General features: G+C 33.4%; 3 protein-coding genes across 7 annotated transcripts; all 3 read left to right on the top strand.

The window, feature by feature from the left end:
• Window positions 1–3,882: 3,882 nt before the first annotated feature.
• Window positions 3,883–7,360, top strand: LOC108994397 (bax inhibitor 1-like). The gene is made up of 6 exons (XM_018969592.2): window positions 3,883–4,160; window positions 5,535–5,678; window positions 5,800–5,891; window positions 6,407–6,593; window positions 6,714–6,869; window positions 7,008–7,360. Exons 1-6 carry the CDS (start codon window positions 4,044–4,046, stop codon window positions 7,059–7,061), a joined length of 750 nt encoding a protein of 249 aa, XP_018825137.1. The 5' UTR covers window positions 3,883–4,043; the 3' UTR covers window positions 7,062–7,360.
• Window positions 7,361–11,146: 3,786 nt separating this feature from the next.
• Window positions 11,147–15,773, top strand: LOC108994434. 3 transcript variants are annotated; one of them, XM_018969653.1, is made up of 5 exons: window positions 11,147–11,302; window positions 11,443–11,530; window positions 11,707–11,858; window positions 13,382–13,492; window positions 15,193–15,773. In XM_018969653.1, exons 3-5 carry the CDS (start codon window positions 11,742–11,744, stop codon window positions 15,382–15,384), a joined length of 420 nt encoding a protein of 139 aa, XP_018825198.1. In that variant the 5' UTR covers window positions 11,147–11,302; window positions 11,443–11,530; window positions 11,707–11,741; the 3' UTR covers window positions 15,385–15,773. The 3 variants fall into 3 exon arrangements, with proteins under 3 accessions (XP_018825198.1, XP_018825199.1, XP_035549645.1); XM_018969654.1 differs by having other exon boundaries at window positions 11,443–11,575; XM_035693752.1 differs by lacking the exon at window positions 11,443–11,530.
• A 15,151-nt stretch (window positions 15,774–30,924) lies between these two features.
• On the top strand, window positions 30,925–38,327 carry LOC108994378 (GATA transcription factor 26-like). Of its 3 annotated transcripts, XM_018969550.2 has the most exons (9): window positions 30,925–31,445; window positions 33,574–33,945; window positions 34,818–35,256; window positions 35,629–35,701; window positions 35,938–36,041; window positions 36,438–36,624; window positions 36,723–36,834; window positions 37,758–38,020; window positions 38,104–38,327. In XM_018969550.2, exons 1-9 carry the CDS (start codon window positions 31,406–31,408, stop codon window positions 38,113–38,115), a joined length of 1,602 nt encoding a protein of 533 aa, XP_018825095.1. In that variant the 5' UTR covers window positions 30,925–31,405; the 3' UTR covers window positions 38,116–38,327. The 3 variants fall into 3 exon arrangements, with proteins under 3 accessions (XP_018825095.1, XP_018825094.1, XP_018825093.1); XM_018969549.2 differs by having other exon boundaries at window positions 36,438–36,615; window positions 37,758–38,327; XM_018969548.2 differs by having other exon boundaries at window positions 37,758–38,327.
• Window positions 38,328–51,934: the final 13,607 nt, after the last annotated feature.

Below are 51,934 nucleotides of genomic sequence, written 5' to 3'. Positions count from 1 at the left end.
TAGTCTTTTTCATTTTTTTTTGTATTTTTGAACGATATTTTGTTTTGTATATATATTTTTAAAATTTTTTTTAATAAGCTACTTTACACGTGCTACGTCAAGGGCTCAGTTGAATTGTATAAATTAGGGGGCATGGTATCATTCTTCATATATATATATATATATATATATATTTATATATATGTGTATGTAATTATAAAGAGATTTCGTAAAAGTAAATTCACAAACTGACATGTCTTTATACGATATGTTAATCTGTTTTACAATAAAAGTAAGTTTATAATCTAATAATTGTATCATGTTTGTGAATTTATTTTTATGAATTTATTTTTATAGTTAATATATATATATATATATACACACACACTAGTAAAGGTAAAACACATGCATTGCACGTGTGCCCAATGGCAAAGATATGAAAAATATTTTTTAAAAATAAGACTTATGAAATGTAAAAATATGTAATAATAAAAAATAAATTAATATATATAATTAAGAAATGTAATAGTTTTGTCTATATTTTAAGATTTTCTCTTTAGTCATAAAAATAATCACATATATTATCTGCAGACTAGCTATGATTATAACATAGGAATTTGCACAAACATATTTACAATTACACGTGCATAATATTTACAGAATATCTACAAAATATCTGTCGCAACAATTTAGGAAACTAAAGAAGGAAATCGATAATAATTTGTCAAAAATGTAAACATACAAAATACAGAAACAAGATTCTAAAAAACAAACAACAATATAAATATCTATATCTAAAGCATAAAGAAATATAATTCAATCAATAATATATGCTTAATATTAAAATTAAATCAACTAACATAATATCACACTATTTAGAATTAAAAATTTAAATAAACATAAAATCAGTGGCAAAATGGTAAAAAAGATAAACAAATGGACATGGAGGGAAAAGAAAATATAGAAGCAAGGATAAAAAAGAGAAAAAGACAGATCAAGGGACACAAAAGAAAAATAAATATAAAAAGAGGGGCAAAAAGAAAAAATAATAATAAATCAGGAGTTGTCTACTTATTGACACTTATTATATAGAATAAATATAGATAGACGTTATTATTGAAAGCATCTATTTTATACATATGATGTAGTATCATCTAGATCACACATCTTTTTAAGTGAGTGTTATAAACAATTAATTAAAAATAATCATATAATAAATATAAAATATATATTATTATAATGACTTCTCTCTATCATCACTTAATTATATATAAGATAAGGTATGCGCCATATATTCTCCGGGGCTTGATGGTGTCATCATGGGAGCCCAAAGCAAAGAATTCACCGGTATTAGCAAGGCGGGCTTTGGCAAGACTCAGGTGGATGTTGCAAAGATGACGACTATTAAAAATGGACGACCAAGGACTATTCAAACTGCCGTATAGACTTTTGATTTATTCAAGTCTCCAACTTGTTTGATCCGATTGGTTGCATGACGTGATTTCATCAAGAAACAACATCGTCCTTTCGTTTTTTTTTTTTTCTTGTTTTTTTTAAGTGAAAGGGTGTGGTCCCCTTGTTGTCTTTGACTCGGTCTACACTCCATACCGTTTACTTTTGGGAGATGCTAGGGGCCGGTCGGGTGTGACATCCGTTTTTGCACCAGCAAATAAGAGATTACCACGTATGGGTTTCAGCAAAGTAATTCCATAGACCTGCATGTACCCTTGATCACTTTTTTTTCTACTTATTTCCTCTTCTGTCCGACGGTTCATCTCTCTCTCTCCTCCTCCTCCCCCCTCTCTCTCTGTGTAAAATGGAAAAAAATATTTACATCAGCCGTATCCGCTACACATTCAATACAGTGAGTGTTAAAAATATATTTATATATATATATATATATATGTGAAGTGTGCAGCGGATACGGGCTGATGCCCGAACAAATCTCGTGTAAAATAAAGCTCTCTTTTTTACTATTCATACAACTTTATTACATATTTTTTATTTTTTATTTTTTTATTAAATATTTAATATATGAATAATAAATAAAAAAATAAATTTAAAAATTAAAAAAAATATCTTCGTTTGTTTTCAGGAAACATCTCATCTCATCTCATTTCATCGTTACAACTTTTTCAAATCCCCACATAAAATAAAATAAACAATTTAATTTTTTCAAATCTCAAAATAAAAATAATATTAAAAAATATATTCTAACAATATTTTATTCAACTTTTTAACTTTAATCTCAACTCATCTCATCTCATCTCTGAAAACAAACGAGCCCATAATGTGTGTAGCATTACTCTTTTTTTATTAAGGTCTCGTTTGTATTCGTAATCCATCTCAATCCACCTCAACTTATCTCATCTTATCATTACAACTTTCTCAAATTTTTACATAAAATATAATAAACAATTCAACCTTTTCAAATTTCAAAATAACTTTTCCAAATTTCTACACAAAATATAATAAATAATTCAACTTTTATTTTACTATTTATAAACCATCTTAATTCATTTCAACTCATCTCTGAATTCAAATTACTCCTTAATCTTTTTCACATATAAAATATAAAGAAATAATACTAATGGTCTTTCACTTTAAAAGTATAACAATACATATATAATATTACATATATAATATGCAATGAAATTTATTCAGGAACCGTCTTTGACTCTCCATCCTTCGTAAATATCACAGAAGCTGTAATGGAGAAACATGTTGATCACGAGACTGACTTATTTAGCCGCATTCACATTGTTTACAACCTCTCAAAGGATCATGGTTTGTCGGGATTTCGAGTGGGAATGATTTACTCTAACAATGAAATAGTTATTGCCGCATCATCGTCAGAAACTCGGTAGCCTCAAATCTTCTGCAATAATTTCATCTTCTGCAACGAGTTTTTCTTCTCCCTTTCCATCATGATAGAAGCAGCCCAATGGACCAAAGTTTTCCTCAAACCTTTTCCACCCCAACGGTATTCAGTGTGTGAACTATAATCCAAGTATATCAAAAAGGGAAAACCAGAAGGATCGACTGTGTTCAGAGTTAGACAATGGATAGTAGATCTCATTGCCACTATTACATATAAAAGCATCAAATCTGACGAGCTCAATGCAGTAAAACTAAGAAAATACCTGAAAAATCTAACTACAAACGAATTGATATAATAACTAACACTGCAAACATGTAGAGAAAGGGAAAAGGAAAGAGGAAAAGAAGAGAATAGAAATGGAAGAGGAGAATCGGGAGAAGCACTGGTGGAGAGAATAGTTAAAGGGCAAAAGAAAATTTATAGCCTGCTGTAAGACTCACTGTAAGACAAATAAGTCTCATATTTATTGAGATTCTATTGGCCGGTGTAAATATTTGTAAGACACCCGACCGAGGTTTTCTCTTTACTTTTTGGTAACTTGATAAAAATGATAATGACTTCCTGCTTATTCATATATTTTTATTTACTTTTATTTATTTTAATATTTCAAAAAGTGAATTTATATTTATATTTATATATTTTTTAATAATTAAAATATTTAAAAATAAAATGAAACTCAAGAAAATAAACTCATTTTACGATTTTATTAGGTTATGTTTGAATGTTGAAGTGAGTTGAATTGAGTTGAGTTGAAAATCTTGAGATGATAAAATATTGTTAGAATATTATTTTTTAATATTATTATTATTTTGAGATTTGAAAAAATTGAATTGTTTATTATATTTTATGTTGAGATTTAAAAAAGTTATAATGATGAATTGAGATGAGTTGAGAAGATTTTTGAAACCAAACGAATCCTTAAAGTTATGAGTATGATATGCTCTATACACACCGACTATAAAAAAAATTATTAAATATAGAGAAAAGGTTATTATGGTAACTTCACTACGGTATTGCAAATTCTTTGAAACTACCTGGCCTCTCCAGCCACTTCTATATAATAATAGGACGATAAATCACCAAATCTGTAGCTTCGGTCTTTCGTATACTTTCTGGACCCTTCCAATCGAAATAGTTTTCTTTTTCCTTCTTTCGCAATTTCTCTCGGTACGATCGAAATTCCATGGACGCGTTCTCATCCTTTTTTGGTTCCCAGTCGTCTTCACGAAGCCGCTGGAGCTACGATTCTCTCAAGAGTTTTGGCCAGATCTCTCCCGTCGTCCAGACTCATCTCAAACAGGTACTGATTTTGTCGGAATGATTTTTCTCCTTGTTCGGATTTGTTTGATTACGGTGAGAATTGATGGGTGAAAGCGAAAGAAAAGGCAAACGATCTTGCATTTCATAGTTTTTTGAACTTTTGTGTTCTATATTTATGTGACATTTTCTCGAACAAACTTTTTCTCTGTTAGGTTTCGTCTGGTTAGCGTGAAAATTGATGGAAAAGGGATGTGGTAGGAGAAGAAGCTGATCTGATATTTTAGAGTTGCTTTGGATTTCTATTACATGTGGATGAGACAATTTTGTGTTGGAGAAATTTCTCTCTTTAGTATTTGGAACTTCTGTTTGGAGAAGACAGTGAAGAGGGGAAAACTGAGAGTTTGATTTGGATGTTTGTTGATAGACTTCTAGGATTACAGTTTTTTCTCCTTTTTTTCGTTACTTAGACCAAATTTCTTTATTTCGTTACGGGGAAAATAGGAAGAAAGAAATGAACGGATGAGGGGAAAAGGTTCTGGGTCGTGTTTACTTGATTGGTTACATCTGGAGTTAACTTGTAATTTTTTTTCTCCCTAGTAATAGCGCTATTTCCTTTGTTGGTTGCGGAGAAATTAGGGACAACGAAATAGTGAGAGGTTGAGCGAGGGAAACTTGCTGGTTTTTCTGGAAAATACAAGATACTAGTTTTCCTGCAAAATTCTATGTAAGATGACAGTTAATGTGATTGGTGTTACGTGGCCAATGTTTTAAATAAAGTTGACTTTTTTATCTTAAAGTTTTTGATGTGACACACCAATTTGTTAAATCATGTTTGAAAATTGTGGCGCTTCTAGCATTCTTCTTTTTGTTTTTGTAAAAAATAATGCTCTTTTTCATCCTAGATGATATTATCCCGAATAAAACTTGGTGATGTGGCACATGTAAGTGATTTTCATTTAAGTGGTTGATAGAAGAAATCACTTGAAATGTGTCACTCACCAAGTGTGACTGGGGATAGATGAGGTTTAGGATGAAGAGTAACAAGCTAGTATTTCCCGTCAATTTCTTGAAATGGTTACAATAAGATTTTCTTGTGTAGTTGCTTATAAAAATAAAAAATAAAAAGATTTTCTTGTGTAGTTGTTGTGAAAACTCAGATAAAGAATTGTAGGAAATATGATTGTTTTTTCTTCGTTTGAGTTGATGTTGGGTGGAAATTTATAGTGGTTGACTTTAGGTTTTGTTGAATGAGTTTCTGTGAATTCTGTTTTTTGAATCATAGATTTTTTCAGGATTTTTTCTTCTTCTTTTGGTATTCAGTTATCCCTCTTGAAAGACATTTGGGCTTAAAGAGAAACTCCTGTTGTTTTTTCTTAACAATTTCATTCCTCGTCTAATTTCATCGATTGTATAGGTCTACCTGTCATTATGCTGTGCCTTGATTGCTTCTGCTGCCGGGGCTTACCTGCATCTTCTCTGGAACATTGGTGGTCTCCTTACAACGTTTGCATGCATGGGAAGCATGATTTGGCTACTATCCACTCCTTCTCAACAAGAGGTATCATCTAATTGTCTATGATTTGTTCTCTGCTCAACCTGCTGTTTTCAGTTTAGAAAACTTTCTGAATTTTTAATATATATATTTTTTTGTCTTTGTATTGTGTTTTCTTGGTAAGCAGCAAAAAAGGGTTGCACTATTGATGGCAGCTGCTGTCTTTGAGGGGGCTTCAATTGGCCCCCTGATTGATTTAGCTATTGAGATTGACCCAAGGTGTGTTCCCCATTTATCAAATGTTGCTTACTATATTCTTGCTCAATTGGTATGGTTGAGAATTTTCCGTATAGATCATGAACTGGATCCACTGTCCAGTATGTTATTTCATCTATGGGATCATTTTGATTTAGCCTTTTTTAATATATGTATAGCTACCATTTATGATCAATTAACGTTGCTATCAACTTATCAAAAAAAAAAAAAAAATGTTGCTAAGTTATATGTTCTGCTTAAAATGTGGATATGCTCTTATGCACCTTATTCGGAGAAAATATGCTTACCAGACTACCAGTATACTTGTGCTTGCCTCTTGATAGTGTCATAATGTACTCTTTAATGTCATATTTTACTCGAGATATTTGTGTTTTTTTGCCTCTTCATATGTTTGTTGTATATTCATCTCTCTCTCTCTCTCTCTCTCTCACACACGCGCACATACACATTCTTACTTTTGAAGTGATGTTGAAATAGCTCATACTGATGCATGAAATATTTGTTCCCCCCACTTCCAGTATTTTGGTCAGTGCCTTTGTGGGTACTGCACTGGCGTTCAGTTGTTTTTCATTAGCAGCCATGTTGGCAAGGCGTAGAGAGTACCTGTACCTTGGTGGCCTGCTTTCTTCTGGCCTCAGCATCCTTTTGTGGCTGCATTTTGCGTCTTCTATTTTTGGGGGTTCTGCAGCCATATTCAAGTTTGAGGTGAGGAGATTATAATCAAAGTCTTCTGTTTTTTTATCATGTTATAGTCTATATTGGTTATTGAAATAGGTGGCTACTAGCAGCAGCTCGATTAATCTGTTTTCTTGATTACTTTTGCAGTTGTATTTTGGGCTTCTGGTGTTTGTAGGCTTCACAATTGTGGACACTCAGGAAATAATTGAGAAAGCACACCATGGTGATTTGGACTATGTGAATCATGCACTGCTTCTTTTCACTGATTTTGTCGCTGTCTTTGTCCGAATTCTCACTATTATGGTGAGTTAAACTTGAACGCCATAGGAAGTGTCGAAACCCACCTTTTTTCCTTTGTGGTGTTAACCATAAAAATTATTAATTTACTCCTAGTGCATATGTATATGTTAGTGTGCTTACATGGCCTTATTTGTCGTGCAGTTGAAGAATTCCATCGACAAGAGTGACAAGAAGAAGAAGAAAAGGAGGGATTGAATGTTTTCCTGATACCAAGTTTGCCAAAATCTAGCTAGTTGTCTATAATGTCTGTTTTCTTAATGGAACGTGATTACTGAAATATACTATGATTTTATTTCCTGGTTAGTTGTGTTGTAATTAGCTTTTCTTTTTGGCTCTTGGTGCGTGTTTGGAATTCCTGAATGATAATGACTCTCTCTGTGGTTACAGCTTTCATTAGACTATAATGGATGTTCATTCTTGGCGTTGTATTTGTGGTGTAAATGATTCACCATACCATTCAAGTCAAGTCTCAGAATCGACATTGAATTCAAATCCGACCTGAGGTTTCTGGTTTATCATTCTTTTCAAGTCTGGTTTCAAACTTTAGAATTGCCTGCCCGTCGGAATAAAAAACCAATATATTCTTGCATCTCTTTTTTTTTTTTTTCTCTCTTTTTTTTGTTGTTTTTCCTATTAATTATAGTTTTGGCAATCAACCCTATATACGTTGGGCATCTTTTATTTTCATGATAATGGTAAGCTTCTTGAATTCCTTGGGGGATTGTTCAAGTGGCAAAGGATTATGATGGGGGTGCGATATATGAGTTTAAGGTCTTGGATAGTGAATTGAGATGGTTTGTAAGTAGTAGTGAAATATTTGAGTTGAGATGAAATGAGAAGTTTGGCTACAGAGATATTCTCAAGTATCTTTATTATTATTTATTATTTTATTATTATTTATTACTTATTTATTACTATTATTTATTACTATTTAATGTTCTATAATTATTTTTTCACTATTATTTACAGAATACCTAAAAATTATCTCGCTATCTAAATGCAACCGAGCATCCTCATTGAATTATACAAATGTAAATGTAAAATTTACATAATATTACATGATTTTGTATATGACTATTTCATTCAAAACTTATTTTCACATTAGATTATCAATCTATTAGTCAAAGATAATATTAAAATATTATCTATGCTACTATGTTTGATGACCATCTCGGACTCAAGTTTCATTTAAGGGGCTTATTAGGTATAAACGATTTCGCACACTAAAGCGCATATTAACACTTACATACCTTTTTTTATTATAAAAAAAAAAAAGAAGAAGAATAAGGTTCTTTATTTCATGAAAATTATTTCCGTCTTCAATTCACATTATTTTATTAAACGAATATTTTATATTTAATATTAGTACACGAAATCGCTTCCAACAAGAATTTTTCTTCATTTAATTCCAGGCCACTGAATTATATCAACCCCACACTAGTAATAGTTACATAATCCAACAACAACTCAAAGTGATTAATAAACAACCAGGATCATTTAAAACACATCAACAATATAACTAATTCCACAACAACACTTCACAATTAAAACAAAACAGTAGGCGCACGTAACTAATTCCACAATTTCACAACATCAATTCCATCAGCAGCAGGTAATTCCACAATTGAAACAGCGACAGGTAACCATCAGCAGCAGGTAATTTCAGTCGTTCAAAACACATAACTATCATTCCAGCAGGTAATTCCAGTTGTTCAAAACACATGAGAATGCATAAGAAAAACACTGCCCAGTCTCAAGATGACAGCGTTACCAAATAATTCATCCACGCGAGCACCATACACAAAATGAACTACTGTCCCATTCTCTTAGTTATGATAGTTATAAGTCAAATTATGCATTTCATTGGCATTTTTATAATTCAATGCCAGTATTCCAGAAATAGTTTGAGTTAAAATATTTTATAGAGTTTTAGAATATGAGAGATAACAAATTGAATAAAAATAAAAATATAGAGTAAAAATGTTGTTAGAATATAATTTTTGAAAAAGTCTACTATGCTGCCTCAAACATACCGCTCAAATGTACTGCTTGCCATTTTTTTTACTTAATGATTAAGGAAGTGATTTTAATATATTGAAGTATTTTTTTATTTTTTTAAAAATATTTAAATACATTAAAAAAATGTGAAAAGAAAAAAAAAACCAAAAAGTGAGGGGTAGTAACTTTGAGCGGACTACTCTGGTCGGCAGAGTAGCCTGACTCATAATTTTTTAATATTGTTTTTGTTTTAAATTTGAAAAAATTAAATTATTTTTTATGTTTTGTTTAGAAATTTGATAAAGTTGTAATAATTAAATAATGATTAGATGAAAAAGTTTTAATATTTGAAATTAAAAAATATTTGTATTCATAGTATTTAGACATTGAGATCAGATGAGATAAGACGAAAATATCTCTCTATCCAAACTAGGCTTAAGTTAATTGCATAAACAATATTTTGTCATTGTACTCTCTGAATGTTGTGATTATATTCTCCTGCTATAAATCTTTTCTACTTTTATTTTTTATTTTTTTACTCAAAAATTATATTTTTCTTAAATCACTTTACAATTTACATGCCTTGTATTAGCGGACAATTTTATGAGTTAGATATAAATTCTTCATCTTACATTTGTCACTTTCAATCTTATGAATGGAAGTTTCTGATTTTAATTGGTTTTTTATTTAGGTGGTTGATTTATAAAATTATTTAAAATATTTTACATATAAGTAAAGATGATGGATCGAGAATAAAAAATAATATTACTTTTAATATGACTATTTTAATTATTCGAACAAATAGCTTACGGATGGTTTTCTATTTTACCAAACAGAAAATCTAATTAAAAAGCAACTTTTGACAATCCTCTCACCATAATTGGAATTGGCTTTGAACTCACGAGTTCTATATTAAGGTCGATAGTGAGAAGAGATGAGATAATTTTAAATAAAAATTAAAAATTAAATAAAATATTATTATTATTTTAAAATTTTAAAAAAATAAATTATTTATTATATTTTATTTAAAAATTTAATAAAGATGTAATGATAAGAAGAGATGAGATATAACCATTTCTATATCAAAACATGACCTTTAAGCTGGTTAATGATACACTTTTCTTTATAATTTTTATACAACTTATTTTTAATCAATCAATACAATCATACCGACGTACTGCTTCATTAACAATAAATTTCAATGTTACAAAATCACCCTTCATTTTATTAGAGTTGTAAAGTTATTGTAAAATAGTTTTAAGTGAATTATTTTCCATTTAAATTGATGTGTAAACTGTAAAGCACATTAAGTAATCAAAATTTATCTTTCAAATTGAAATTATGTAATGTAACCATTTTACTAGATGTGGGCTTAATTAATAATAAAAATTTTCAAACCCAAGAACCATGTATTAATTTAGTTTTACTACACATAAACCGGTATGTTAGTACACAACTTAAAGTGAGACCTATTATAACTTTAAAAAGGAAAATGCTAAATAAACCCATAAGTTTGCCCCTCAATCTTATTTAATGATTTAGAAAATGATTTAGAAAGTGATTTAGAAAGTGACTATTAGTGAAGTTGTATATATTTTAAATTTTTTTCTTAATAATCAAGGATGTTAATTTTTTTTAAAAAAAGAAAAGAAAATAAATTTCAATTAGCTAGTTGCCCAACGGTAAAAAAAAACAAAAAAATTTCAGCTAGCAGCCTAGCAGTACGGTGGCCCGCTAGCAGCATCCCTTTAAAAAGGAAAAATATTTGCATCAGCCTACTATTCATCACACACTCAACACACTTAGTGTATTGAGGTTTAAAAAAAAAAAATTGAATGGATTGTGTGTGAAGTGTGTAGGCTGATGCATAGAATTACCCCTTTAAAAAACCTAAAAATATCAATTAGTTTTTAGCATAGTTGATGTAGAAAGCTTCCACACCACAATGTGCTGAATGTGTTGAAAATAGAAAAATTATACTTATCATTTTTACAATCATATACTACACATGATTTTTTTATCTTTTTAATATTTTTTTCTTAGTAAGTAAATATTTGATGTATGGATGATGAGTAAAATAATTCAATTAGTTTAAGAGGAAAAAAATAAAATAAATAAAAACAATTGTGGTGTGTGAGATAATAAGTAACAAAACTCTTAAAAATAAATAAAGTTTTTAAATAGATTTTTTCTTATTAATTTTCTTTAAAATCACTGTTAATATATATATATATATATATATATATATTAAATATCATTTGTTAAAACGTTGGGTCGTTTCGACAAGAAGTTTATCTAATCCGGAGCTGGGATAACCCTAGAAGTAAAGTACACCCAAACGGACGTGTTCCAGCACCGCCAAACCGCTCACACTCAGAGTCGCTCACACTGTTCCGGTTCTCCCTCAGAATCCCACCATGCCAATTTTCCATTCAAATGTCAGAATCTCATTCCTCTCTTTTCCTTTATTTTCTTATCTTTTTTGTATCTAATATCAATTTCATTATTAATTTATTTATCTTCAATCTCGAATTCAATTTTGAGGTTCTTGTTCGAAATCGGTTTAATTTTTTTGAAGCTTTAAGAGACGAAAATTTACTTGCTAACTTTGAGCTAAGCGGCACCTGACCCAGTCTTTTCCTGAATTTTCTTGGCGACCAAACGGGGTACAAGTCTCACACTTCAACCGCTGCATTTAATTCTGAGAAAATGTAATTTATATGCTACTGAATCGAATGAGTTATATATATATATCATAAACACGTATATGAAGAATCCGAACAAGAGTTTCTCCAAAAGTGACAAACAAATTAATTCAATTAAATGAATCTGGTTCTTGCAGGAAAAGTTGAAGGAAGATTGTTGTCGAATTATAATATGGATAAGCTATTAGATTTTGGAAGAAAAGCGCTATTCTATGTGAGGGTTCTTTCCGGATATGAAGAGCGGAGAATCCGAGCATTCAGGTTGCAGCTTGAGAAGCGTATACAGCAGGTTTTGGTTACATTTCCATGTCGTCGCTGTAATATTTTATTCTTGTTTTATAAACGTGTCTCAGGTTTTGCTTGTTTTAGTTGTAGTTAATGTTTTCTTTTTCTAGTTCCTGACTTGTAACTAGGTGAATGGACCTAGTTACAAGCACCAATTTTTTATGGCTTCACCATTGATATTGCATTTTCTCAGTATAGAAATCTTTGGCGTGCATTGCTTTGCTTCTATTCTGGCAAGGCTTGGTGTCAAAAGATTGGGCTCGCTTTTATCTATGGTGTATTTTTTTGGCTACCTATAAGACATACAAAGCTTCTCGGTCTTGCTTGCCTGTCTTTGATGTACGTTCACACCAAATGATCAACTTCGTTAATGCTGAACTTTCAAGAAATAGATTCATCTCATCTTTTCATATGAGAATGAATAGAACCGTTCCAACCAGAAATGAGCATTGTACTTGCATCTGTTATGTTCATTTTTATATTCAAATGTGGCTTTTTCGCTTTCATGTTTTGAAGTATAATTGTATGAGTTCTTATACTTGGAAGCCGGTGTGCAAAGCACACCCTCCATTTTATTGACACGGTAAGACTTGATTTGTAAAAAATTTTAATTTTAAATTTTTGTAGCAAATCAAATTTTGCCATGTCAATGACATGGAGGGTGTGCTTTGCACACCGGCTTCCAAATATAATTTTTTTAATTGTATCATATGCTAGGTTATGTTTGTTTCAGTGGAAATAATTTTCAGTAATTTATTTATTTATTTTTTTACCTTTTTGTGTTTGGTAGGAGCGGAAATTTGAAGTTAACGGAAAATGTTAGTTTGGTCAATGAAAAAATTGAGATGATATTTGGATGTTAGAAGTTTTCATGAATAGTTTAAGTGTTTATAAATAGCTGTAAAAAAACTTTTAGAGGATGTTTTGATAGAGTTTTAAAAAAAATGGCGTGACCCATTAAAAGTATGTTTGGATGTGAACTATCCTGCCACTATGGGCAGCCCAGATTGGGCAGCCGCCCTTGGTGGCCAGAGAGTAGCCACCACGGGGCAGCCCAGATTCTTGGCGACTAGAACTCTGGACACCATGGGGCAGCCCAGATCAGGCTTCCTACATGAGCCTCTCCCCTATTGTAGGAAGCGTCAAGGCAACTGTTGTATGAAGAGTAATGATCATATTGCAGGAAGCCGGAAGGCAACCGTTGAGTTATCTATATCTGTCAAGTGTTTGAAATTTGATTATGGAGGAGGCATGTTAATTGCTTCTATAAACTCAGTTTTCTGAAAGATATGCAAGACTTGACGGACAAGACACTTCTTTTCGATGGCACACGTGATCTTATGAGAATCATGTTTTTAAGTATGATATCGGTTATATTAGCAAACAAACCCCATCTCCCATACCCCCCCCCCCCCCCCCCCCCCCCAAGTATTTTTATTGTCATATTGAGCAGTCACTCTCTCGCGTATGATAAACGATAAACATGTTTCATATCAATGTACTTCACTGTTGACACTCTCTATGTAGGCACAAGAAAGGAAGGCAACCTTAAGAAGGATTCCAGAGCAGGCTATTTTAGCAGAGGTTCGACGTATGGTTGAGGAGATGCAAACTTTAAACAAGAAGCTTGAAGAGACGGTAAGTTTAATTTCATTGACATAGGATATTTGACAAAGCACTATTGGATTATTTGAAATTCTACTTCAGAATGTGCTTGAATTTATTCCTGAAAAAATTTTATTGGTAATATGGGCTTCTAAGTAATAAATGTTGAGCTTGAACCTAGGAACCAAATGTTGGGATAAAATCCCTTCTCAGCCACAGTTTGTGAAAAGTGAAAGAAAACAAATGAAAAATACCTGAGACTTCTCATCTACAGCGCTCACCCAAATTCCACACAGATTGTATGCACATGATATGATCAGGTTGGACCACAGGTATGGGTGGGACCTTTGTTCCTCCCTAGGGTCCCACCCACAAACCCCTAGCCCTAGCTCCTGCCAACCATACATCAGACTTCACAAAGACACCAGTGTGTTACAGCTTGCAGGAGAACTCATATTTTTGCGGACATACATTTATACTAAAGCCGTCATAGTTGGCGATTGTGGAAGGTTGCCTTATGTCTTAACTATGTATCACTATCCCATGCTAGTTCTGATGGAACATTCCAGAGTTTTTAGAAAGAGAAGCTAAAAACAACTCTGAATTTTTGTGATATTTTGAAACTGATTGTGTCTCAAAGTGAAGAAAACTCTAGCTATCGCAAAATTCCCACAGCAAAACTTGTATTTTGTGAGTCCGAGACCGTACTGCTACAGCACTGACTTCTAGTTTTTAGCTTGACAAAAGCTCTTTAAAGTCTCCTCTATCTTTGAGTCTATTCTGAAGAAGACAAAAAGAGTTACCACAAATGGGTTGAGTTAAAAAGTGCCACCACTGATGTTTTGAATCCGGTTCTTAGAAGTTATGTGACTCGGTAATTTTTTTTTAATTTTTTTAAGTTTATTTCATTGTGCGGTTGAGACATTTTGTAATCAGTAGTGTTAGAACTTTTGAGATGAGAAAGGATGGTTTACTGATTGAGCAAAGCTAGATGACAACTGTAAGCTCCCTTATTAAGGATAAGTAACTACTCATTCCCATTATTGTCAACCAGTCATTGCAAAAAAAATGTCCCATACATAGCTAAACATCAGACTGCTTCAAACATAAGAAGATCAAATAAAGGAGCACTTGTACAAAAAGAAGATTCAATAATCTGGTTTTGAAAAGTAATTAACCATAAGGCATACAATTAAAAACAGCAACAGGTGCCAAATTAGTCCTGAAATTAATGCTTAAATAAACCAGAAAAGCTCAGGAGGCATCAGCAGCAGGTTCGGTCTTTCCCAACTTCACTGACAACTTGCTCAGGGACTGGTGAGAATGCCTGGTACTTCACTTTTCCAGATGGCAAGAGGAAGACCCCAGCCAAGTCTAGTTTGTCAGAACCAAGACCTATGCTGGATTAAGTGTACCTTTGGACATGATATGATACCTTCCTTGGCTGTTTCATATAATTCAAATGCTTCACTCTCTGATACGTTCTGCTTTTTATCAATTTAGAAAATTATCTACAAATATTTTAAAAAATAATTTCATTGTGATATGGTGAGTGCCAGAGGATATAGTTCAGATTACCTTTCTAGTTTATCTTAAATGAGACACTAGTCTCTAGTATGGAAGATGTTACATTTTTTCATAACATCTTCGTCTAGCTCATATATGTTCTCTTTTTGTTTGTTTCCCCTGTTGAAGTCTGAGTCAACATGTAACAAAAAGATGCTTTTGTGCAGGAAGTGGCTATTGAAGAGTACTTCAAGCCAATTGACAAAGAAGCTGAGATCCTTATGAAAATGAAACTTGAAGGAGAGGAAAAGACATTGAAGGAGATGATGAAAACCATGCATCAACAGGCTTCAATCGAAAAGGGTGAAGCAGAAAAAAACTTGACTATACATCAGGCTGATATGAAACAGCACAACTAGGACCAAGCATCCACCAAAACCCCTCAACAAACTCAAATGAGATGATTCTGTGTAACATTGAAAATATAGATTCCGACATGTTTTTGTAAGAGTGTGTTTCGGTTTTGGTTGTCTATTTAGGAGTCAGTCTTACTGGTATTTAATACTCTGTATCCACCTCATCGGTTTAAATAAGTATTTTGGATGTCACAGAGGAAGGTAAGAAACATGTTCGAAGGCTGATGGGTCAAGGGCAGTGAAATAACTTGATATAGGCGAGCCCTTCAAAGAATCAGAAGCAGCAAGAAGTATTCTTATTTGGGGGCAGCCCCAAAGCTCAAAGAGTTTGGGGATAGCTTGAGGCTTGAACTCAGCACACAAAGGTAATTAATAAATTTCACTTAATTCAACTCCTTATGTTATTCTTTGATCTTTGTTTTAGGCCCAGGATTGATTGAGTTGAAGTTGACCATAACTACTCACTTTTTGCACAACTTTGGTCATCATCCCCCAGCCATTATGGCGTTATTTTAAAGCTAATTGACGTTACATGAAGCTTCATTTTCGCCATTTCAGTTTAAGATTTGCGCAGAATTATATATATATATATATTTATATATATTCTTTTTTCAAAACAAGCTTCATTCATAATAAAGAGAAACTCAGCCTATAATGGCATTACAATTAAATATTACAGACAAATAGGTGGATCTTTACCGCTATGAAAGTTTAACAGCCAAGGTGGAATTGAAATAAGGGTATGCTTCCATAGAGGCTATTGGAAGCTGCCCATTGCGCAATAGAATACGTGCATCGATTAAGATCTCGATGAATTTTCTTGGTTTGCCAGCTTTGGAAGGATTGCAATGCATTCTTGATAATGAATTATAGGCTGGACAATCTAGTCTAGGATGTTATCTGGTTCATTCATTGCCAGCATTGTTCCCAATGAATCACATGCAATCATAATCTTCTCAATTTGTTTTTCCTTAGCTTCCATTATTCCCATGAGCATTGTTGTAGCTTTTCCCTGATTTGGGTTCAGACTTTGGATGAATCTGGTGTGGACAAATATTGGAAAGCCATCCTCTGATCTGCATATGGCTGTTGTTGTGCTGCCTGAGCTTCTTACCGCCACATCAAATGTTAAAATGTAGTGATCTCTTGGTGTCGCAATCCAAGTATGGCTTATATTAATCTGTTTATTGCCCCAAGCATCACAATATTCTTTGATAAATTTTTACTTATCAAAAAAAAAAAAATTTTAGAGTTGTAGAGACAAAATCATCAAGGTTGGGTATGAAGGCCTCTTGAACAATCTTATTTCTAAGGAACCAAATATTGTCCATAGCAATAATGGCAAATATTTGAAAGTGATGCTCATCTTTGCTTGGAATATTGAGGTTCCTTGAAGGACTAATTAGGCATTCCATCCATTGGCTAATATTGTTATTAGCAAAGCAAGAAATGTTCAGAGGCCAAGGGGAGTGCCTCCATAGAATTCTTGTGAAAGTGCATGTTAGGAAGAGATGATTCTAAGTTTCTTCCTTAGTATTACAAATCGGGCACTGGATTTCCTCATTGTTTAGAGGAAGAAATCTTTTTAAAAGAGTTCTTGTGGGAATGATATTATTGAGGATTTTCCAGCAAAGAAATCTCAGTCTATCTTGGATGTTGATTGTCCAGAGTTTTCTCCTATTACTAGACTGATCAGGGGTGTTGCGATTATGATTGATTGAGATAGCAGCATAAGCCGATTTAATAGTGAATTTCCCAGAAGTGTGATGAGTCCAAATGAGTTTATCATTCGAGTTTTGATCATTTGTTTGAGCAAGAGGGATTTTCATGATTTCATTCACTGAATCTTGATGGAGAAGTGCTTGTAACAAGATTGTATTCCAGCTTCTGGGTTTTTCCATGGTTAATTCAGAAACTTTTAGTGAAAGGTCCTTCTAGATGGAGGCAATTTTTGGAACGGGTATGACAGAAGGAAGAGTGGGTATCCAAGGATTGGACCATACCCTTGTGCCAACCCCATTGTTGATCTAATAACACTGTTTTTGAGGAACTCCTTTTGTTTTAAAATACATTTCCATATCCATGAATCAATGGGTTTTGATTGGTTGCAAATAAGGAGGAGTTTCTCAAGTGTTTTCCAGTAAGCATTTTTTTCCAAATAGCAATGTTACCATTGATTATCTGCCAACCAATTTTACAAAGTAAAGCTTTGTTAAAATCAAAGGTTAACCTTAGGCTAAGATTAGGGGTGTAACCGGTCCATTTCGGTTTTTTAAAATGTAAAAAATATATAATAAAATGTTACTTGTTATGATAAATTGTTATTAATAATTTAATATATATATATATTATGTTTAAAGTATATGATCAATTAAATTTTCATCTTTAAGATTAAACTTTTATTTTATAAATTATAATAACATGATCTTATATATACTTATATTAATAACATATGATCAAACAAATTACAAATGTTCATATTTAAGATTAACATTTTATGTTAAAATTTATAAATTATAATATGAAATTATTTCATATATGATATATAATTATATATAAAAATTTAATATATAATTATATATTATATATAAAACTTATATATGTATATAAATATTTTGTATAATATATAAAATTAATTTTTATATATATATTTTTTTTCCAATCGGTCCGGTCCGGTCCGGTCCCGGAAACTATGAAACCGAAACCGGACCGGATCCGGCTGGTTTTCATAATATAGGAACCGGTTCTGGACTGGACCGGACCGGTTCAAAACCGGACCAACCAGTTCGGTCTGGATTGGTTTTCCGGTTTAAATTTACACCCCTAGCTAAGACCACCAACAAATTTGGGTTTGCAAATAGATTTCCAAGATTTATGAGTTAAATTGTAAGTTTTTTCAGAAGGGAATCCCGACCAAAATTTCATGAATTCTCTATCTATGTTGTTGGTCACAGTTTTAGGAATAGAGATGGTGGACATAAGATAAAAGGGTAGAGCTAGTCATTGATCTTATTAAAGTGGTTCTACCAACTTATGAAAGAAGCTTAGCTTTCCACCCTGCTAATTTCCGAATAATTTTTTCTTGTACCTTTTCAAAGTGATTTTTTTTAGGCATTGAAGGAGAGGGGGGAGGCCAAGATATTTGATTTTGGAAGAAGCACTTTCAAAGTCAAAGATTTCTTTCACTTCCCTTTTGAGCCATGGCAAAGTGTTACCACTGAATTGAATAGATGATTTGCCGACGTGAACTTTCTTACCAGACCATTGAGAATAGTTGTCTAAACAATTCTTGAAACTTTGAGCATTTTGACTAGAGACTTTACCAAAAAGAATGAGATCATCTGTAAAGAGCAGATGAGAAATGGGAGTGCTAGTCCCACTGATAGAGATGTCCCTAGGGTGACCTAGATTCTCTTCTTTTCTTATGAGTCTTGTGAGAACTTTAGTTCCAAGGATGAAGAGGAAGGGGAACAAATGATCTCCTTATCTAAGTCCTCTGGATGGATGGAAAAAACCACAAGGGTTGCCATTAATGCGCACTGAATAGGAAATTGTTGTGGTGCATTCTTGGATTCAACTGATCCATTTGTTGTGAAAACCAAGGCTTGACATTATTTTAAAGAGAAAATTCCACTCCATAAAGTCAAAAGACTTTTCCATATCTATTTTAATAGCCATACGTCCCTTTCTCCTCCTTTTTTTCATGAGATGATGAAAGACCTCTTGAGCCATAATTGTGTTTTCTTGAATGATTCGACTAGGGACAAAGGCTGTTTGATGGGGTGAGATGATTTTGGGAATGATTTTCTTGAGTCTGTTTGCAAGAATTTTGGCTATGACTTTATAATAGATATTAGAATGACTAATTGGCCTAAATTGATGAACAGTGTTTGGGTTGTTTGTTTTGGGGATTAAAACAATGTGTGTATGATATATTTCTTTGAGAAGCTTCCCATTTTCGAAAAGTTTTTGATGGCAGCATTGAAATCTTTTTTGATGATCTCTCAATAGTGTTAAATAGTCTTATAAAGCCAATAGGGTCCGGAGCTTTTTTTGAGGGAGTTTGTTTCAAAGTGGAGAGAATTTCCTCTTCAGTCTGAATCTCACAGAGGAAGTGGTTGTCATGGTCAAAAACTTTTTCAGGAAAGAGTTCCTCCAACTCAGAGTAGATCATGGAATTGGATGACTAGAATATCTCTTTGAAATGGTCCAGAAATTTATTATGTATCACTAATTGATTAGTAGTCCAATTGTTAGAACTAATCTTAAGACTCTCTATAGAATTTGTGCGCCTCCTCATAGTGGTTGCAATCTAGATTTTTGCCCCCAAAGGATTTCCTCTCTTCTGAGTTGTTCATTGAGATTTTCTTTCAAATCAGCTTCCTTGGATCATTAGTCTGGATTTGTGACAGAGATGTGCCCAAAATCATTTTATTCCAAGATTTTAGAGCTTTTTTTACCTCTTTCAATTTTTTTGAGAGAATATAACTAGGATTGCCATAAAAGATGGTGTTCCAAGCTTTTTGTATGATCATCTGGCTAGTATGCAGAGTAGGAGAGTGTGAGTGTTCTGAAGGTAGGAGAGTGTTCTGAAAGTATGATTTGCAGATGTTTTGAAGTTTGTTTCCGTATTTTGTGTTGAGATGTTGTCAAAAGTTGTGGATTTTATTGCAGTTGAGTGGTAGTTGTGAAAGGGTAGTTCTGATTTGGTTACGATAAGGAGATCTTCAAAGAAAATCCATTAGGAAGGTTTAACTCACTAGGGAGATGGGTTGCGCAGAATTATATATTTATACGTAAAGGTCACTTAATAATAAAAAATATATATTTCACTTATCAAATGAAAAAAAAAAAAAAAACCAAATGAAAGCTATAGAAAAACGCCAGCCACAAATGGTAATTCGGCAGATGCACCTTGATTTCAGGTGGGTCAGGACTTGCCCTGGCTCTGCCTCCCCCACTTCTCCTGAATTTGTTCTTTTCTTTTGATCATCTATAGTATTCAATGGTTCGACATCATGCCTATAGGCTATATAGTATACCCACCCTCGAAGTGATTTGGACTTGTAAGATGTTCTAATATAAATTAATAATGTTAGATATAATCATGAGTTATGTAAATACTGTACATTTTTTTTTTTTAAAAAAAAAGTAAGATCTATTATTAAAAAATTAATTAATTTTTATATAAATATCATATTTATTCATTTTTTTAAAAATAGTATGCAGCATTTGTATAGTCTATAAATACAAATATTATTTTTCCATACATTTTCTTCCTAGTATCATATTCTTAAGGATTTATTAAATTTCCAATGAAGTCGGTGTCTCAAACTTCCAGGATTTATTAAATTTTCAGGGAGTATGTGCGGCTTCTAGCTATTTCAACATATCTTGAATTAACTAAGGATTCGTACGCTTTGTAATCTCATTTTTATTAGTTTTATGAAATTTGATGAATTTATTTATTATAAATTAACTTTATCTTATCTTGTTCTTGAATGAATTTTTGAACTTATCAAAGATAACACAACATTTGTGACGTTCTTCTTTATAATTTAAGTTCTTGAGACAGGTCCTTCAACGGATCTAGATTTTTATATAAATTAAGTTCTTGAAACGAGTTCTTCAACGGGTCTAAATTTTCCGTTGGCTTGATTTTAGCTTTCTTGGGTGAGTTTTCAAATTGATTGTGAGTTCAAGAGATTCCATTCCTACGAGTTCATATCATTCTCAATGGTTATGGTGTTACTATAATTAAATGTCTCGTTTGTTTTTTCAAATGAGATAAAATGAGATGAATTGATATTAAAATTAAAAATTGAATAAAATATTGATAGGATATATTTTTTTAATATTATTTTTGTTTTGAGATTTAAAAAAGTTGAATTGTTTATTTTATTTTATAAGAAAATTTAAAAAAATTATAATGATGAGATGAGTTGATAAGTTTCTTGAAAATAAACTATGTCTGAACTCTCGGTTGCTTATTCCAACCCTTTTAATTTTTATTTTTTTAAAAAAGAAAGAATAGTATTTCATTATGAGAAACATTAGAACCACCGCTCTGTCAGAGTATTTTATGTTTTATTTTTTTACATTTTTTTATATAATTTTTTTAATATTTTTAAATAATTGTTTTTTTAAAAATCACATCATTAAACAGAATTTTCTTAAGGACGAAGTTAAAAAAAAGGACCATTCTAGAGACACCGCAGGGGCTCCCGCTAGTATATTTGAATTTTTTTTTTTTTTACATACATTTTTTTAATATTTTTAAATATTTTAAAAAAATTAAAAAAAAATTCCATCACTATTAAAAAACATTTTTTAATAAAAAAATAAAAAAAAATCCCAGCGAGCTCCCATCGGAAAAACTAGCATTTTCCTAAAAAAAAAATCCCAACGGGACCACATTGGAAAAGTCTAGTATTGTTCTTCCATTCTACGCGGGTAAGATGAGTCGCACAGGGAACTTCAATGCAACCAAGTCATCCGCCTTGAAAGTTTTGGTGCAGTTCTCGTGTCAATTCCGCTTTGCGGTCGTCATCTAAGCCTTTCATTGGGGATCTATCTAACGGATAAGGATACTGCACAGATGTAGAAAGTCTCCATCTATGACTTCATCTACCTTTACATTTTTTATTCATTATTTAAAAATAAAAAATAAAAAATTCCTCTTCTTTTCGATCAAAATTCAGTCCACAAACGCAAACCTGTAAACAACCATTCTGCTATTATTTTATCTTGAAGTTAAAAAGAAAAAGTTTGACGACAAAAAATGGATTTATTTTATTTTAATTCGGTCGGAGCCAAAACTATCAATATTTTAGCTAAAAATAAATTATTAAAAAATAAATTTATAAATTAACGTAATTTAATATTATACGTCTAATTATTTAATTATTTTTATTATAAAATATATCTAATAAATACTATAAAATTACATCAATTTATAGATTTATTTTTATATAATCTCTTTATATTTATAACAATTCTCATTCCACAATAACTTGTCCATCTTCAGGCGCATCTTTACACAGTTGGATGCAATACGTAATAACTGGTCTACCAAGTAAAAAATTGGAAGTGCTACAAGTATAAAAAAATTTAAAAAAAATTATAAATAATTTTATAATCTGATGTATCACATTAAAATAGGCTAGTTTAAAAATTTATTTTTGTAAAGAATAAGGACATGTACAAGCTCCACCTCACTGTAAAAAATGTAAAAAATTCAGCTTTTCGGGAGGGTTCATTTTTTTTTATAAAAGATTCGCATAAAATTTGTGTATATGGAGCTTGTTCCTTACATTATTCATTTGTGAAATTCTTTGGTAGTTAAAGCATTCTCGTGAAAAATATGTGTGAAATTCATATTTCCAAAATTATATAATTTCAGAGAAATAGAGGATGCGGTCAACCTGAGGAAAATTCCTACTTTGAAAAGAGTAATTCTAAGGCCCGTGTTCTGATATTAAGACCAATTTGTGTTCCCAATATCGTTCCAGACAACGGGGGAAATTTCCCATAGATAATTAGATGAAATTTGGATAGTAAGTTGAGATGAGATCAATGTTTTGAATACCGTACCGGATGGCGTACCGGTCAAGACACTGGAACGAAATATTTCGGTACCGGTACCGTTTCGTGTACCGTTTCGGGATAGTCGATATATGAATAAATTATATATATAAATATATATAACAATTATATTCTAAAATAATAGTTTATATATGAATAAATTATATATAAATACATACATACATATAAATTATAAATAGTCTAATCTAAATTGGGGGTCAAAAAATAAACTTGTAGTTTGAAAAAACGAAAAAAAAAAAAAAAAAAACACAGGCCGAAATATCGGCCGGTATCGACCGAAATATAGGCCGGTACAGGCCGAAATTTAGGCCGAAACGGCCGGTACCGGCCGGTACGGCCGGTATTTTGGCCGGTACGGTATATATCTAGTACCTGTACCGGCCGGACGGCCGAAACGAAAAATTTCGGCCGTACCGGCCGGTACGGTACGAAATTAAAAATATTGGATGAGATGAATTGAGATAAAAGTTAAAATTTAAATAAAATATTATTAGAAGATTATTTTTTAATATTATTATTATTTAAAAATTTAAAAAAATTGAATTATTTATCATATTTTGTGTAAAAATTTAAAAAAATTATAATGATTAGATGAAATGAGTTTGATAGACTTTTATATCCAAACCGAGAATGAAATAGAAATAATAATCTCATGTTAAACTCTCCATTATTTTCTTATTGGACCTCTATTGATTAAAACAAAACCCTTTTAACCACATAGGATAATGTGCTTTTAAGGTATTTTTATTCAAAAGAACTAATAATCAAGTTGAAGTATAATTAATTGTTTATTATTTAAACAATAAAGCTACTTAGTTTTAACCTAATACATATGCATTTTTTTAAAATTCTTTTCTCATCAAATATTATATATTTGGAGATAAAATCGGCCAATGAGTCTATTCATAAAAGCCATAATATAGCCCCATTTCAAAGTATATATAATCACTCAATCTTACTTTCTACAAAGTATTCACTTCAATCATCGAACAATTTCAAGTCTGTGATGCCTCAAGCGTTTATTAATCTTATTCATTAGAATCTCATTAAAATTGTATCATATTAAAATTCTCTCTATTAATTAGATTTCACTGTAAAAACAAAATAAAGAGAAATAGTATTTACAATCTTAGGGTGTACAAGTTTTGCTTCCTCATTTTTAAAAAAAGTAGGTAAATCTGAGATACACATGAAAAAAAAAAAATTTTTAATAGTAAATTCTATTTTTTTTAAAAAAGAGTACGCGATACTTACATATTCTAAAACTATATCTAGCATTGCTCCAAATCTATTGACTTCATCATCAGGGTTTTTCTAATCATCTGGGATAGGTTTGATGATCGTTTTCTTATTTTATTGGAGCTTAAAAACTGTATCAACACATACATTCATACATACATATACATATACATATACATATATATATATATATATATAATTTAAAACTTTGAAGCAGTTTTAGCCCGAGAGCAAGTAGCTGTTGGTTGTTTGTAGGAACTGAACAATGTTGATTGGGGGTAGGTGTGGAGTGGCATGAACTATGATGCAGCAAAGTGGTGTCATTCAGCTTTTTAAGTCAGCCCAGGTGAGGTAAGTGGTGTGGCATCTAGTGCCCTCCCCCGCCCTCCCCCTCTTATTTTATCTATCTCAATTGACCCTTTCGCCAATCATAATCCTCCACACGTCACTCTTTTGTTGGCTGTGTGGATGGATCATTGGTGAACCTAGCACTCATGCACACAACCTATATATTTTCACTTTCGACCTGAAATTTTAAAGCTATCCATATTGTGAGTCACGACTCCACTCAACAGTGAGAGGCAGCAGCAGCATTTGCTTTTCCTAATTTCACTTTAATAATCACTGAATAGTTTGGAGTTTATGTTTCACTATTTGCTCATAAATATCTACTGCCAATTTGATCTTCTTTATTTCTAAGATAAATGATTTAGTCGCAAAGAGAATATATACAAGCAAACTTACAAACTGACATGACTCGATTTGGTACGTTAAATTGTAAAATAAATCTAATAAATTACATGAGATCACGTTAATTTTTTAATTTACTTTTATATAATCTCTTTGTAGTCGTAACATGTCTCTTCTTCTAAATCCTAAATATATATATATTTTAAGCAATGAGAAGGTCTAGATCTCACCTTTAAGATACAAGATACAAATAAATATCATTAGGCCAAAGGTATTTATTAAAGAATATAATTAGTTTTTTTTTTCCAAGCTAAATATATGAAAAAATAAGGGTAAATATGGTAGTAAAATTGATGGAGTTTTAAACATGAGAAAAGATTTGTACTAATATGTTAGGTTGCTAAATTGCTCAGATTGAAAATACAAATTAGTTTAGTTTATGGTGGATGGGATAGATTACCCAAAATTTGATGTTTTCTAAGATATGCTTATCAATTTAATACATATATTTATATATATAATTTCTCATTTAAAACAATTCTTGCAATGTCCCTCACATGAGTAAAATGACCAAGATCTCCCTCGACACAATGATAGCATTGAAGTGAATAAAAAAATCTTAAAGTATTTACTTAAATTAGTTTTCTATTTAATCAAGCTACACCAATTTTTTTTTTTTTTTTTTAAGTTTTCAATCTATGATTTTCTTTTTCCATCCCTCCCTCTTTCTCTCTTTTTAAAATTTCTATCAAAAAAGTTGTGACTTTATATGTGCCCACTCAAAAGTTAAGAGGTATCCATTTTCTTCTCTTCTTTTCTTTTCTAGAAAATGGAGGTTAATTCAAAGATTCGGTTTGCCATATCTAAAACCTTTTTTCCTTTTTGATATAAGTGTATGTGTTATTATATTTAAGAAAAATTCTACTCATTAGCCAGTTCGAAAATAGCACACCGCACACCAAAATAAAAAATAAAAAAATCAAACCTAACACATTAAATCATAATAAACTAAATATGATATAAAATAAGTTATATTACCATACATACTATAATAAGTATGATAATATTCTAACACATTAAATCAAATAATACTCACATAGACAATCTAATAAACAAATTATATTTGGTTGATCCGAACACGGTATATTTTCAATATGAGTTTACCCTTTTAATAAATGGGTTGAATCAATCCCAAATTTTTTATAGTACCCAATAAATGCAATTATATATCTTATATGCATAAACTAGATTTATTAAATATATTCACAACTAGATTTGTGACAAAAATAACTTTATAATTGATATTATTCATGACTATAATTAATAAACATAACCCCACTTCTCATGCATATCCAATCAAATTAAGGTTAAAAGACCAATAAAGCTCATTGATAAAGCCTTCTAACTAGACATCAAGGTTAATTGTTAACAAAATTTGAAGCATATAGAGTAGGAATGATCCTTAGAATGGTCCCAATCTTTATAACTCTTTATTAGTTATTTTGGATTGTCTGTATTTTCACTCTATGTCCTCAATTTCTCTTTGTGGAAATGAAGATATAACATGGGCATTAGACTTTTTGTACCGAATGGAAAATGGGTGTCCACGAGATTGGGGACTTCAAGGTTTCAATCATGTCTAGAGGAAGGACAATGTTTTTTCTTTTCTTTTCCTTTTTTTTCTTTAAAAGAAGTATTTTCTTCTTTAGAATAAAGATGGGTGTGCTATGCATCAGCCACTATTCACTCTCACACTCCACACCTATAACTTTTTTATAGAGTGCGTGGATATTTTTCATAGGGTGTGAGGTGATAAATAGTAACTGATGAGAATAATTTTTCATATATATATATATATATATTTCAAGGCTTATCCTTTTTGTAGAGCCATACTTTTTTTTTTTTCTCTTTTATCTTTTTAGTTGTTGTCAAATATGAAAAGGGAGATGGAAGAATACAAACAAGAGCATGCTAGGTTTCTAGCCTTCAACTTGCATTTTGTCTCCTCTCAACTTTGTTTTCTACTTTACACTAAATTACTAATTATCATCTACTATATTACCAAACAATCCTCTAATTCCGAGACTTATGGTGAAAGAAAAGTTCTAATGATAAAGCAAAAGGTGAGAAAATTACAATTTTGATGATGCTAAAGAAATTACCAGTCACCCACTTGAATTCTCCAAAGTCAACCTACTGGCTACTTCTTCCATTTAGATGCTACAAAATCTTCAAAAACCTCACTAGGTCAAGTTTTTTTTTTCTTTTCTTAAATTGATTAGTGTATGATACAATTCTGATTGAGTTATTATATTTTCCAGTTCATGTATAGAGTACATCATTCACATCATTTAAATGATAAAATTTAATTTAAAAGATTCAGATCTTAAAATTTTTCTTACAATAAAATTATATCATGTAAGTACTTTATTAAGTGTATTATACATATATTAAACACATGCTCCGCGTCTTCTTTTATGAAACACATGTCGTATATCGAACTAGTCTAATTCAACAAAAACTTATTAAGATTTACTCATAGTAACGTACAATTAGGGAGATAAATTTGATGGAAATGGTAGAAAATCTCAAGGAGGAGAGAGTTGTTTGAACATTTTTAGTGTGGCTTAGGAATATCCTTTTCCCACAAAAAAACATTGAGAGATGGCCATTGGTCACTCCGTGGTTGAGAATATAAAGGTTGTTTCGTTCTTTCTATCTTTCTTATGTCCTCTTGAAGACGGCTTCTTAGTTCTTCTGTATCATCCATTGCCATCATGATTATTAAAATTAAACAGAGAGACCTTCCTGTGACTCACCCCCACCACTCTAATCATTCACCTTAGCAACTTCCACCGTACACGTGGCAATCATGAGAAAGATTAGGTTTTGTTTAGTTGCAAGATTCGGTTAAAATCAACTCAGTTCAATCTAATTTTAAATTGAATCTAACATTCAAATATCCAACTCTTAAATTATTAAATTCATCTAAACTCAAAATCTTCTTATACCTAAGATTCACAATTTTTTTCAACTTAACATATATTTATACATGACTCATAATTTTTTTTAATTTTTTATAAATAATATTAAACTCATCTTAATATTTAAATATATTAAAATTTATTTTAAATAAATTTCACATAACTCATTCTATTTATTATTATTTATAAAGACTTTATTTAGATTAACCCAACTCAGCATCTATACAGGGCCGAACAAATCCAAGATGATCTAAGGAAACTACTTGATTTGACACCAAACCCACAAAGTCGCTAGGACCAAAACGTCATTTTCAAATAAATAAATAAATAATAAAGTATCTCCCGGTATGAGCGCTTACACGGTTTGATTCCCCTCTACCGGGACCCACCAATGAGCCTCTGATTATCAAATTTTCAACTTTTATTATTTTTATTATTATTTATAAATATTTTTATTATTTTTTTAAATTTTCTTGGTGTGGAATTTATAAGGAATATTGTGGTGGGCATGAATGTGAGCCTGTCAGAATTGATCTGGACCTTTGGTAATGACCAAATCCTATAGTATTATTGAAGGAGTTATCACAGACAACTCATCTAATTTTTTTATATTATCATAATATCGATTCTACCTTGCTTTGCTAATTCAGCCCTTTAAAAAAAATTATCTTTGTAATTACCCTTGAAGAGAAGCTTCACAAATAAAATAAAATAAAATAATTTTCATTAAATAATTATTTTGTAATCAACTTGAAGATAGCCTCTCCTCGATAAATTATCGTGTGATTTTCGTGTCGTAAACTAACACTCTCGAATTTTTATTAAATATAAAATGTAGCATAATGTTAGGCTCAAACTTGACTAATAAAAATAATAAAATAAAACATTCAATATATAAAAAATTCTATAAATCATCTACTATTCACTTTCACAATTTACACCTATAGTTTTGTTTTCTTCATAAAGTATGAGAGTATTTTTTATAAGGTGTGAGAACATTTTTTGTAGAGTGTGAGGTGTAAGGTAGTGAATAGTAAATTTTTTTTTTTCTCAATATGTATAGAGAAATTATATTTGCAGTAGTGAGTGTGTAAGCGTCGTGCAGTTGTTTTAAAAAAAAGTGAATAAATATAGGATCTACATGAAAATAAATTAATTTTTTAATAGTAGACCACACTCTTTTTCAAAGCGATTGGACGGCGTTTGCGCATTTTACGACTGTATATAACATTACTCATATATATATATATATATATATATATATATATAACAACATTTTTTTGTCATATGTTAAAGAATATTAACTCCCCATTTTTTGGTTCCCAAAGGATTGGTTTTAGATGTATAATAAAACAATTTGGCTGGTTTACATCCAATGATAAAATCCTAACTACATCATGTTAAGCAAATTAACATATGAGATTTATTTGGGGTAGATAAATAAGTTGATCTCATCAATTTACATTTTAATAGGATATATCTAATAATTTTTTCATTAAATATAAGTCCAACCCATATATTTATTTATTTATTTAATGAAAGAGCAATGCTACATACAGTCGTGGAATGCGCAAACGCCGTGCAGTCGCTTTGAAAAAGAGTGGGGTTCACTATTAAAAAATTAATTTCTTTTCAGGTGGGTCCCTTATTTATTCATTTTTTTCAAAGCGACTGCACGGCGACTACACGCTCACGACTGCAAGTATCATTTCTCTTAATGAAATGAACCATGGTTGTTCTACTAGCCATTATGGTGCAAATTTAGATATGGGAGGGGCCAAAGTTTAAACCAAGGTAGGCAGACTAGAAAAAGGCACCACATGGCACCAAATGAGTCAAATTCATGGGATGCCCACTATGTATTCTGGACATAGTATTGTCCTCTTTATTTTTGTTCATTCTGCGTGCGCATACACACACAAAAGAAGAAGAAGAAGAAGCTGTAAATGAGTTGGGACAATAATAAGAGTACTGCTACATTCATAAAGGGATTATACAAAATAATCTCACAAATTGACGTGACTTCATCTGATCTGTCAGACCTACTTTACAATAAAATTAACTTTATAATCTGATGAGCGACATCAAGTTATATTAATTTGTGAGATTATTTTTATATAATTTTTTTGTGACTAAAATATTTTTCAAATAATAATATGGATGGGGTGCAATTTTTTAATTTCCCTATCAAAAGACCTAAAATAAGTCAGTCATTGCCTCGTAATTATTGAATCACCCTTGGATCAAAATTGAAACAAGAAGGAAGGAAAACCATGTTAATCAGGTGGGGCCTCCATTCCATTAATTTTGTTTGGAAAACGTGAGAAAAATTGGTTTGTAAACCCACCAATGGTCAGGCAGCCGGTGACTTTAGAGTTTAGGCTTTATTTATTTGAGAAATGCCTAAAGAGACTTTTTTTTTTCTACTTTTATTTTTTTATAGCCATAGCCTTTTATTTTCTTCTCTCACTTATAAATATCAATACAAATTTATTTTAGCAAAATTAAACCAAGAAAATAATAACAATCTTCTTATTTAATTTTGTGATTGCCTGATTTGAAAAAAAAAACTAAACGAGTTTTTAGATCTCATTTGTCTTCACAAAACTTTTTAAATAATTTCATCTAATTTAATTTAATTATTATATTTTTTAAAATTTTGACATAAAATAAAATAAATAATTTAATAGTTTAAAATTTTAAAATAAAAATAATATTAAAAAATATATTTTAATAATATTTTATTTAATTTTTAATTTTCATTTTATTTCATCTATGAAATAAACGAGATCGAGAGTTTGAAAAACTTATAAAGACTCAACAAGAGATGTCCATAGTCAACAGGATACATAAAATAATACTCGTCTACCCCCCATTTGTGGGTTAAGTTTTTTTTTTTCCTTCAAAATTTTTACAATCTGATTAAAAAGAAATTGAAATCTTTGAATAACATCAAAATAAAGTAAAGAAAGCTCAATATATAACTATTTTTTATATTCAAAGAAAGGTAAACATTTACTTCATCTACAATACAACAAGAGGAGGAGGTCACATACATACACCCACTCTCTCTCCTTCTCTTTCCCCGTTTCACCTTCCTTTTTTCACAACCATTTATGAGATTCCTCCAATGGTCTTTTCTTTTCCATTGGATTGTACAGATTCCTAGCTGAATTCCCATCTCAATCCCTTATATTTATGGTTGATTTTTGGCTGTTGTCTGTGATTTTTCCTGGATAATAAGACATTAAACTCTTCTGGGTCTCTTGGCTTTTGCTTTCCTGTACCAACTCTCTCTGGGTTGTTGCAGAAAAAGCCTTCCATACCCAGCAGTATGATGCCATACCAGGCTTGAAGAAAACAATTTCATTTTAACGAAGTTTTTTCCCCTCAAAATTTTTAACTTTTTCCTCAACACATTGGTTTTTTGGTTTCTTTTTCCTCAATTTATTTACTTTTCCTGGGTTTTTTTAACTCCTTTTTCTTCACTTGAGGGAAAGAGAGACATGGGCAAGCAAGGGCCTTGCTATCACTGTGGAGTTACGAGTGAGTTCTTGTTTCTCCAGCTTTTTTTTTTTTTTTTTTTGGTTTAATCATGAACATACGAGAAAAATTGATTTCTTCCTTTTTTTTTTTTATTCCCTAGTAAATGTTATTCCAATGGTTTATTGCTTGATAAATTATTCTTTCACGAAAAGAATAACTACGTACAAAAGGGAAGAGTTACTTGGACAAAGGAAATGAATTTACAGTATGTAAGGCTCGTGGGTTATTTTGTTTGCATAATCCAGGACCACGAGCGTCCTTGTTTCTTTGAATACCTGGTGGTTTTGAGTTCGTTCATGGATTTATTCCCTTCGTTTTCGATTATTCGTAGCCCTTTACTTTTATCTTTGTTGGTGTTTGTCTCCTTCGACTGTCGTTGAAGTTTCAAACTGTCACCCATTCAAAATTGAGTTTGAATGCTGGGTAATTGCAGACTCTCATTTATATGTACTAGTTCCCACTGCTGTCAAGGGGTTTTGTGAACCAGAATACCAAGTAAAACTTTAGTATTTCCCTTTTTTTATGTTTTTGGGCAAGTAGTATTTCCTTTTTAACTTGAATTCAATCTCCAAAAAAGAAATTGTTTTTGTGGTAACCGTGCTTCTTTTCATTTATGCCTTGCACTATGTTCGTGGTAGGTTTCTTCCCTGTGTTCCTTTTCAGTCTTTTCTCACTGGTGTCACTGAAGAGTGTTTGTGCTACCATTCTCCCAGATTTCATTTCTCATGCTTAATCCCGAGACTTATGGTTTAAATGAGAACTACTCTTAACAAAAACTAATCTGTATTCGTTTGAATTGTTTTCTCACGCTCTATCAGTGTGGAACTTCTGTTCCAACTCACATTTTCAATGTCACTGGATGGAAATTGATCTGAAGCTTGAGCCCTAGAGCTGTTCAGATAACGGTTACCTGTATTGTGATAGGCTCTTAAGTTGGTTGTATGTGTTGACGTCAACTAAACTGTTCCTAGCATTCCAACTGAGTTTGTTTTATCTCAAAACTTGGCTCCTAGTGCCTCATTTTGGTGTGCACTTAATTGCCATCTCCAAGAGGTTGTTCCCTACTTACCAAAACTTCAATGCCTCAAGTCATTCGAAGGGAGTTTAATTTTTATCATTTGGGATCTGTGCTACAAGTATTCCTTTTGCTCTCGAGTCTATTGGATAGAAGTTGCGTGAGGAAAGCAAGAGCTTCTTCTTATTATTATAGTTGTTACATTCCATAGTGCAGTCTCAGTCATTTGAGCTTAATGTCAAAGAAATGACTAGAAGATGGAAAAAAAAAAAAATGTAATCAGAAAATGGCACTTTGTTTTGACTTTGATTGGAACGCAATTTGTGCACCTTGTCCCTGCCATTTGCTAGTGTGTGAGAGTTCACCTGCTCTATGAAAAAGGAAAATTCTATTCCCTTGCCTAGTCAGTCTAAAATTTATACACTAGCAGTCAATCCTGATCCTAGATTACATTGAGTGGAGGAGCAACTTGAAGTTGTGTCTTTCAGTATAGAAAGGAAAGTTTTTTGAGTTGAAATGAAGTAGTGGACAAAATATCTAAATCCTCCACATGCTAGAAAGGATGTAACAGAATGGTATTTGCTACTGTGACAAGTCATTCATGGCAAGTAGGATGCCCTTGTTAAACTTATAACCTACACATGTCCCATTCATTTATAATCATTAAGGTGATTTTTGTTTCTCCTCATTCTTGCCATGTAATTTTTCCCCTTTAGAGTTTTTTAACATGTCGTGCTTGGCAACTCTTTGCCTTTAACTCAATGTTTATTTGATCAGCTAGGGGCAAGCTATGTTCTAATTTGAAAAGGGCCTTCATTTTTTTTAATCCTGGTGTCCATAGTCCATCTGTTAGTTCCGTGGTGTCACCAATTGCACTCATATCACTCTATTCTGTGATAAATGGCATACTTTCAAAGAATTATGTTCTTTTCTTGTATGGTTGGTTAAAATTTTTAATTTTTGTCATGCTGATACACCAAACTTTGTCTTTATTCATGGCATCAATGATTCAATGCACATTTTTCATATTCTAAGCTTATCATCTATTGATACGATAATAACATGTCGCCTCAGTTATACGTATTGATTACTGACTATTAATCCTTGAAACAGGCACTCCCCTTTGGCGCAATGGGCCTCCCGAGAAGCCAGTCTTGTGCAATGCATGTGGGTCTCGGTGGAGGACAAAGGGAACACTTGCAAATTATACCCCTCTACATGCTCGGGCAGAACCTGATGAGTATGAGGATCACAGGGTTTCCAGAATGAAGAGTATATCAATAAATAAAAACAAAGAAGTGAAACTACTCAAAAGAAAGCAGAAGAGTGATAATATGGTGGTTGCCTCTGGTGTGCCCGATTACAACCAGGGCTTTCGAAAGATGATAGATGAAGATACAAGTAACAGATCAAGTTCCGGATCGGCAATATCTAATTCGGAGAGTTGTGCACAATTTAGCAGTGCAGATGCAAGTGATTTGACAGGTTGGACACTCACTACAACTAGTAGTCTTTGGGGGGTAATCAGTCCCCCACTCCTGCTTCCCATTATTGCACAGAATGGAGTCTAATTTGTCACCACAGGGCAAACCTGACTAAATTGACAGTATTCTAAAGTCAGCCGAAGAGTTACTAATTCCTGTCCAAATGTCTACTTACCTGTTGGAATTTCTAAGTTTCATGTTTGATGCAAGGGAAGAAGTGAATTCAGGAAATGGTTTCCAAAAGGACAAGGGAAAAGTAGAGAGAGAGAGAGAGAGAGAGAGAGAGAGAGAGAGAGAGAGAGAGAGAAACATATTTTGTTGTTTGCAGGAAAATAATGTTATATGACTCAAATGATGTTTTAGAAAAAGAAAAGAAAAAGAATTGCCCTCTCATTTTCCAGAACGTTTGTATCAAAAAGTTAGCTTCTATCCACATATTATTTGTATCATTTTGTGAGTACATTGAGGTTATATATATGCTAACAAATAATCATGATGGTAGATGCCTTACTAGATTATATAATTAACTCTATTTCCATGATTTTATTCTCCACTTGGAGCCTAAAAGTGATTTGATTTAATTGATTTCTCTCAGTCAAAAGTTCTAGTTGTAGCTGACAGTTCTGAGTACAGCTTTCACGATTTTGTTATTGTTAGTATTTTCAGTCTTTTCCATGGGTAGTACATCTTTATCAGAATGAGGTTCAACTGCTTATTCATTTTTTCAAACCTGTTATCTTGTGGTTCGCTATCATCATTGGATCATATAAAGGGCTCTTTATCAGTTTACCTCACAGTATGTGAAGTTTTGTGCCATCTCATAAGAGCCAAGTATTTCTGACCTTACATGCTCTCCTATTGTTCTCCTTTCAGGCCCATCTCAGTCAATGGTGTGGGATACAACAGTGCCTTCAAGGAAGAGGACTTGTGTGAGTCGTCCAAAGCCATCTCCGGTCGAGAAGCTGACAAAAGATCTATGTTCTATTTTGCATGAACAACAGTCTTCATATTCATATTTCTCTGGATCTTCTGAAGAGGATCTACTTTTTGAGAGTGGAACGCCAATGGTTTCTGTTGAGATAGGACATGGAAGTGTTCTCATTAGGCATCCGAGTTCAATAGCTCGGGATGAGGAATCTGAAGCTAGCTCACTTTCAGTTGATAACAAACAATTTCCATCTAATGAGGCTTATTCCTATTCTGATGCCCCTCCTGTACATAATGTTAGCAGGGTTGTTGGTTTTTCGAGTCCTGGGTTTGAAAGAATGAAGAACCATGCTGGACAAGGGATGCAACCAGAACAACTTAAAAGGTAACTCCTTCCTACACTACTTTCAGATACCGGGCATCATTATTTGGAAGTATAAAGTATGGGTAATATGTTCAACCCAGATAGGAAGGTTGATACATACTGACCTCTCAAAAATATGATACATCTTGAGCATAAATGTAAGATTTTGTGTCCAACGTAGATGCCAGGACTGTAACATGTCTGAAGGGCAATAGTAGGACTATTCTTTTTTTCTGTTTCTAGTTTCCCTACAACACTGATCATCAAGCATTAGCGTGAGTCCTGGATAATTTGATAACAAAGTGGAGAAACTGTTGCTCCACAATTGGTGGAAGAAATTGAATGCATCTTTCTCTCCATAAATAATATTTCTGGTGCTGCTTGGAATTGCAGGGACAAGTCTCAGAATGAGAATCTACAAATCCTGGCAAGTCATAACTCTCCGCTGTGTGATATAGATTTGAATGTAAGTTTTGTTCCTATGCCTCTTTTTTGGTTGTATCACAGATGCTGATTGCTTTAAATTTGATGTAGTTAATTAACTAATTGCAAATAAGGCTTTTGATCAAGTTCTCATTTTCCATAGGTAGCACCCTAAACTATGCTCACCATATAGCATGCATGTGTGCACAAAGTCCCTTTTTTTGGCAATTCCTTCAATTGTTGAGTGCTTATCATAACTGCAGTTAATGTTTGGTTTAGGATGTATTAAACTATGAGGAGTTTATGAGACACTTGACGAATGAAGAGCAACAAAGATTACTGAAGTATCTATCTCCAGTTGATGCTGTTACAGTCCCTGATAGGTTAGAATCCTTTTCATTGAGCATCATTGACCACATAATTTTCTGTAAATGTTATGATTGCAACAATGAAAATTATTTTATTTTTAGACATGAAACACATTTCATATGCTGTATTTCTTTTTGATAAGTAATTTCATATGCTGTATTTCAACAATATATTCTTTTTGTAATAGAATGCATGAATATGTTGAGCATACTAGAAAAGAATCGTATCGCCATATGAATCAAGTTATAGCAACAGTCACGTACACAAGAAATGTTTTCACATTGCTTAACTTCTTTTTAGTGTCTTTTTTTTCCCCCAGCTTTTGAGAGTTTCGTTTAGGATCCTAAACAATTGGATTAAGAAGTTAGACATGATCTGGCCCTCATGATGGTTTAAATTGTTCCGTGCAGCCTCAAAAGTATGTTTGATAGTCCTCAATTCAAGGATAACTTAATTTACTTTCGAAAACTGCTCGTGGAAGGGGTCTTTGACATCTCCGTCCCTGGGGCAAAATCTGAAGACTGCAAGACTTTGAAAAGGCTTGCATTATTCGATTTGACGAAGTCCAAATGGGTTGAAAACTATCAGGTGCTTAAGGTTTGAGTGACTTTTAAAATCAGAATATCACTAGATAAAAATGTTAACAGAAAATGATCTGCTGCTAGAAACCCATTAACATCTTCCTTTGGCTGCAGAAATTTAATAGTAGTACGGGAGGATATGTTGTTTCTGGATCTAATGCCACTGCCTCAAGTAATTTAACAAATGTCAAGAGGTTGCATGACAGCCCAAGTCAAAATCCTACAGGTTAGCTGAGAATTTTCTTTTTGGCCATATTTTGCTGAGTTGGCTTTTGTCTGAATGTAATTTTTGGAGTTCGAATTTCCAAACACTATGAAGGGTTTAATTCAACTTAGACTTTTCTCATAAAGTGAAGACTTACTTTAGAAGCTTAATATGGGGCTTCAGAAAGCGGAGTGAATTTCTTTGCCAAATGACAACAAGGTGTCACTCATAAAACTGATGGGCTTAAAGGACAGTTTGTCTTCAACCTCATCAACAGTTTTAATATCCGGAACCAGAAAATGCATCACAATTTCCAAGCCTACTTTTCCCCTCATCTCTGTCATCTTGTTTAGATTACTTTTTCATTTCAGATGTACAATTTTTTAGTTTATTTCGAATATACGAGACATTCATAAGATAAAGAATATGCATTTTACACTGACACAAATCAACTATAACAAGAACAAAGCTAAACCCCTTGCATTCTCAATTCTTGTTCTTTCCACCTTTTAGGTGTGCTCCGTTCTTAGAATTCTAGGTGGTTTTGCAAGCCTGGAAATACACCAATCTGATAATCATATTTGGACTGGACTTTCATGGTTGTTTCTACTAGGCATTTTGTATATACAGAACCAGCAAGGAAATATTCTCTCTCATATTTAACTGATCTAGTCTCATAAGACAAGACGGCTATGCATTTGTGTTCACTGAGAACTTGGATGTGTTTTGAAAACTTACATTTCCCTCTCCATCTCTACATGCAAATCTCAGTTATTGTGGTTTTTAAGTATGACTAAGCCCATGAACAATATACTGTATTCCATGGATTGAATACGCAGAGCTACATTGTTAGTTTATTGCATGAAATGATGGTCGTGTTTGCATAATAAGATTTAAATGATGTAGACTGAAATGGTTCTTAAATTTAATCTTGCATCTTGTAGAATTTAAGACCATGATGAAGTGCCCAAAAAGGGTGATCATGAAGGCTAGCTACGAGACCAAGGAAGTGATAGACAATGATGGTTCTTGCTTTAGTCCAAGAAGCCTATTTGCTTTGCCCACCGACGGTGGCTCCCTCATGCTGGATTCTTTTCATTTTGTTGAAGAAAATTCTGATCAGGATCTGCTCCTAGACGTGCCATCCAATGGCTCTTTTCCACAGGCAGAGCTCCTTCAACCAGCTTTAAGTTTTGGTGCCCAGCAGGCAAGCACTAGTAGTAGCTCAATATATCCACATCTTGTCAGTCGCTGACTGTAAATGATTTCTAATCACTAAGGCTATTGTAGGTATGCCTTTGAAAACTTTGACTGGGGTTCAAATATTTTGGATGGTAAACACGAAAGTCTGTGAATGAGGTTTGCTGCTTGATCTTTCTCCCTATTCACCTTTTTGAACTCGGAATGCTAAGGGAAGAATTTTGTGGGCCTTTTTGTATAGGTTACGTTAGATTGTATTATATAGTTCATACTAGTTTTTTTGTAGTTATTGTAGTTTTTGTCTTGCATAATTACTTAGCAATGTTGGCTTGCTTTCTTTGTAATCATTATTTTTGGCCAAGAGGAAATGAAAATATTTACTCTTTAAGAAAAAAGAAAAAAAGTTAAGGGGATATATTTTTTCAAATGCATAAAGGGAGTGGACATTTCGTGTACCTTTTTATGCCTTTTGGAGGATGCCTTGCATCTTAAAGATAAGATCTGTTTGTCAACCATCCACTCAAAAGGATAAAAGAACACGAATGCATATCCCAATCCCAATCTTTTATGGTATTCGAAAGGGAACAGAGTGTTATCAAGCAAGAATTCCAGTACTTGTTTCTTCAACAAGATTACAAAGTTAAAAGTACAATAGTAGTTTCTCAGAACATTTTGATGGCCATTCCCTGTGTTAGTCATGTTGAGGGGTGGATGATGAGATTTAGTGACGAAGATAGGCAAATGCTTTGTATCTTTGAGACTGCCTAAAGGTTCCATGCTAGCTCTAATCTGTAATCTGTTCCTCCCATATTTCGACATTGGCATACATATTCTGCTGTATAGGCATATCAGTGTGATTGTGCTAAAACTAGGAGCAAATCATTCCAAGGAAGTCTTCCACAAATGAGGCATTGGATGGTTATTCAAATTCTAACGAACAGCAAAATGCAAACTTGTAATGTGCATCATTTAATGGATCAATTAGAATTTGGTAATGTTGGTCTATTTTTAATATCTGAAGGCGCTAAAGGGTGCAACACTGTTATGAGGCGTAAGACAAAACCCTAGCTTTTAGGGGGCTGTCTGAAGGGTTGGGCTGAGTCAGCCCATTTCGTTGTTTTTATTCACGTTGGTTGAGTTTGTAGGATAGTGGGCCACGATGGCCTTGTGGGTCTGTAGCATAGTGGGTCGTTATTTTGTTATGGGTTATGTTATTGTGGGTCAGTTAATTAAATAGTGGGTAGTTATTTGTTTTAGTCCGTGGATTATCATTTGACCAAGTCTAAATTGTAATGCTTATAAGTATTGTTTTCTGTTATGAATGAAGTAATCAATTTCTAGCCATATGAGTATTACAAATTGGAGGACCAAGCCCCTCGAAGTGCCTACAATATTTACTTAACAATTGTCAGCTACCATAACAGTGGTATCACAGCCGTGTTCCTGCGACATGGTTGAGGGTACACGCCATGCTCAATTGGCGGAAGCAATGTCCATGCCGAAGGGAGAGACCGTGCACCTGCGTGAAGAACAAGACAAGCAAAAATATATGCTGGAAGTAGTGTTATAGCAACTGAATAATTTTGCAGCTTCATATGAGCAGTTTGCAGTGATAGTAGGAAATCAACACATGGGAGAATGGTCTTCTAATCAGAGAAGTCAGGTCAGTAATAATCATTTATTTGAAAGGGAATGGGGGAATTCATGCTAGGATCTTAAAGGTTGGATTTTTCAAAATTTAATGGGTCTGAACCAATGTTTTTAATTTCGTACCATACCGGCCGGTACGGTCGAAATTTTTCGTTTCGGCCGTCCGGCCGGTACAGGTACTAGATATATACCGTACCGGCCAAAATACCGGCCGTTTCGACCTAAATTTCGGCCTGTACCGGCCTGTACCGGCCGATATTTCGGCCTGTGTTTTTTTTTTTTTTTTTTTTCGTTTTTTCAAACTACAAATTTATTTTTTGACCCCCAATTTTGGATTAGACTATTTATAATTTATATGTATGTATGTATTTATATATAATTTATTCATATATAAACTATTATTTTAGAATATAATTGTTATATATATTTATATATATAATTTATTCATATATCGACTATCCCGAAACGGTACACGAAACGGTATCGGTATCGAAATATTTCGTTTCAGTGTCTTGACCGGTACGCCATCCGGTACGGTATTCAAAACATTGGTCTAAACCTAGGGAATGGATCCTTAAAGTACAATAATTCTTTGCTTATTTTAATACTCTTGTGGACCAAAAACTTAGATAGTTTTATTCCATATGGAAAGGAAGGCTCTTTCTCGGTATTGCTGGTTGATGGATTCAGGGCCTATTGGAGGATGAGAGGAGTTTGTCTCCACACTTAAAGTGTGTTTTGGACCCTCAACCTATGAGGATCCAGTAGGGATGTTCACTAAATTAAGACAAACTGTCACTGTTGAGGAATACCAAACAGAGTTTGAGTCCCTATCAAATAAAATCAGTGGACTAACGAAGGAGTTCCGTATTAGCATTTTCATTAATGGATTAAGGGATTATTTGAAAATAATGATAACCATGCTTAAACCTAACACTATTTTAGCTGCTTTTGGTTTAGCTAAACTGCATGAGGAAGAGGTTGCTAGAAGAAATAAAGGGGGGACCAGTAGAAACCAAAACTCAATTCAAACTACCTTTCCCTACATACAAAAACTCCCTGCACTTGCACCCTTAATGAGACTACCACAACCATCACCATCCAGACTAGAAAACTGAGGCAATCCTAATCCCAATCCCTACAACCCAAACAGAAAACCTACCATACCCATAAAAAGAATAACATCAACCCAAATGCAAGAAAGGAGAGACAATGACTTATGTTATTATTGTGACAAAAAATTTCATTTAGGGCATAAGTGTAGTAGACCCAAGTTATTTTTGTTGGAAGGGTTAGAGGAGGAAGAAATTGAGACTAGTGCAGGAAGATTGGCAAATCATTCAATCAGAAGAGACTGTGGGTGAAGAAAAGGAGATAAGGGAACTGTTTGGCATATCATTGGATGCCATGGCAGGATCTATATCACCTAAGACTATGAGAGTCGAGTGTTTTATTAATCATCACAAGATTTTAATTCTTATTGATATAGGGAGTACTCACAAATTTGTGGATCCATATGTAGCAAAAAGGTAGAGACTGCTAGTGGGAGAAAGCCAGTTGATAGTCAAAGTGGCTAATGGAGATAGCCTGCCTTGCCAAGGTTACTGTAGAGCAGTTCCTATTCAACCACAGAATCTAAGGGTTAAGGCTAATATTTATTTGTTGACTTTGGGAGGATGTGATGTGGTATTAGGAGTAGATTGGTTAAGAAATTTTGGTCTATTATATGGAATCTTACTGATTTAACCATGCAATTTAATTTCAGGAGAGTAAAGATTAAATTACAGGGGCTGCAACCACCCTGAGAGACCTTAAAGGAGGAAGATCACGTCCCTAAGTTAAACAAAAGGACTACAAAAGGAATCTGGTTGCAGTTAATTGGAGGAGAAGTGAGGGAATCAAAAGGGGAAGGTGTACCAACTATTTTGAGAATAGTGAAGGACTTTGAAGCTGTTTTTTCTGAACCTCGTGGTCTGCCTCCACCTCGGAGTCATGACCATAAAATTGAGCTACAGGAGGGCTCAAAACCAACCTGTGTTCGACCTTACAGGTATCCATATTATCAAAAAGCAGAAATAGAGCGTTTGGTGGTTGAGATGTTAAGGAATGGCATTATAAGAGGGAGTCAAAGCTCTTATTCTTCCCCCATATTGCCGGTTAGAAAGACAGATGGGAGCTGGAGAATGTGTGTGGATTATCGTGCTTTAAACAAAGACACGGTAAAAGATAATTACTCTATCCCTAACATCGATGAATTATTAGATGAACTCTATGGAGTTGAAATATTTTCTAAATTGGACTTGCGCTTTGGTTATCACCAAATCAGAATGCAAGAGGAGGATATACCCAAGACAGCTTTTAGGACCCATGAAGGTCACTAGGAGTTTTTGGTTATGCCCTTTACACTTACCAATGCCCCCTCCACGTTCCAAGAGTTGATGAATGAAGTATTTAAACCCTATCTAAGGAAGTTTGTTTTGGTGTTTTTTGATGATATATTAATTTACAGCAAGCCAGTAGAAGATCATTTGCATCACTTGAAAGTTGTGTTAGAAACATTGAGGTCTCATCAATTATTTGCAAAACAATCCAAATGTGTATTTGGCAGTAGTGAGGTGGAGTATCTTGGGCACTTGATTAGTAAGGAAGGTGTAAAAGCTGACCCCTAGAAAATCATAGCTATGCAAAGTTGGCCACTGCCCAAAAATTTGAAGGCCTTAAGGGGAATCTTAGGTCTCATTGGCTATTATTGCAAATTTGTGCATAGATATGGTGCAATAGCTGCACCTCTCAGAGTTCTACTCAGAAAAAATTCTTTCATCTAGTCTGACAAAGCTCAAGCAGCCTTTGAAAAACTCAAAGAAGTAATGATTAGCCCCCTGTTTTAAAATTACTTGATTTTACTAAGACTTTTGTGGTGGAATGTGATGCTTCAGGTGAAGGGTTGAGAGCTGTATTGATGCAAGAAGACATGCCTATTGCTTATCTGTATTGATGCAAGAAGGCATGTCTATTGCTTATCTAAGTCAAGGGTTGAAGGGAAGGAGTCTTTTGCTATCTACATATGAAAATGAATTATTGGCCTTGGTGATGGCCATAAGGAAATGGAGGCACTACTTGGTGGGACAGAGTTTCAAGGTCCGTACTGATCAACAAGCCTTGAAATATCTGTTGGAGCAACAAGTTAGAACCCTTGCACAACAGAAGTGGGTCTCAAACTTGTTGGGGTATGATTTTTCTGTGGAGTATAAAAGTGGGAAGACAAATAAGGTGGTAGATGCACTATCCAGGTTACCATTCACTGAAAAACTAGAACCAACAACCAACCCAAACACTATACCAAAACCCAACACTTCCACACAATCATAACACAAACAACCAATCTCCAATCTCCATCCTCCATAAAGCCCAAACCAGCCAACCACCAATACAAGCCATAAACCTCATGCAAACCAAATGGATAGAAGAATTAAAGAAGACTTACCCCCAAGATTTCTAGTTGCAGGAGCTAATAAGCCACTGTCATCAAGGAATCCTGGACCAATCTTCGTACAATGGTTTACTCTTTTATAAGGGTAGGCTACATCTTGGAAATTTGGTGCCATTCCAGCAAGAGATTCTGCAGCAATTCCATAACAGTTCATTAGGGGGCCACACGAGTGTATATAAAACATATGCTTGAATAAAAAAGGAATTTTATCGACCTAGTTGGAGGAGGGATGTTCGAGCTTTCATTCGTGTATGTGATACTTGTCAAAGAAATAAAGTGGAAACAATTCAACCCATAGGCCTACTCCAGCCTTTACCAATTCCTACACGGTACTAGGAAGATATTAGCATCGATTTCATTGAAGGGTTGCCACCTTCAAGAGGGCGTACATTGATCATGGTGGTGATAGACAGATTGAGCAAATATACTCATTTCATATCCCTCTCCCATCCATACACAGCGGCAACAGTAGCACGTATTTTTCTTAACAATGTATTTAAATTACATGGTTTTCCACTAACCATTGTCAGTGATAGGGATCCAGTGTTCACAAGTCAGTTCTGGAAGGAACTGTTTCGAATCAGTGGCACAGAGCTACTACTTAGCTCTGCATACCACCCACAGACTGACGGCCAAACAAAGGCGATGAACAAAGGGGTAGAAGGTTACCTGCAATGCTTCTCAGGAGACAGACCACGCGATTGGGCACGGTGGCTATCTCTAGCTGAGTATGCTTATAACACATCAGAGGATACCTCAACTAGGGCTTCACCATATGAGGTGGTATATGGGTAATCACCCCCATGGATGTTGCCATATGAACCAGGGTCCACAAAAGTACAAGCAGTAGACGAAGAACTCATAAACAAAGCATTTGTTCACTAGTTAGTTCAAGAAAACTTGAAGGATGCACAAGAAAAGATGAAGATCTATGCGGATCAAAAGCAAACAGACATGCAGTTCCAAGTTGGAGATCGATTTTACCTACGGCTTCGACCTTACATCCAGATGTCAGTCACGTTAAGGAGAAACCTCAAGCTGTTGCCGAGGAATTATGGGTCGTACATGGTAGTACAACGGATCTGGAAAGTCGCATACACGTTAGATCTACCACCAGAATCTTAGATCTACCCAACTTTTCATGTTTCTTGCTTAAAAAAGATAATGGGGGAGCACATAAAACCACTTACAGAGCTGCCGAAGGTAACGAGCAAGGGAACCCTCCAACCAGAACCATAAAAGATACTAAACAGGCGATTAATCAAGAAGGGAGGACGGGCTGGAGTGGAAATGCTAGTTCAGTGGAAAGGAATGACAGGAGAAGACGCGAAATGGGAGGATCGCAAAGAATTGCAGTGGCACTTCCCTGACCTTGAGGGCAAGGTCTTCTGAGAGGAAAGATGTGTTATGAGGTGTAAGACAAAACCCTAGCTTTTAGGGGGCTATTTGAAGGGCTGGGTTGAGTCAGCCCATTTCGTTGTTTTTATTCACGTCGGTTGAGTCCGTAGGATAGTGGGCCACGATGGCCTTATGGGTCTGTAGCGTAGTGGGTCATTATTTTGTTATGGGTTATGTTATTGTGGGTCAGTTAATTAAATAGTGGGTAGTTATTTGTTTTAGTCTGTGGGTCATCCTTTGACCAAGTCTAAATTGTAATGCTTATAAGTATTGTTTTCTATTATGAATGAAGTAATTAATTTCCAGCAATCTGAGTGTTACAAATTGGAGGACCAAGCACCTCGAAGTGCCTACAATATTTACTTAACAATTGCCAACTACCATAACAAACACACTACATGAGAAGTATTGCAAAAAAAATGTGTGCAAAAGTACAAACAAGATGTTTTTTTTGGGGAGGTACCAAGCATTCGACTTAAAAGGGTGTTATGTAGATCCGTAAATACTTTACATCCAAACATATTATATTGATTTGGATTTTAAATGCATAAACAAAAGTTATTGCTAGTTTTTTGTTTGGTTAAAAGAGGAGGGAGCAATTGGAGGTGACTTTCCTGGACGTGACCATAGTAACACCCTACTCGTTGGAAATCGAACGTAAGGACCTAGATGACTAGAAGTTGTAGGCGCTCCCTTAAGTCAAATTTGAGCCATAGTCTAGACTTCAGCCCAACTAGTAAATTTAATGAATTATTATATGGCTAATTCCAATAGTTTAAGGTGCATCTATATTCATATTCAAACTCAGGCCCTAGTAAATGCTAAACCATTTAAGAGTAACCCAACGACTATTGAACTATACCACCTGAGTGGTCAAAAGCTTTCGTTATGATTAATCTTTTTGGTGTCCTACTTGCAAACTAGTGTACTTTTGATACAAATCAATTTCTTCTTTATCAGCGGTATAGAATGCGTCGTACACACTAGCTTAGTTTTCATCTTTTCGAGGTCCTATATGGCCAACATAGTTTAGTCTATTTGAGTATAAACCTGCCCTTGTAATTCTTACTTAGTTAGAAAGACTAGTGATATGATTTTAGGGCGTGAAGCCTTATGCGTAGAAAGAGAAATGCTGGGTCATAAAGAGAAATACAAAAAGAACGTTTAGAAATTGATTTGGCTTTATGCAATATATTAGATTTGTTTTATAACAAAAAAGTTCTACAATTTAACGTATCATATTAAACTATCTCTGAAATACTAACAAGATGGCTCAGGCCACTACATACGACAATGAGAATAATCATTCTATCCATAGAATGTTCTAGAAGTAAATCAACTGCCCCATGGCCATTAGAGTAGCCGAGGCCACTTTGTGGCCATCTCGGGGGCAGCCTAGACCACCATGAGGCCATGGGGCTTGGGACTTGGGAGTGGTCGGACCACCAAAATTTTAAGATTTAAAAAAAGTTACTTTTTAAAAAATTTGGTAATCCAATTGCTCATGAATAGTTATTCCTCAATAACCATTTTCTCTTCCAAACAAATGTAATTTCTCTTTAGCCATCTATTCTGCTAACCAAATTGACCCTTACGATTATATTTAGCTTCAATGGCTGCTCTCATGTTTTGAATGGGGAAAATCATTTTAAAAAAATGGGAGTGAGTCAAGACGAATTTCCTTTGTTATATTGTAAATTTTACCTTTTTTTGGTGTGTGAGAAGACAATTTCTAAATTGAAAGGATTTTCAAACTTTTTTCTTGCGAGTACAAGTATATGATTTACTATACATTAACCACTATTCACTCTCACACTCCATACCTATAGCTTTTTCATAGGGTGTGGGTATTTTTCAGAGGGTATGGAGGTGTTTTTAAATTTTTCATAGGGTGTGAGGTGTGAAGTGATGAATAGTGACTGATGAAAAGAATTTTTCATTTTTAAAATGGTGGTGCTAAGGCCATCGAGACCCCTACCGAATTTTTCTATTAGAGAGTGTACAATTTTTTTTTTGGATTTTTTTTTTCAAATATTTTTTAAACCCCTTTAAAAATTTAAAAAAAATTCACAAACTCATTAAAAACATTTCTTTAATAATTAAGTAAAAAGAAAAGAAGCATTAGCTAACTTTTTTCGATAACTACCCTAAGTGAGAGTGGCATTTCCCTTTTTAAAATAACTCTAGCGAATGATATTACACCCACAAGAATGTATGCAGCTTCTTGGCATACCGAATGTGTTTCATTAAGCAAATGAATGGATGAGAAAGATTATAATGAATAAAAAAGCTTATCTTATCCATTAGTTTTTAGCAAAAATAGAAAGAAAAACTTAATAAGAAAGTCTTACACCATATACCTCTACCTGATTATTAACATGTAATTTGTCATTCTTTCCCTTCTATATTAATGTTTAAATATGTGTGTATTTAAATAAAAGAAAAAAATAACAAGTCACATGTTAGTTAGGTGGATGTGTGTGGTATGAGACTTTCTTGTAGAATTACTAAAAAAAAAAAAGAAGAATATCATTATTTTTACAAAAATAGACTTCATTTAAAAAAATATAAAAAATTGCAAAAGAGTGTACCCTTCAATATTTCTTTATCAAACATACATATATAAGTTTAATTTAAATTCATATAAGTTTCCTAAGAGCAAATTGAAAAAAGAAATTGGAAATAGTTGTGACCTTTCGCTGACTATTAGGATGGATGATGCCATGAATGGTGAGTTGTGAACCCTCCTACCATTGTCTTCACCTACCTTGGCTTTCTTCCCATTTGTCCTCACTACTTTCTTCGGATTCGAATGCAACAATTTCCGTATCATTGTTATGGTTCTCAGATCGATTGTAAAGAAATAAGGAAATATGGAAGGAAATTGTAATACAAATTGATGAGAAATAATAATGGAAACTGATATTTCATTCACTGTTGATGAGTATACGAAAGTGCACTTTAAATATTTTATTATTTGACTAAAATGTTAAAATGTGAATAGAAATCATAGGAATTAATGTATATTCTTGAATTGAGTTTCTATTTACTTTGGGATACTCCTGAACATATTTTTATGTTTAATTTCAGAGTCTATAAAAGAGCAAGTCAAAACCTAGTTAAATTCAAAGGACTTTCAAGTGGGCAAGACGTTGAAACAACCTAAGAACTTTCAACGAGTGTATGACTCTTCAAATAAGGATAATGATGGAGTTTGAGAGTAAGTCAGATCAAGATAAAAAGTCAGTCCGAAATTTGCTAGAAGACAGCCTGTACATACTTTAGTATTTTAATCATAACTTTCTGCTCAAATATCAGTTTGATGCGATTCTTGATGCGTTGGAAAGCTATTGTAAAGGGCTACAAAGTTGTTTCTAATAAGGATTCTAAATTCGAACTCCTAAAGTGCGTATGTGACTGCCAAGATGAGTCCTAAAATTTAGGCGATTTTGTATGTGGGAATAGGGGTGAGTTCGGTCCGGTCCGGTCCGGTCTTGGGCCATTTTGTGGACCAGACCAGACCTATTCGGTCCTAGAATTGTCCACCCTAGACCGGACCGGACCACATATAGGACCGGTCCGGTCCGGTCTAGGGTCGGTCCAGTCGGTCTGGACATGCCTAAAATGGGCCATTCAGCCCATCTAAATCTGATTTTTTTTTGCCCAATTTCAATTTTTTTCGGCCCACTTCAAATTTTGTACATTTTTTTTAGCTAAAACTACTAAAAAAAGCTTGATCTTGAAAAATACAATGATAAAAAAAAACTAATCTATATAAAAAACTAAAAAAACCAAAAAAAAAAAAAATCCAAAAGTTATTACAAATTACAAATTACAAATTATAATCCAAAACTTAACAACTTAAGTACTTAACATATAATGGGTAATTTACAAGGCCACTAGCCCACTACCAACAGATTGCCCATAGGCCATAAAGGATAATATCTTCCTGATAGTACAATAGCTTTCCTCAAGACACTTGTATCAGTGTATGCAACTCCAAGTTCAGCATATGTATTCCGCTCACTAAGGTGCAAGGCCGAAAGAGATGTTTTAAGATTATATGGAAACTGCATGTTACAATCTTAATCAGCCAATATATGGAAGCTGCATGTCACTTCATTATAATAAATTTGAATTTTATAAAATTACCCTTCATTTATTATGAAATTATAAAATAATTATAAAACAGTCGTAAGTATATATATCATTTCCCATGAAACTAATATATGTTAAAAACTAACCTGTCATGTAGATCCTAAAAAGATAGAGGCCATGAAGTTGAGATATCCATTAATGTAGAAAATTAATAAAGTTATAACTTATTATAATGAAGTTGAGATATCCACAAAAGCATACTTCTATGAATCCATCTAAAGGAAGAACATGATAGAACAAGTTTCGATAGTTATGACTTTATAAATTTAGTTGTAAATAGTTGACCGTGTAGACAATTTAAAGTAGCTAAAATCTGATAAAATACCACATGAAGATCAGGAAATAATTTAAGAGCCTAGCTTACCAACAATCTTCTCACATCTTTAGTCTTTAATCAAGATTGGGTGTAGGACTAGGGCCAATATGCATTGAATTTGACGCCTCCACAGAATCAGCAAAGTTCAAGTCCCCAACAAGTTCTATCCATAAAAATTTTAAACAAAACAAGTCAAATAAAGTTACATAACAATGATAACATAGAAGATAAAACAAAATAAACCACAAAAGATATCAAAGGTAATTTTATTACATACCCATATCCAGCTGCTTCTCAAATTCCTCCATTTCATCCATTAAAGTCCTAAGGCTGATTGGACTAGAAGAAGAATGAAGTCAGTTTTGTGCACATATGAGACCCTCAACACTCATTGGATTTAAACTACTTCGAAAAGGGTTAAGTACACGACCCGCAGTGCTAAATGTAGATTCAGAGGCCACAGTAGATATCGGTATTGCAAGTACATCGCGTGCAATTTTTGAAAGTACGCGATATCTAGCTGAATTCACCTTCCACCAAATTAGAAGGTCAAAACTATCATCTTCATCCTCACATTTTTCAGCTAGATATTTATCAACCTCTGACTTACTTTCCAAACTGTCTTCAGACAACAACTGTTGCTTAAATTCGGCCATCAAATTTGCCTTTCTACTTGCCGCCTTGTCAGCTGAAGGAGCTACATCTTCATTTTGGAAACTTGTGCGCTGAGGAGAATGCCCTTCTTCATTTTCTTTGTATGCCTCATACATGCGGATAAATACATTTTTCACCTTCCAATTGAAATCAATTTTTTTTGTATGATCATGTGCATACATTTTCCCAATCCAAAGTCAAGATATCGCATCTTGTAACGAGGATCAAGAAGAACACCAACATATAGCAACATATTCTGATTTTCCAAGTTCTCCCAATACTTGTCAAACTTTCTCTTCATATTTGTGGCCATTAATCCCACCACGGAGTTTCGTTCTTCACACTCCATGTTAATGGCATCTTTAATAATAACCAACTCCGAAAAAAAAATATTACAAGTTATATATTCACCCCCAGAGAATTTTAAAGTTGCATCATGGAATAATTGAAGAAACTTCACAAACAACTGTACCTTCGCCCAATCGGATGCATTGGGAGGCCCTAACTTCTTTGACTTTCTCGTATTCACCACATGGCCCACATTTTCATCATCTATATCGTCATCATCGTCATCTCCAATACTACTAAGGAAGCACGGATCTTCCTCCTCCAACCGATCAAAAGCCCTTTTAAATTTTGAAACCCTCTCCAACATAAGATAGGTGGAATTCCACCTAGTCGGTACATCTAGGCAAACTAGGCCCTTAGATTGAATATCTTCCAACTCCACACATTTCTTAAATGTACTCCACATTTGAGGGGAGGATTTAACATACTTCACAACACCTCTCACATTCACAATAGACTCATCATACTCTTTTAACCCCTCATGAACGATTAAGTACAAAATGTGGGCATAACATCGAACATGCAAGAATTCATGTTCCAAGATCGTGTCTCTCCTATACTTTTTTTTTCAAATAAGAAACAGCCCCATTATTAGAACTTGCATTATCAAGTGTGAGTACAAGTATTTTTTGTCACCCCCAATCATGCAAGCACATCTCTATGCCCTTACCAAGGGTATCACCCTTGTGATTTTCAACCAAACAAAAGGAAAGAATCCTCTTGTGTAACTTCCAGTCATCATCAATAAAATGTGCTGTGAGACACATATAGTTTAGGTTTTGCACGGATGTCCATGTATCCGTGGTGAGGGAAACTCGATGCCCTCGAAGAGCATTTCTCAACTTTTGTTTTTCCTTCAAAAACAAATTAAAACAATCCTTGGCAACAGTCATACGAGATGGAATCCCTACCCACTTAGGGCAAACCACAAGCATAAACTTCCTAAAACCCTCCCCTTCAGCATGCCTAAAGGGCAACTCATCAAGAATAATCATCTCTGCTAAGGCTTGTCGGAAAGCCTCAACACTAAATGCAATAGACACAAGTCCCCCACTACCACTACCACTTCCTCCCTCCACTTTCCAACCTAGAGTGGTCTGGGATTTATCCGTCTTCTTAAACGGACATTTCTTACATTGATGCTCAATGTGATACTTCATGTTTTTCGTACCATTGGTCTTCATATCACATGCATACGAAGCACCACAATAATTACATGCAACCCTAGGTTTACTTGGATCACCTTTTGGTATTTTTATAAAGTGATTCCAAACAAAAGACCTAACTCTACCTCTTTGTGACCCACCAACTAATTGATCACTTACATTGGATGAGGGTGGGCGTGGGCATGGGGGTGGATGCATGTTTGGTGTTGACTTTTGCACATCATTTGTAGAAGACTCCATCTATAAAAAGGACAAAATGACAAAATAATTAGAAAACAAATATTAATAGTTAAGGAGGTTCAATAAACAATGGACAGTTTCAAGTTTCAACCAATAAAATGACACTTTAAAGCAATTCCTATATGCCAAAAAATTATTTGACAATTCCTATATATAAACTATAAAGCAATAAAATGACACTTCTAAATATAAGAAATTATCCCGTTGAGTTGATCTTGAAGTAAATAAAGTAAATGAAGTAAATAACTTTATATTTTGTCTATCATTTTTCCTATTTTTCTATCATTACTCATGAATGTTACAAACTTACTTGCCTAGTACTTGCACTGTTATAGCTCATTGTCCTAACTTATTAAACCATATAGTTGAACCATTAATTATCAACATGATAACTGCTTATAAAATCGTGAACATGCATGCATGATACGGTGATACCATATCCTCACATATTTTAATTATAGAAAGAAGCCACAATTACAGTCTCTTCCAAGTTCTTTTAAG

This window comes from Juglans regia, chromosome 9 (assembly GCF_001411555.2).
Source record: "Juglans regia cultivar Chandler chromosome 9, Walnut 2.0, whole genome shotgun sequence".
NCBI lineage: Eukaryota > Viridiplantae > Streptophyta > Magnoliopsida > Fagales > Juglandaceae > Juglans > Juglans regia.
This window is presented reverse-complemented; position numbering and strand designations above follow the sequence as displayed.

Bases quoted from the DNA above. Each gene is read 5' to 3' on its own strand.
- LOC108994434 (XM_035693752.1), top strand. From the start codon at position 11,742: ATGGATAAGCTATTAGATTTTGGAAGAAAAGCGCTATTCTATGTGAGG. The intron at 11,859-13,381 runs GTTTTGGTTACA...CTCTCTATGTAG, and splicing joins TTGAGAAGCGTATACAGCAG to GCACAAGAAAGGAAGGCAAC. The intron at 13,493-15,192 runs GTAAGTTTAATT...GCTTTTGTGCAG, and splicing joins ACAAGAAGCTTGAAGAGACG to GAAGTGGCTATTGAAGAGTA.
- LOC108994397 (XM_018969592.2), top strand. From the start codon at position 4,044: ATGGACGCGTTCTCATCCTTTTTTGGTTCCCAGTCGTCTTCACGAAGC. The intron at 5,679-5,799 runs GTATCATCTAAT...CTTGGTAAGCAG, and splicing joins CCACTCCTTCTCAACAAGAG to CAAAAAAGGGTTGCACTATT. The intron at 6,870-7,007 runs GTGAGTTAAACT...TTTGTCGTGCAG, and splicing joins TCCGAATTCTCACTATTATG to TTGAAGAATTCCATCGACAA.
- LOC108994378 (XM_018969548.2), top strand. From the start codon at position 31,406: ATGGGCAAGCAAGGGCCTTGCTATCACTGTGGAGTTACGA. The intron at 35,257-35,628 runs GTAACTCCTTCC...TTGGAATTGCAG, and splicing joins CAACCAGAACAACTTAAAAG to GGACAAGTCTCAGAATGAGA. The intron at 36,835-37,757 runs GTTAGCTGAGAA...TGCATCTTGTAG, and splicing joins CCCAAGTCAAAATCCTACAG to AATTTAAGACCATGATGAAG.